Source organism: Delphinus delphis, chromosome 15, assembly GCF_949987515.2.
Source record: "Delphinus delphis chromosome 15, mDelDel1.2, whole genome shotgun sequence".
In the NCBI taxonomy this organism is placed as follows: domain Eukaryota; kingdom Metazoa; phylum Chordata; class Mammalia; order Artiodactyla; family Delphinidae; genus Delphinus; species Delphinus delphis.
In genome coordinates, this window is record NC_082697.1 from 14,908,827 (window position 1) to 14,978,568 (window position 69,742).

The 69,742-nt window shown below is 48.6% G+C and overlaps 5 protein-coding genes across 6 annotated transcripts in view; 2 read left to right on the forward strand and 3 right to left on the reverse strand.

The window, feature by feature from the left end:
• The window catches only part of PIGT (phosphatidylinositol glycan anchor biosynthesis class T), a 12,608-nt gene extending 10,522 nt beyond the window's left edge, over positions 1 to 2,086 (reverse strand). Inside the window, exons 1-2 of the mRNA XM_060030723.1 lie at positions 1,874 to 2,086; positions 1,144 to 1,321 (exon numbers count right to left, since the gene is read on the reverse strand). Coding sequence (XP_059886706.1) covers positions 1,144 to 1,321; positions 1,874 to 2,060 — 365 coding nt within the window. The 5' untranslated portion in view covers positions 2,061 to 2,086. The remainder of the gene's footprint in view (positions 1 to 1,143; positions 1,322 to 1,873) is intronic.
• Positions 2,087 to 7,250: 5,164 nt separating this feature from the next.
• DBNDD2 (dysbindin domain containing 2) lies at positions 7,251 to 10,312 on the reverse strand. The gene is made up of 3 exons (XM_060030727.1): positions 10,174 to 10,312; positions 9,844 to 9,981; positions 7,251 to 8,485 (listed from the first exon to the last, which is right to left on the reverse strand). The coding sequence occupies exons 1-3, from the start codon at positions 10,310 to 10,312 to the stop codon at positions 8,280 to 8,282; spliced, it is 483 nt and encodes a 160-aa protein (XP_059886710.1). The 3' UTR covers positions 7,251 to 8,279.
• On the reverse strand, positions 10,183 to 45,212 carry SYS1 (SYS1 golgi trafficking protein). Of its 2 annotated transcripts, none has more exons than XM_060030725.1 (4): positions 45,083 to 45,212; positions 44,623 to 44,864; positions 43,215 to 43,282; positions 10,183 to 10,320 (listed from the first exon to the last, which is right to left on the reverse strand). In XM_060030725.1, exons 2-4 carry the CDS (start codon positions 44,782 to 44,784, stop codon positions 10,314 to 10,316), a joined length of 237 nt encoding a protein of 78 aa, XP_059886708.1. In that variant the 5' UTR covers positions 44,785 to 44,864; positions 45,083 to 45,212; the 3' UTR covers positions 10,183 to 10,313. The 2 variants fall into 2 exon arrangements, with proteins under 2 accessions (XP_059886708.1, XP_059886707.1); XM_060030724.1 differs by lacking the exon at positions 10,183 to 10,320 and adding an exon at positions 40,840 to 42,061.
• Positions 32,335 to 35,113, forward strand: TP53TG5 (TP53 target 5). The gene is made up of 4 exons (XM_060032699.1): positions 32,335 to 32,382; positions 32,698 to 32,772; positions 32,973 to 33,103; positions 34,603 to 35,113. The coding sequence occupies exons 1-4, from the start codon at positions 32,335 to 32,337 to the stop codon at positions 35,111 to 35,113; spliced, it is 765 nt and encodes a 254-aa protein (XP_059888682.1).
• A 13,088-nt stretch (positions 45,213 to 58,300) lies between the features above and the next one.
• Positions 58,301 to 69,742, forward strand: part of SDC4 (syndecan 4) — a 19,672-nt gene continuing 8,230 nt past the window's right edge. Inside the window, exon 1 of the mRNA XM_060030728.1 lies at positions 58,301 to 58,397. Coding sequence (XP_059886711.1) covers positions 58,329 to 58,397 — 69 coding nt within the window. The 5' untranslated portion in view covers positions 58,301 to 58,328. The remainder of the gene's footprint in view (positions 58,398 to 69,742) is intronic.

Sequence of the window (69,742 nt, forward strand, 5' to 3'; positions counted from 1 at the left end):
GCTCACTGAGCAAGGGAAAACAAGCATTCTAGGACCCCACAGAAACATCAAATTAAATTAGACTTTTTTCTTAGAGAAATACCAAAACAGATTTGCTCTTTATACTAATAACAGAATAAAACGAGAATTCTGAACATCACCTCCATATTATAGGTAATTATGAGGGGAGACAGTGACAGCAGAGCAGTTGGGACAAAAGGCAAAGAAGCCAGGGTTCAGACAAGAGAGGAAGCCTTGGCTACTGTGGGGTTTGCTCCTCATTTGACATCACCTTAGAGCTGTCCTGGGGGTTTTCAATAGTCCTCTGTTCAGAGCTTTCCAATTGCTCCAATCCTTAGGCCTCAAATAAAGACTGCAAACTGGAGGCCTGAGAGCTCTACCCAAACCATAGCCGTGTTTCATTTGACGTGCACAATGTTAACCCATGTGCATTTCTTAGATGTTTTAATTACTTGCTGACACTTAAACTTGCCAATTTTCACATTAAAATCCAGATTGCTGGTAACTCGTTAAAAATGAGAGTATCTGACGACCCTAGGCCCCTATTCCCACGTGGCAACAATCCATAGGACTGAGTGGCAGCTGTCCTCCCAAGCTCTGCCACAGGCCTCATCACTCCCTATTCTGACTCCAATTTTTTTTTTTTTTAATCATACACGTGCTACTGATTTCCCACAGTCGGATTAAGAGGATACTGTGGTCCAACCACAGTACCTAACCACCTCCCTCCGCCCCGCAAATAAAAGCAATTTTTCTAATACAGAGATCTGGTGTCTTGTAGGCCAATTCTAGCCCACATATACTTTGTTTGGCCCTTGTGGCATTTTGTTATTATTATGTGAATGAATGTCTTTTAAAAGGCTGTCCAGTTTGCCACAGCTTCCTACTGCCTTACATCTAAGTAAGCTTCACATATTTGTTATCTACATCTGTAGATATACACATACACTACCTCAGGTCTGGAAGTATTAGGGGAAGGAAGTATATTCAGCCAAGAATGCCACTACGTCATAATATTTCTTACTTCCAACGCCATATTTACCCCCATGGAACTGCTGCCCCCAGGGGCAGTAGCAGGAGGACACCACCTGCCCTGCCATGTTCCCAGCACAGCCTGCCACAGGCCTCAAGGTGGGCACTCACTCAGTGACGGTGTCTTGGAACCAGGCCCACAGCTCTGCACCTGATGGGGCCTGCAAGAAGGGTGTCCCCCAGTATCGAGTCCTCCAGAAGCCTTGGGTTAAGGACAGGTGCAGCTCCCGTAGAGAATACTTGGAGATCAACTGCCCCAGTGCTTTGGGGAAGAGCCTATAATGAGATACTGGAGAAGGAGGTGCAGGTGAGTGATGATCCTGGAGGGAGGGTTCTCAGCCACCCCAAAGAGACAATACACCCCAGTTCTGGGGTCAGAGGAATCTAGATTCCTGACCAGACTCAGTCACTTACAAGCGATGTGATCTTGGACAGGTGCCTTACCTCTCTATATCTCCAATTTCTTCCTTGTAACCATTCACAGAACTTATCACCGTGCCCAGCACCCACGATAAACCGTAACCGTCAATAGCATCATCATCAGTGTTGTCAACAGAGGGTTTTAACTAAATGTTTAGAGTGGCAGCCTGGAGCTGCGGAGAGAGCACTGGACTAAAAGTCAGGAAGAGTCACTGCTCCTCTCCGGGGCTCAGTTTCTTCACTGGTATAACGGGATTCTTCAAAAACTATCCCATCCTTCTACAAGGACCATCTGTGTCAGGCCCCAAGCCCAGGGACCAGAACCTCACCCAAGGATCAGTCCTCGCCCCCAAGGCTAGCCTCCACCCCACTCCCAGCAGGTGCCACAGATATCTTTCTCCCGTCAGTGTCCTCTTCTCACCTTCTTCCCGCTGCAGCTCCGAATCCCAGCGCGTGCGGAACTGGAATGTGGCGGCTACGTCCCCAGAAGGCAGCGGGGTGATGACGAGCTCCTCCCGCAGGCTGTCGCGTGGGGGCTCCGTCTGGCCCCAGACGCCCGGCCCGAGAAGCAGCAGCACCAGCAGAGAAAGCGGCGCTGCCGCCGCCATAGCTGCGGCTGTTTCCGCCTCCCAATGGCCCCGCCCCCGCGAAAGGCCGGCTTCCAATAGGAAGAGCGTTTGAGAAGCGACTTCCGGTGCCGTCCCGGAAGCCGGGGTGCGGCTACGACAGCGACTGCCAGGATAGGCCTTTGAAGGGCTGCTGGGTGTAAAGGGGCGCTGATAGGGCACAAAGGGCAGTGGGCACGTGGCGTGGCTGGGACCTGGATTGAGGACCCCCGCTTCCCCACGACAAAGTTCTTAATAATACCGACCGCCATTGTGCCTCCGTGATAGTTGAAGAAACAGACTGAAAAATTATTACTTTTGCAAGGTCACACTGCCAGGCTCCTGTCTCCCTGAGCTTCGTGTCTCTATTTGCCCTGTCCTAAGCCTAGCCAAGAACTTTACTGCAAAACCCTCAAATAACTCACCCTTTTATTATGAAAAATTTCAAACATACAACAAAATTGAAAGGATGAATACCTGTTAAAATGAACATCTGTATCCGCATCACCCAGATTCCACTATTAACATGTTACTGCACTTGTTTTATCACATATCAGCTTCTATCTCCCCCAATTCATCTTATGTTTTGATGCATTTCAAAGAAATTTCAGACATAAGGACACTTCCCCTTAAATGGTTCAGCATGCATATCATTAACTAGAGTTCCATAGCTGTTTACATTTTTCTTTTGGTGTAAAATTTACAAACAATGAAATGCTCAACTCTGAGGTGCACATTCATTGAGTTCAACAAATGGATACACCTGTGTAACTCTTCAAGATATGTTTGGAAAATCCCTGAAAGTTGGCTAATGCCCCTTGCCAGGCAATGTCTGTGACCCCTGCCTTCCAGATGCAACCACTGTTCTGATTTTTCTCCAGAAAATGGATTAATCTGTTCTAGAGCTTCGTATAGATGAAATCATCATATAGTATGTGTACTTTTTTTGTAAAAGGCTTCTTTCATGGGAAGAATGTTTTGGAGAATCATTCATGTTCTTGCATGTATCAGCAGTGTGTGTCTTTTCATTTCTGTGTAGTAGTCATACATTGTCTGAATATACCATAGTTTATCTGCTCTCCTGTCCATGTACACCTGAGTTCTTTCAAGTTTTTAGTTCTTATGAGCTAGGCTGCTATACAAGTTTCTTTGTAGGCATATGCTTACATTTCTTTTAGGTAAATATTTAGGAGTGGTCAAAGAATAGGTATATGTTTAATTTTACAAGAAACTGCTAGATCTTTCTCCAAAACATGTCATTTCATACTTGTACCAACAATGTATGAGAGTCCCCATTGCTCCACATCCTGGTGAACATTTAATTTGCGGGGCTTTTTCGTTTTTGCCACGTGGGCGTGTTTGTAGTAGTATCTCATTGTGGTTTTAATTTGCATTTCCGTGGTACCTAGTGATGTTGAACAGCTTTTCATGTGCTTCTTGGCCATTCATATCTTTTTTGCGAAAGATCTGTTAAAATCTTTTTCCACCTCTCCCCTTTTGTGCTGACTTGAGTTGTAGGAGTTCCAAGCAATTCCTGCTTTGGTTTTTCCACCTGCCCAATGGGGTACACATTCATGAAGGATTTTGTAGAGTCTTTTGGTAAAACTGACAACCATCTGGCTCTGAAGAACCAGAGATTTGGTGTCTGCCGGGTCTGCCTAGATATACCCCTGACCAACTGGAGAGGAAGTGTCAAAAAGACGTCTTTGTCTCATTATGCTCTCATTCTACTTACATCCAGTGTTCCCGCCCCACTAGACATGGAATAGAAGGAAGGCCACGAGCTTAGATGTCAGACAGACGTGGGTTCAAATCCCCACACCAGCCTTTAATCCATATGAGCATGAGCAACCTGAGTGCCACTCTTCCTGCTCTGTAAAACAGATAAACCTGCTTTCAGGGTTGTTGTAAGGATCAGAAATCAGGTACATGTAGAATCTGGAATGTAGTAAGTGCTTAATAGCCTCAACTAACCTTTACTCCAAGAGCTCTGTGAGGCAGGCACTATTATCTCCATCTTACAGATGAGTAAACTGAGTACAGAAACTGAGATAATTGCCTAAGATCACAGTGAGTGATGGAGCCAGAACTCGAGTCCACACTATCAACTTCAAAAACAAATTTTTTAAGGGAGTTGCTGTTATGATTATGATTACCTTGTACTTCTATGCTTTGTTTCCTTTTGAAATTGCCTGTCCCCATCACTCAAGACCAGCCACCCCCTGAGAAGACCTGCCTTCTCCCTCTCTAGTGTGCTACAGCCCACATTATAGTTCCATTATCTGTGGCCATGTCTCTTCCTGGAAGAGCTCTTGGCCACCTTAGTGTTTCTGTTGCATAAGCAAGGAGGTTAGCACATAGTGGGGGCTCAGTAATATTTGAATGAACAAACAAGAAAATATCATAACACCGTTCCATGTTGTCCCCACACCGCCATACTGTTCACAGTATCAAGTTCTGTGCACCCCTGGGGACTACTACAGTGTGAGCCGTCCTGGGAATCTTCCCCTGAGATGTGGTCCCTCCTATTTCCTCCACAGCACAGGATTCTACAGGAGGAGTCTGTCTTCTTCCCTCCTCTCAAGAGTCTATGACAAGTCTATGCAATGGACAGAAGACACCACACTGTGGCTTGGAGACTGATAGCTGGACTGCTTGCCTCGGAGTTGGAGCCAAATCATCCCCCATCTCCAAGGGCCCTGTGTGGCCTCAAATAAAACAGTCAGCTGGAGATGCTGGCTCTGGCTCTGAAGGCCAGCCAAGCCCCTGTGGTTTGGCAGAAGAAGAGGTCATTGTCCAAACAGGAAGTGGTCCTGGGGTCTCAGCTGACCCTAGATTTTCCCAGGCGGGGCTGGGGCTCATAGCAGCTGAACTGGAGGCTCCCCGTAGGCTCACAAACAATTCCACCTCTCCAGAGGGCTGCCGATCCCTCTCCCTGGACAGGCTCCCTGCCCCAGACCCCACAGATCTTAGCATTGTGTGCCTGGGGTTGTTGACATGCTGACAGCAACCAAGCTAGGCTAGCTTCCCATCATTCACCTTGGAGGAGAATGGGGAGATCCCAGGAGCTGAGAAGCCCTCAGAGCTGACCTGTGGATATTATGGGGTGCACCCCAGGAGAAGGCTCAGCCGCAGTCAGACCGGAGGCTGAGCCTCGCTACTCCAAAGGAAGGGACAAGAGGACAAAGAACAAGAGGGCGGAGACCATGTCTTCTGTGTGCAGCAAAGTCATCGGCAACCCAGAAAAACCACAAAATTTAACATGAGGCCGGGCCCTGGCCCAGCACAGTGGATGATCTCAACTTGGACACAGACACTTTTAGACAAAAGGAACACAGAACTCCCACAAGTTTTTCAGTAGCGCTAGGAAAAGCACTTAAGAACTGTCACTTACAATGGCCTCCTACAGGGGTGGAAGCAAAATGGGGCTATTGGGAAGACTGCACCCCTGTCACTCAGCCTGGATGGTACAAAGAGCTTTGGGATTTAGGCCGAAGGTCACTGACTCCATGGATGGTTTGATGTATGAAGGGAGGTGGAATGATTTAGTTTTTCTAATATGAAAAATGACTTGATGTTCCTTAAGGCTAGGTCCTATAACCCTCCTTTTATTCCAGTCTCTCCCTGGGCAAGCTCACTTGCACCCATACCTAAACTTACTTCCTACGTACTGATAAGTCACCTACTGATTTTCCAGCCCAATCCTCTGATCTACATTCCACTCTCATGCGTCCAAGTCCCTACTCAAAATGTCCTCTTGGTCTCAAAAGCAACTCGAACTCAACATGTCCAAAACCCAATTTATGGCCTCTTCCCCAAACCTAGTGCTCTCCTAAACTCCCCATCTGGATGAAGAACCCTCCAAATTATCCTGCAGCACAGGGCAGAAGCAAGGGTGGCACCCCTGAGCCCTTCCTCTCTCACACCTACCTATGAAAATAGTTTGAAATTTGCCTCCCCAATATCTCTCCATTCCTTCCACTTTTCTACAGCCGCCCCACCTCCACCCTATTCCATTTTTACCTAGATGGCTACAGTCATCTCCTGGCTTCCAGGCATCCATTCTGGTCCCCTCCAATCAGTACATCTCTACCAGGAGTCCTTGCACCCATTCTCCCCCTAAACTACTCCTACTCCGCTTTCAGATCTCAGCTCAAAACCACTTCCTCCAGGCAAACACCTCTTGACCTCTCTTAATAGGCTATTAACTCCTTCCTAGCACTAGTCCTGGTTGCAGTTTTACATCTGGGTCCCCAATAGACCCTGAACTCCATAAGAGCAGGATGGGGTCTTTTTTTTTTCTTTTTTTGTGCCACTACCACAGTCCCAGGGCCAAGCTCAGTGTCTGACACATGTTAACACTGACATTTAATATTTATTGAATGAATGTCATTTATTTGCTCATACCCTGCCTCAACCCAGTTAAGCTAATCATCACCACTATCTTCTAGGCCACCGTTGTCTCTTGCCTGGATTACTGTGTTACGTCTGTCTGGAGCCTGTCCTCTTCCAGTATGTTCTCTACACTGCAGCCAGAATTATCTTTTTAGGAAGCAACATCAACCACTTGTAATCCTTCATTACTCCCAATAAAGTTCAAAGTCGTAACGTGTAAACTGCTAGTTATCTACCCAATGACTGCTGTCCCCTTGTTTCTCAGTAACATAACCCTGATTTTATCAAGACAGCAGGGTGTCCTACCAAAGGACTACCCCCGCCTCTGCAGTAGCCAGGGTGCTTCTGAGAGGTCTGACAGGAAGTATAGGAATCAGACGCATTGGTAATTGAAACTTGAAGGGTTATTGTCTTTCCAAACGCCAGAATTTCCTTTCTTCTAGATAATGTTGTGTCCCTAAGTCTATAAAACATCTGTAAATGAAACATCCCTCAGGTTACCAAGTTCTGGTCAATGAGATGTAAGTGGACGCTATTGGTTAGAACTTCCAGAAATGCTTGTCGAGGTGGGACTCGGCAGCAGGCCGGGCCTGTTTTGCCCATCCTTAATCTCTTCTTCTTTCCACCAGCTTCAGAGACATGGTGGCTGGGGCCTCAACAGCCATTTCAGCCACGAGGTATCAATGAGAATTCCAGCCACGGGCCTTAGATGGCTGCACAAAAAGAGCCCAGAAGGACCCTGGTGTCCAATAACTGTGGAGCGACCACATCGCCCTGCACTTTGGACTTCCTTTACATGAGGAAACCAGGTTTATACCTTAAGTCACTGGTATTTTACTAGCAAACTGAAACTTGATACAGGCTTCAAAGCGTTTTACGACCTGACCTTTGTCAATCTTGCCTCGCCCTTCGTCTGCTCAAATTCAACAATTCAGTCAAGCTGAATGTTTTTCAGTTCCTCGGGACTTTTCTCTCCATTTAAAGTCTTTCCAAGCTGCTCTTTCTGCCTGGGTTACAGCCCCACCTGGCTAACTCCTCCTCAGCCTCTGCAACCCAGCTTAAAAGTCACCTCTTCAACGACCATAAAAGCCAGGTTAAGATGCCCATTTTCTGGTAACAGAACAGTTCCTCGGCATGCTACTTATTACGCTGTGAATTGTGGTGCTGACTTGATTTTCTCCTCCATGAAGGCAGGCAGCCTGTCTTGTTCAAAACTGTATTCCAAATCTGCAGCTAATTCCAAATAACGACTTCTTGAATACATGGAGTAAATGAGTCATGGGAATATGGTATTGGTCAGAGAGCTAAAGAAATGTATTGGGTTTGATATCTGTACAATGTGAACAGATGAAGTGGAATGGTTGGCATATTATTATCTGTTTATTATTCATACCGTGCCCTGTTCCGAAAAGGATGTAAGGAAGCAGGATGGCTGGAGTACCATCTCACTGGGAGTGTTAAGGAGTTCACATCCATTTAGAGACACTGGTTTAGGAGACGCTATCAGGAGACTGCAGGATAGATTGGAGGAGGGAAGAGTGCTAAGAAAAGCAGTGGCATCTTGTCCTATCTCGTCTTCCATCTCCTCACTTGCAGGCCCTACCTCAGGAGTAAGCCAAAACCTGGCAGGGAGGTTGCAGCAGGGAAAGGTTAGCAGTAAAGCAGGAGCGGGTTAATTCCCAGAAAGGTACACCACCCACCGTCCTTTCCCCCCTCTGGTGCCTACTGCAGGTAAAGAGTCTGGTCTTCTCCGAAGCGCTCTGGCTGGGCCTGCGGTCTCAAGTGGAGAATAGGCAGCTCAATCAGTCTGTAGGTGTGGGCCCACTGCTAGCTGCAGGCTCCAGGCTCTGCCCCGCCATCTCCCCCATCCTCCTCCTCGTCAGACTGTGCCAAGGGCGTGTCTGCTCCGCCATCACTGACATCCGGGCTGTGCGGATTGGTGGAGGAGTCAGAGGACGAGGAGAAAGTGCGGGATGTGGTCCTGTCTGCCATGGGCATTGGCAGGCTCGGCTCCTCGGGACGGTCGTCCACCCCTGCCCAGAGAGAAGAGCCCGTCAGGGCCACGAACAGGGCTTCAGAGGACTCTTAGAGGCGCTCTGGCCAGGAGACACTGAGGCCCAGAGGGGAGCAGGGACTTGACCAGTCACCCGGCCAGGCTCCTGACTCCCAGTTCCTTCCACTTCACCGCACCACATCTGGGATCTAGAGTCTGGTCAATCAAGTCAAGAGTTCAAATTCTACCTACGTCACTTCCTTGCTACTGAGTAGTTTTGGGCAAGTCACTTACTTTCCCTCTCAAGGACTCTGCCCCTCCTCTGTAAAAAAGGGACCCCGACATTCCAGAGGGTTTTGAGGATGAAATCTGAGAATGCTCATAAACTGTCTGGCACATAGACCACCAATAAATAGCAGGTTTTCTTTTTTGTTTTGTTTTTGTTTTGTTTGCGGTACGCGGGCCTCTCCCTGCTGTGGCCTCTCCTGTCGCGGAGCACAGGCTCTGGACGCGCAGGCTCAGCGGCCATGGCTCATGGGCCCAGCTGCTCTGCAACATGTGGGATCTTCCCGGACTGGGGCACAAACCGGCGTCCCCTGCATCGGCAGGCGGACTCTCAACCACTGCGCCACCAGGGAAGCCCAATAGCAGTTTTAAGTAAGAGAATATCTATCTTATAGGTTAAGGATGTGGGCTTTGGAGTCAGATAGCTCTGGTTCGAATCCAGCTTCTCTACTTTCTGGCTATGTGACAACAATATCTCTGAGTCTGATGTCCCTCTTTTATATATATATATATATATATATATATATATTTTTTTTTTTTTTTTGGCCGCGTGCCATGTGGGAACTTAGTTTCCTGACCAGGGATCGAACCCACGCCCCTTGCATTGGAAGCCTGGAGTCTTGACCACTGGACCACCAGGGAAGTCCCTCTAATGTCCTTCTTTATAAGATGGGAATAATCCCACCTGCCCTCATAGGACATTGTAAGGACTGAGATAATATATGTAAAATAGCTTAGCACAGTATTAGAAACCTAATAAAGTGCAAAATAAATATTAAGATGACTAAAACTGCTTAAGTTGTCTAATATAAAAATCATATTTTTATGTTATTTTAATTATGTTAATTAACTACATTAATTTCACAAATATAAAATTGACAAAGGCTGAGGGGGTTGGGCCTTCCTAGAGTTTTGGATTAGGAATCTGTAACCCAGCTTCCCTCAAGGTCAACGTCCCTAAAATCAGAACAGACAGCTGTTTCATGGGTGGAAATGCCCACTCCCAGCCCCTACATGCACACTTCCCCAGTCCAGCCTTGCAACCTCACTTCAGAGCCCTGACATCCGGCTCTGGCTAACCGGTGCCCAAGTGCCCGAAGTAAAGGGGCATACCAGATGTCTGGGGGGTCGGTGGAGGATCTTCGCAAGGCAAGAACACGTCAGCTCCGTCCTGATCCCCCAGGTCGATAAGTTCCACTTGCTCAAGTGTGTCCACATTCACCTCCATGGATGAGATACTACCTATGGGGGCTGCAGATCACGGAGGGGGCAAGTCAGGAGGAGCCAGGCCAGAACCGACAGGATGGTCAGAGACATATGTCAGGTCTGGAGATAAGACGTTTAGGGGGCCAAGAAAACCAGGGGGGAGGTACCAAGATTCAGGACCTATAGGACTTCCTCCCTGCCCCACCCTAGTCCCTCTCCCCAGGATTCAGAACTTACGTCTGTGTGACTCGAGATGCAGGTGGGACAGGGGGAAGACAAACTCTGTCTCAGGCTGTAAAATGTCCTCAAAGAATTTCTGCCGCTCCCGAAGGCGGAGCTGCTGGCGCTCCAGGGCTGCCCGCGGATTTGGGTCCATGTCAGCTCCTGGAAGAGCAAGTACAGCTATGAAGTTGAGAGGGGATTCCGTGGGGGCCTGGGCTTGGGGAGCCCCCCTGCAGCCAGCATCCCAGCACTGGAGCCTCTCGACTTGACTACCTCCTCCCCTTTCCTAAAACAAAGTCCATTACCACAAACTTCAAGTCTCATGCAGAGGCGGGGCTGACCCTAGCTCCACAAAGGGGATGCCAGTTCCAGGCACAGCAAAAGAGGCTCCTCTGTATTCAGGGAACGCGGTCAATGGCCAAGTCTCAGCATCATGCCCTTCGGAGAGGGGTTGGAAGGGCTGGTTCAGCTCAAATGGGGGAGGCACGTTTTCCGCTCAATGGACCCAGCCTCTCCTCAGAAGGCTGGGGAAGAGGACAGAGAGGAAGGTCCCTTCCTCCAGGCTGCAGCTCTGGTTCCTGGCCATTCTTCAAAACCCAGACGAAAGCTAAAGTACCCCCTCCCCTACTCTCCCTCTCTCTCTACACACACACACACACACACAAACACACACACGTGCACACACACACACCACCACCACCACCAGCATCCCCTCCAAACCCTGCTCTTTAATCACAGACTTCTAGGCTTGGCTCTGCCCCTAAGGAAGTCAGCTTTCCAGCCTCAGTCTCCGCATCTGAAAATGGCATCATCCTCCTACCTGCCTCCAGCACAAGACACAGGCGGTGAAGGTGCTCTGCAAAACGGAAAGCTCTGGTCCCCGTGCTATTTACAGGACACCATCTCTTCTCTGCCCCCCACAGCTCTTTCTTTGAGCTCCTCTCCTCTGACACATCTCAATGTCTGCTCTCCCCACTAGGCATCGAGTAGCAATCGGAAGGGTGCAATTCAGACCAGGCCTTCCGGGCCCCCAGTGCCGAGAGCTTTCCAGAACGCCATTCACTCGGATTCGCTCCATTCCGTTCCTGAGCCCATCACCGGAGGCAAGGGAGTATCAAGCTTGAGGACCAGATCATCATCCTCCGCCTACTGCCTTCCCCACCTCATCTGGACTCGGCATATCTGAGACCCTGGCCGGCTCCACCGGCGCTGGGGTGGGCCGCGAGAGACCCAAACCCAAGTGGGCCAGGCAGGGCCAAGGAAGTGTGGGGAGACCATGTGGCCGGGGCTGGGAGCGGAGGAGGGAGGCGCTGACGCCGATTCCTGGGAAAGGCTCTTAGCGCTGCCGCCCAGGTCACAATACTAAAAATATCCAGGGCCTCTGGGGCTGTCTGGGGGCGGGGAAGGGCGACAAAGAGGGTCGGGGTCGGGGAACTGGAGGGGACCACGGGCTCCGGGACGCCCCCTCTCTTTCCCCCTCACCCCATCAACCTCAGGAAACTGGAGGGGCTGCCCCCTGGGGAGGTGCGGAGCTAAGCGCTGGGGAGAGGAAGGGGGGTGTTTACATAACTGAAGGTGCAGGGGAGAGGGGTGGAGAGAGCTGTAGAGATTTGGGTGGCCGGAGGCGGCCAGGGGCCCGGCCAGTGGAATGGAGCGCTCCCTCTTCGTTCTGCCCCACCCGCACTGGAGTCAGCGAGAGCGAAAGAATTCCCTAAAAGGGGACACGCCGCGACCGCGGGGGAAGGGGGGGAAGGCGGAGGGGTCCCCCGGCCGTTCCGCTCGCGCTCCCCCCCGGCCTCCCGCTGCACCTGCGCCCGCCCAGCGGAGCCCCTACCTGCCGCGCCCAGAGCCCCCGCTGACTCAGGCTGTCCGCTGCGGCGCGACGGCGGTGGGGGCGTGGTACCGGGCAGCGCTGGCCGGGGTGGGGCTGCGCCTCCGGGTCTCCCCCGGGACGGACTGGCCCTGGGAGCCGGGAACGAGGAAGCGGCGGGAGGCGGAAGTGGGGGAGGGGCGGCGGCGGGCACACACGCTTCTGCCGGTCGCCCGGCGGCCGCAAGGAGCCCCTGCGGGCGCGATCGTTCGCAGTTCCAGGGCGGGCAAAAAGTTCCCGGCACGCATCCCTCCTCCCCGCGACCCGTCGGGCCCCTCGGCGCTCCGCCCGGCTCCGCGCGCTCCCATACGCGGGCTCTCAGCCCCTGCTCCCGGCTGCTCCCCGACTCCCGGGCAGCCCCGACGCAAGCTCCACGCGCCGGCACCCGGACTCCCCAGCACCCTCGGCCACGTTCGGCACGCTTAGACGCACACCCCTCGAGAAGGCGTATGCAGGGTCAGAGGGGCTGGGGACTCGCTGCCGCCCATCAGGGCAGGTGCACTGTGGCGGAGGCCCCCTTACCCTGGGACTCACCCCGCAGCCCCCGGTTCCCGGCTCCGGGATGGGCAGGGCCGCCGTCCAGCCTTCCAGCGCACTGGGCGGGGTGGGCGCGGGGACGGGGCGGGGTGGGGGGTGGACGCCGGCGGGAAGCCAACTCCTCCGGGGTGCCAAGAGGGACGCTGCGCGTCCCGCCTGGCGGGGGTGGAGGAGCGAAGCGGAAACTGTGGGCCCAGAGGGGAAACGCTTGCCCCTCTCGCAGTGCCTCCTGGCTCAGACCAGGGCCACAAGTCTCCTGGATCGAGGCACTGTGCTTATTTTCCTCCTCCTCCCTTCCACCCTGTGCCCGTACGTAGCTCCAGAAACCGCGGGGTGGCGGGGTGGCAGGGTAGGGGGGCGTCTGTCGGAGATGCTTCTGCCGTGGGGTCACTCGATCATTCATTCAACAAACATCCACGAGCAAGCCAGAAACTAGGAGTCATCCTTGGCATCTCCCTGTCTTTCAATGCCCACATTAAAACACATCTCCATTAACTGTCGATTCTCTTTCCTAAATATCTTTTCAATCCGCCGCTTCTCTCCGTTTCCACCACCATCTCTCCCTTGGCTCCTACGGAAACCTTCTCTCTGGTTTTCTTGTACTCTGGTCCTGCGGCGCTCCATCCCCACAGCAGTTAGTCGTCACTGTAGAATCGAGAGTGCTAACCATGGAACCCCACAGCAGTCATTTCAAAAGCGCAGGTCCGATGTGCCACCCCCTGCTTAAATCCCTCCTTTGTTAGAATGAAATCCGGGTGCTGACATCTGAGCTGAGTCTTAAAGAAATGAGTTCAACAAGCAGAGAAGAGGGGGAAGGGCATGTACAAAGGGACAGAGGTGTGAAAAGTCCGGACATATTCAGGCTTCCCTGTCAGGAGACCAGCACTCAGTACAAATACCTAAAGCTCTGCCTCTTCTATTGTTACTGAGATCCCTAAACAATCCTGTGAGATAAGTACAGCAAGCAGCTTTCCCATTATTTTACAAGCAAGGAAACCAGTTTGTGGGAGGCAAAAAGTGCAGTGGTTAGGAGCACAGGCCTGGGAGTCTCCTAGCAGTTTTAAGTAAGAGAATATCTATCTTATAGGTTAAGGATGTGGGCTTTGGACCTGAATTCCTTGGGTGATAAACCTAGCTCTGGTGTCTAGCCAGCTGTGTAAACAATTTCTCTGATCCTTGATTTCTTTGCCTATTAGGTAGGAATAATTAATCCCCACCTCCTATGAGATAATTCATATAAAATGCTTAGTACAGGACTTGGGCACTCTGGAGATGCTCAGTAAACAATAAACACTAGTTGTTTTGACTGTAATCGATTCTGAGAAAGGGAGGAAACTGCTTTCTTCCATGAATTTCTGAAATTATAGGAAGTAGGCTCTAACCTTCTACAGAGCTTATTATGTGCCTGTCACTGTTCTAAGTGCTTTGCATGTATTAACTCTTTTAATCCTCTTAATAATCCTGTGAGGTAAATACTATTTTTACTTCCATTTTACAGATACAGAAACTGAGATACAGAGAGGTGAAGGAACTTGTCCAAGGCCTTACAGCAACTAAGTGATGGAGCGGAAATTCAAACCCAAGTAGGCTGCTTCCAGAGACTGCTTATAACCATGGCTCCCAGCCTGCTCCGCTTTTATCCCGTTGCAGCTTTCATCTTCCGAGAAATGTTTTGCTCAGTCTGATTCTTATTCCTCATTAATGGATGGAGTAGATACTTGGTCCCGTTTTCTAGCACAGAGGAATGAGGCCAAGTCAAAAGTACAGTGGATGAGAGCTCAGCTCCCAAAGTCACCTCCCCCCTTTTCAGGCCTATCCCTGGGAACAGAACTGCATGGATTATTTTGAGCCGTCCCCAAGATGGTGACAGATCAGGAACCTCTCTGTCCCTTTGCCAGATATTTGCCACATACAAGGGTGGAAGAGGAAAAAGCATCCAAGTTAGAAATAATTCACAGGGCTAAGCTGGAAGGGTATTAGCCAAGAGAGAGGCCCAGGCAGCAGACCCAAGGGTGGATGGCAAAAGGAGTTGAAAGGATCAGTGAAAAAGTAGATGGCTTAGACTTCTGGGTTCCATCTAGGATGCCAAAGCTGGGAAGAGCATCATTACCACACTAATAATTTTTTTAAACTGTTAGGTAATTATGAAAGTATCACTTCCGTCAAACCCAGCAGTGAGCTAAGGCTGCAGAGCAACCAATTAACCTGAATTCCAAAGAAGGACAGGCACCTCCAAGAAGAAATAGGATGTAGGCACGGCACACCTCTGAAGTAGGAGGAAGGCAAGGTTTCCGTGCAAACAGGTAAGGAGAGTTCAGCTACACTTTTTATTGCTAAAGGCCAGGTGTGGCTAGCATGAGAGTATAGAATCCTTGGGAGTCACAGACACTAAAAATAATCATAGAAACAACAAAACCAAACTTTGTTCAACTCCTGACAAGATTGGCTCAATTCTCAACACTAATGGCCTAAGAAAAGAAGAGATATGATAATTTCCAGGCAAAAATCATATTGACCTCAGCCTCTACTGTTCTACACATTATGTCCAGGAATCAAAAATTACAACACGCACATCAAAAGCAGTTTAAGAAAAACAAAAAAAAAAAACCCCTATTGTCAAGAGACAAAGCAATCAACAGAACCAGATAACTCTCTGGAGTTACCTGCCAGAAAATTTAAAACAACTATAACAATATGTGAAAGGCTCTGTTGGAAAATATGGACAACATGCATAAACAGAAGGGGAGTTTTAGCAGAGAGATGGGGACTATAAAAAGGAGTCATATGGAAAATGCTAGAAATTTTAAAAACCTGTAGCAGAGATGAAGAATGCCTTTGACAGCCTCATCAGTAAACTCAACACAGCTGAGGAAAGAATCAGTGAACTTGAAGATAGGTCAACAGAGACTACCCAAACTGAAACAGAAAGAGAAAAAAAAGAGTGAAACAAAACAGAACAAAAACCCCAGAAGATCCAAAGCTAACATGTGCATAATTTGAATCCCAGAAAGAGAAGAGATAGAGATAGGAACACACACACACACACACACAGACACACACACACATACACACACATTTGTAGAAATAATGGTCAACAATTTTCCAAAAATAATGAAAGAACCCAGAGCGAAGAAAATCATAGAATCAAAAAAAAAACCATTAAATACCAACAGACAAACACACACACACACACACACACACACACACAATATGATCTATCATATTCAAACTGTTGAAAACCCAAGATAAAGAGAAAATCTTGAAGGCATCAAGAGGAAAACGACACAGTACCTATAGAGGAACAAAGATAAGAATTACAGCAGATTTCTCATTAGAGAAGAAATTATATGACTAGAAGATAATAGAATGATATCTTTAAAATGCCGGAAGAAAAAAAAGACTGTCAACTTGCAATTCTATACTCAGCAAGAAACTCTCTCAAACATGAAGGTGATATAATAATTCTTTTCAGATGATCAGAAACAGAAAATTCATTACCAGCAGATCAGCATTACAAAAAATGGTAGAAGTTCTCGAGGCAGAAAGAATATGATACCAGAGAAAAACCTGGACCTACATAAAGAAATGAAGATCTCCAGAAATGGATGGAATAAAGGTAAATATGAGACTTTTGTTTTTTAATCATCTTAAAAGATAACTGGGCTTCCCTGGTGGCACAGTGGTTAGGAATCTGCCTGCCAATGCAGGGGACACAGGTTCAAGCCCTGGTCCCGGAAGATACCACATGCCGTGGAGCAACTAAGCCCGTGTGCCACAACTACTGAGCCTGCGAGCCACAACTACTGAAGCCTGCTTGCCACAACTACTGAAGCGCGCGTGCCTAGAGCCCATGCTCTGCAACAAGAGAAGCCACTGCAATGAGAAGCCTGCACACCACAACAAAGAGTGGCCTCCACTTGCCGCAACTAGAGAAAGCCCACACGCAGCAATGAAGACCCAACGCAGACAAAAATAAAATAAATTTTAAAAATAAATAAATTTATTAAAAAAAAGATAAGTGTCTAAAGCAAAAGAGTAGCAATACGTGGTGGATGTAGAGCACATATTAAAGTAAAATGTATGACAATCACAGTAGTAAAAATGATGGGAATTGGAAATACACTGTGAAAGAGTCCTTCTGCTATATAAGAAGTGGTATAATATTATTTGAAGATTGACTATGACTAATTGAAGATATATATTGTAAATGCAAGGGCAACCCACTAAAAAAATGTTTAAAGAGGTATAGATAACAAGCCAATAGTGGAGACAAAATAGAGTCATAAAAGTTTTGGGAGGCATCCTCCCTGGGCCTCTTTGTGTTCAACATGTCAAGATTGCAAGGATCTGACTTCTCTTTCACCTGGGCCCTTGCTCAGTATTAATACAGCTGGCAGCTCTGAGAAATAAGACCGGGTCTTTCTCAGACAAAGGCAGGCTTGCTGACTGCTCGCTATAAAAGTGCTGGGCCTGGGTTCCTCAGCCATGATGCAAAGCCACTGTGTGGGTACCGTGCATCTGGGACCGCTGTTTCACTTGTTGAACTTCGGGCTGAAGGAATCAACACAAAACTATGCTGATGTTCATGTTGTTTGATGTTCTATGAGTAATAAACTGTCTTGATTGGATGCAGTAAGTCTTATTGTCTCTTTTTGGTACCCATGAGGTTTTTCTCTGACAAAGCATAATCAATTAATCCAAAGTAAGGGGGGAAAAAGAGGAAAAACAAAAAGAATGCACAGATGAAAAAATAGAAAACAAATAGTGTGATGGAAGATTTTCATCCAATTGTGTGAATGAACAGCAACCAATTAAAAGACAGGTTAGTAGACTGGGGAAAAATAAAGCAAGAGGCAATAATATGCTGTCTACAAGAAACCCAGTTTAACTATAAGGATATATATGAGTCAAAGGTAAATAGATGGAATAAGATACACCATGCAAACACTAATCATAGTAAATTGGAATAGAGATATTAATATCAGAAAAAGTAGACTTCAAAAGAAGGACTATTACCAGGGATGAAGAGGGACATTACATAATGATAAAATGTTGTTCATTTCACCAAGAAGACTTAACAATCATAAATGTGTATGTGTACATCTGTTAACAGAGCTTCAAAAACACGAGATAAAAATAGACCTAAAATAAGAAAGAGAAAAATCCATAATACAGTTAGAGGATTCAGCGCTTCTCTCTCAGTAATCAATAAAACAAGTAGGAAAAAAAAGTAAGGATACAGAAAACCTGAACACTACCAACTAGCTTGTTCTGACTGACACTTGTATAGCACTTTTACCAGCAGAATAAACATTCTTTTCAACTGCACATAAAACATTCACCAAGATACATCTTCTGGGCCATGAAACAAACCTCAACAAATTTAAAAGAACTTAAATCATACAAAATATGTTTTATGACTATAAAAGAATGAAAATATAAATAAAAACAGAAAGAGATCTGGAAAACACCCCAATACTTGGAAATAAAACACAACACTTCCAAATAACCCATGAGTCAAAGATGAGGTCCAAAAGGAAATTAGAGAAATATCTTGAATGAATAAAAATGAAATGTAGCAACCAGCCACCAAAAAAGCTCCCAATGTTCCTTGCCTTCTGTTTATTCATACTTTTGTGTCGTCCTCTTCTGCACTGTATCAAGGTTACTTTATGTGGTCAATAAGACATGGCAGATGATGGTACATCACGTCCAAAATTAGGATTAAAAAAATTGGAAAACCCAGAGCTTCCATCTTGGGTGTGTGTTCTCTCTATTGCTTGGATCACTCACTCTGGGGGAAGCAGGCTATTATGTTGTCTACAGCCCTACGGAGAGGCCCATGTACCTAGGAACTGAAGGTTCCAGCCAACAGCCAGTGAAGAACAGAGGCCGGCCAGCAACCCCATGAGTGATTATGGAAACAGATTCACTGGCCCCAGTAGAGCCTTTGGAATGACTGCAGCCCAGGCCAGCAGCTTGAGTGCAACCTCTGGAGAGACTACGGCAGAACCATCCAGCTAGAGCAGTCCTGGATTCCTGATGCTCAAAACCTTTGAGATGATAATACTTCTTTTTTTTAAACTGCTAAATTTGGGGATGATGTGCTAATGCAGCAATAAGTAACACATAGGGATTTTGGTATTGAACAGGGGGCCACTATCACAGCGCTCTGAAATATGGGACCGGCAGTGGACTGGCCATAGACTTGGGAAGAGTGTACTCAAAGCCCAAAATGCCTTGAAAAAGCTCTTAAAAGAAGCCTCGTGCCTTTGATAAGATTGCAGCCAGGGTATACAGGAAAGTCAGGTAAACACTATTGGGAACTGGGGAAAGAGGAATTCCTGTTATGCTGTGGCACAGTTTAGCAACCCTGTTGCCTGTGGTAAAGCGGAAAGCAGAAAACGTGCCCAATGAGTTGGGATCTGGCTAAGGACATTTCCAAATCAAGTGTTGAAGGTGCCACCTGGTGTCTTCTTGCTCCTTATAGTAAAACGCAAGAGAGGAGAGAGAAACTAAAGCAGCATCTCTCAAATGAGTGATGGCGCCTGGGGCGGGGAGGTGGCGGGGGGCGGGGGAGCGCGCGCGCGCGCGCGTGCGTGTGCGTGTGCGTGTGCGTGTGCGTGTGTGTGTGTGTGTGTAGGGACATTGGGCAATGTCTGGAGACATTTCTGGTTGTCAAAACTGGAGAGGGGACTTCCCTGGCCGGTCCAGTGGTTAAGACTCCGTGGTTCCAATTCAGGGGGCGTGGGTTAGATCCCTGGTCAGGGAACTAAGATCCCACATGTCGCATGGCAAGGCCAAAAAAAAAAAATCTGGAGAGGTTGCTACTGGCATCTAATTAGTAGAGGCCGGGGATGCTGCTAAACATTTTATAATGCACAAGACAAAACCCTCTTACCACCCACCACCTCCTCCCTCCACAAAAAAGAATTATCCTGCCTGAAATGTCAGTAGTGCTGAGGTTGAGAAATCCTGAACTAAGAGGAAGGACTGTTAAATATGAAGGAGCCAGGACTTCATGGTAGAAAATTCTCACTCTCTCTAAATGGCAAATGATAGTAAAGTTAAAAAATGGTTTCCTAAATTGAAAAAAGAGGGGATATATGTATATGTAGAGCTGATTCATTTTGCTGTACAGTAGAAACGAACACAACATTGTAAAGCAGCTCTACTCCAATACAAATTAATTTAAAAAAAAAAAGGTTTCCTAGCAAAGCTCAAATCCAGAGCATTACCAGAAGAATGTGAAATCTTTTTGGTCCAAGAATGTGAAATCTTTTTGTTTGCAAATCTTTTGTTTGCATCTCAGGAAGATTCAAGACAATGCATCCGAGTAGTCTTCTGTCAGATAAAAGACCCCTAAAGAAATGATGGGTGTGCCTCACAGATCCTTTGAATCAAGCAAGAAGGATTCTAGAAAGCTTAAGGGTGTTGCCCCTTAGCCAATTCAGCAGAAGCCTCATAGAGAGAAGGGCTTATCTCAGAGAAATTGGGGGCATGGCTTTTGTCTAATAGTGTGGATCTGAATAAGATTCAGAGTGACCCACAAGTTCTTAAAAGGATTCTATATCCAGAAACATCTCCACTTGGACTTAGAGGGATAAAGAGAGTATAAAATGAAAAAACAGGATTTCTAGTTCTGAACAAGATGGGTTAGATGCCTTCCTCTCTTTCCCTCCCACTAAGTGCAGCTTAACATGCTGGGCATTATATATATAAAACAAACGTAAACATAGTTGGCAGACGAGCTAGGAACCCAAGAACACAAATGACATAGCAGTGAGTCCCTGGGTTTTCTTTTTGCTAGAGCTCTGGAGAAGCCAAACAGGCACAGACAAAAATCGGCCCCACGAAAAGCCTGCTCTCTCTTGTCAAAGGATTGGGAAAGAGGCACCCTAGCAAGACAGAAATCTTTTGACATGAAGTGACCCCGCCAGCAAAATCCTAGAGGAGAAGCCTCACTCCCAGTCTTTGTCTCATGGTAACAAGGCACTTCTCCCTCTCACCTCCAGATGGTGTTATGTGAGAGGAGGCGGAACGGGGAGCCTGGGCTTCATCAGTGCTCAGCAGTAGCAAGTACCCCTCCCCACAATTTCCATGATGTCAGTGGAGGGCATGTGGGGAGGTAGGCTGCCCTCCCCATCCAACAGTAAGGAGGCACCGCTCCCTCCCCTCAACATAAAGGTGGCCAAGAGTGGAGCCTAGATGTTCACCTCTGCCCAGCAGTAATGAGGGAACCAACCTTCCAACCCTCCCCTCCCCCTACAGGGTGGTGTCAGTGGGGGCCATGTGGGCAGCCTGGACTTTCTGCACTCCCACCTGGTGGTAAAAAGTTGGTGCCCCTATCTCACTGGCCCAGGACAATAGAGGCCTACCAACACAGAAGAGTTAAATGAGATCCAGAGTCTCACCACATAACTTCTGAAATCCAGGTCATAAATGAAAATAATTCACCATACCAAGAGCCAGGAAAATCTGAACTTCAACAAGTAAAGACAATCAACAGATGCTAGTGGATCACAGTGCTGTTGGAATGACCTGACAGGGATTTAAAAACAGTCATTATAAAAATGCTTCATCAAGCAATTGCAGGACTTCCCTGGTGGCACAGTGGTTAAGAGTCCGTCTGCCAATACAGGGGACACGGGTTCAAGCCCTGGTCCGGGAAGATCCCACATGCTGCAGAGCAGCTTAGCCCGTGCACCACAACTACTGAGCCTGTGCTCTAGAGCCCACGACACACAACTACTGAAGCCCGTGAGCCTAGAGCCCGTGCTCCACAACAAGAGAAGCCACCGCAATGAGAAGCCTGCGCACTGCAACGAAGAGTAGCCGCCGCTCGCCGCAACTAGAGAAAGCCCGCGCATGGCAACAAAGACCCAACGCAGCCAAAAATAAATAAATAATAAATTTATTTATTTAAAACAAAAAAAAAAACAAGCAATTGCAAACTTTTTGAAATACTGGATTGGCCAAAAAGATGTTATGGAAAAACACAAGTGAACTTTTTGGCCAACTCAATAAATGAAAAAATAAAAATCTCAGGGAAGCAAATAGCAGATACAAAGAAGAACCACATAGAAATATTAGCACTGAAGAAAAAGTAACTGTACTGGGTTGAACAGTGTCCTCCAAAAATTCACGACTACCTAATACCACAGATTGTGACCTTATTTGGAAATAGGGTCTTTGCAGATGTAATTAGTTAAGATGGTGTTGTACTGGATTAGGGTGGGCACTAAGTCCAATAACTGGTATCTTTATAAGACTATGTGAAAACATAAAAAGACACACAGGCGAAAACACCATGTGAAGATGGTGGCAGATATCAGAATGATAGATCGCAAGCCAAGGAATGCCAAGGATCGCTGGCAATCACCAGACGCTAGGAAAGGGGTATGGAACAGATTCTCCCTTGGAGATTCCAGAAGGAACCAACACCTTGATTTTTGGACTTTTGGCTTCCAGTACTGTGTGAAAATAAACTTCTGTTGTTTTAAGCCAAGTTTCTCGTAATCTGTTAGAGCAACCCTATGAAACTAACACAAATTAGTTTAAATTTAAAAATTTTTAATTTAAAATTAAAAAAAAAAAGACCCTCACTGGATAGGCTCAATAGAAGAATGAAAATAACATATGAAAGGATTGGTGAATTTCAAGATAGAACAGTAGAAATTACCCAATCTGAAAAACAAGGAAAATTAGATTTTAAAGAAGAAGGAAGGAAGGAAAGAAGGGAGGGAGGGAGGAAGGGAAAAAGGAAGGACAGAGCCTCAGCAACCTGTGAGACAATAACAAAAGATTTAACATTTGTGTCACTGGAGTCTCAAGTGGAGGGAAAAGAAGTGGAACTGAAAAAGCATTCAAAGAAATAATGGCTGAAATTTCCCAAAATTTAACAAAGAACTACACCCCCTCCCTATTTTTGAATTCTCCCTTTTGAAAAGATCAATAAAATTGACATACCTCTGACAATACTAACAAAGAAAAAAGAAGAGAGAGAGTGACCTAAACTCTCAATATCATGAGTGCAACAGAAAATATCCCTACAGACTCTGCAGATGTTGTAAAGATAATAAGGGACCAATAGGAACAGCTCTACACACATAAATTCGACAACTTAGATGAAAAGGACCAATTCCTCAAAAAGTACAAACTGCCAAAATTCATCCAACATGAAACAGATAATTTAAATAACTCTATAACTATTACAGAAATTGAATTTGTAGTTAATTAAAAACAAAACACCAAAAAACCACAAAATTCTTGAAAAAGAAATCCCCAGGCCCAGAGAGTTTCACTGGAGAAATCTACACAACATTTTTAGAAGAATTAATACCAATTTTATACAATCTTTTTCAGAAAATGGAATAGAAGGGAACATCTCTCCACTTGTTTTATAAAGCTAGTATTATCTTGATACCAAAACCAGACAAAGACAGTACTGAAATAAAATAAAACACAATAGACACATTTCATCTAAGCTGACAGATTTGAGGGCATAGAGTTATTCATGACGTTCCTTTATTATCCTTTAGATGTCCCTGAGATCAGTAGTGACGGCCCCTCTTAAATTTCGTTTTTTTAAAATATTTATTTAAAAAATAAATAAAATAAAAAATTTATTTAAAATAAAATAAAATTTAAAAGAATTTCTTTAAAAAATATATATGTATGTATTTATTTACTTATTTGACTGCATCGGGTCTTAGCTGCCACACTCGGGATCTTTGCTGCCATGTGCGCTGGCTCTAGAGCACGCTGGCTTAGTTGCCCCGTGGCACGTGGGATCTTAGTTCCCCGACCAGGAATCGAACCTGGGTCCCCTGCATTGGAAGGTGGATTCTTAACCACTGGGGTACGAGGGAACTCCCTTAAATTTCTAATATTGGTAATTTGTGTCTTCTTTTTTTTCTTTGTTAGTCCGGCCAGAGGTCTGTCAATTTTATTTATTTTTCCAAAGGATCCGTTTTTGGTTTCATTGATTTTCTCTATTGTTTTCCTATTTTCAATTTCATTGACTTCTCCTCTAATTTTTATTACTTCTTTTATTTTGCTTGCTTTAGGCTTAAATTGCTCTTCTTTCTCTAGTTTTATAAGGTGAAAGCTTAGATTGATTTCTGATCTTTCTTCTTTTCTAATATACACATTTAGTGCTATAAATTTCCCTCTACGCACTGTTTTCACTGCATCCCACAAATTTTGAGAAGCTGTATGTTCATATTGTTCAAAATATTTTTAAATTCCTCTTGAGATTTCTTCTTTGATCCATGTGTTATTTAGTAGTGTGTTGTTTAATCTCCAAATATCTTGGAATTTCCAGCTATCTGTTATTGGTCTCTAGTTTGTTTCCATTTTGGCTTGAGAACACACTTTGTATGATTCCTACTTTTAAAAATCTGATCAGGTAGGATTTATGGCCCAGAATGTGGTTTATCTTGAACGTTCCATATGAGCTTGAAAAGAATGGGTATTCTGCTGTTCTTGGATGAAGTATTCTATAAATTTTATAGAATTTTATAGTATAAAAGCCAACTAGATCAAGTTGACTGATGGTGGTGTTCAACTATATCCTCACTGATTTTCTGCCTGCTTGATTTATCAAGTATTGAAAGAATGGTGTTGAAGTCTCCAACTGTAGTAGTGGATTTGTTTATTTCTCTATGGCGTTCCACCACTTTTGGGGGATTTTTTTTAAAACTATTTATTTATTTATTTGTCTGCACCGGGTCTTAGTTGCGGCTCGCGGGATCTTCGTTGCCACGTGCAGGATCTTCGTTGCAGCATGTGGGATCTTTTAGTTGCAGCATGGGAAATCTTGGTTGTGACATGTGGGATCCAGTTCCCTGAGCAGGGATCGAACCTGGGCTCCCTGCATTGGGAGCACGGAGTCTTAGCCGCTGGACCACCAGGGAAGTCTCCGGAGTTCCACCAGTTTTTACCTCACATATTTTGACACTCTGTTGTTAGGGACACACACATTAAAGATTGTTTGTCTTCATGGAGAATGGACTCCTTTATTATTATTTAATGCCCTTCATCCCCGATAATGTTCCTTGTTCTGAAGTCTGCTTTGACTGAAGTTAAGATATAGCTGCTCCAGCTTTTTTTTTTTTTTTTGATTGGTGTTAGCATGGCACATCTTTCTCCATCCCTTTGCTTTTAAACTATCTTGTGTCTTTCTATTTAAAGTGGGATTTTTTTAAAGACAGCATATAGTTGGGTCTTATTTTTTTTATCTACTCTGACAGTCTCAGTCCTTCAATATTTAATATTTAGGCCAGTCACAAAGTGATTACTGATATACTTAGTATAAACATCTATCATGTTTATAACTTTTCTATTTGTTGCACTTGTTCTTTGTTTCTTTTTCTTTCTTTCCCTCTTTTTCTGCTTCTTTTGTTTTAATTAAGTATTTTATAAAATTCTATTTTCCTCTCCTTCCTTAGCTTATAAATGGTACTTCTTTTTAAAAATTTTTAGCTGTTTCCCTAGCTTGTAACATATGTTTACAACTAATTTAAGTCCACTCTCAAACTATAGCAGTTCAAGGGTAGTACAGGTACCATATAAAAGGACCTATATCCATCATAAAAATCGACATAAAAATCTTCAACAGGGCTTCCCTGGTGGCGCAGTGGTTGAGAGTCCGCCTGCCGATGCAGGGGACACGGGTTCGTGCCCCGGTCCGGGAAGATCCCACATGCCGCGGAGCGGCTGGGCCCGTGAGCCATGGCCGCTGAGCCTGCGCGTCCGGAGCCTGTGCTCCGCAACGGGAGAGGCCACAACAGTGAGAGGCCCGCGTACCGAAAAAAAAAAAACAAAAAAACTTGAACAAAGTATGAGCAAATTGAGTCTAGCAAATATAAAAAGAATTAAACACCAAAACCAAGTGAGGTTTATTCAGAGATGCAAGCCTAGTTCAATATTCAAGTCAGTTAATGTAATCAACCATAGTAATTAACAAAAGAAAAAAATCACATGATCATATCAACTGACGCAGAAAAATCATAAAATTCAATGGCTATTCATGATAAAAACTCAAGAAACTAAGAATAGAGGGTAACTTTGAACTGGATAAAGACCACCTACAGAAGATCTACAGCTAACGTCATACTTAATGGTGAAAGATAAGATGCTTTCCCCTTAGCATCAAGAACAAGGCAAGGATGTCTGCTTTCACCACTTTTATTCAAAATGGTACTGGAAGTCATAGCCAGAACAATAAAATAAGAAAAAGAAATTAAAGGTATACAGATGTGGGAAGAAAATATTTGCAAGTCACACATCTTACAAAGGACTCATATCTAGAATATATAAAGAACTCTCAAAACTCAACAGTAAAAAAACAATCCAATTAGAAAATAACCAAAAGATTTGAACAGATATTTCACCAAAGAGGACATAGAGATGGCAAATAAACACATTAAAATATGCTCAACATCGATAGGCAGTAGGGAAATGCAAACTAAAAGCATGATGAGGTATCACTACACATCTATTTTATACCAGTTAATTAAAAATTAGTGACCATACTAAAAGCAGGTCAGGATGCAAAGAAGCTAGATCATCCAAACATTGCTGGTGGAATGTAAAATGATACAGTCACTCTGGAAAAAGTTCGGCGGTTTCTTAGAAAACTAAACATATACTTACCACAAAATCTAGCAATCATACTCCTTGGCACTGATTACAGAGAAATTAAAACTATGTCCATGTGAAACCTGTATATGAGTGTTCATGTCAGCTTTATTTGTAATAGCCCTAAATGAGAAACAACCCAAATGTTCTTCAGTGGGTGAATGGTTAAACAAATTGTGGTACATCCATACTGTGTAATAATAGTTGGCAAAAGAGGAACAAATTAGTGATACACACAACTGGATGGATATCAAGGGCATTATTCTGAGTACAAAAAAAGCCAAGCCTGCAATGTTACATACTGTATGATTTCATACATGTAACATTCCTGAAATAATAAAAATATAGAAATAGAGATGGGGGACTTCCCTGGTGGCTCAGTGGTTAAGAATCTGCCTGCCAATGCAGGGGACACGGGTTCAAGCCCTGGCCCGGGAAGATCCCACATGCCGTGGAGCAACTAAACCCGTGTGCCACAGTTACTGAGCCTGCGCTCTAGAGCCCACGAGCCACAACTACTGAACCCCGCGTGCCTAGAGCCCGTGCCACAACAAGAGAAGCCACGGGGCAATGAGATGGCCGCGCAACCCAACGAAGAGTAGCCCCCCGCTCACCGCAACTAGAGAAAGCTCACGTGCAGCCACAAAGACCCAATGCAGCCAAAAATAAATAAATAAATTTATTTTAAAAAAAAGAAAATCAAAAGAAAAAAATTAAATATGTATCCCGCTTTGAAATATATATATATATGTATATACCCCAATAAACCTAACTTTAAAGAAAGTAAAGTACAAACTATGAGATGAAACAAAACAATGACGAAAAAAGAGTAGACCCTCACAGCCATCAGGATAGCTACTATAGAAAGAAAGAAAGAAAGAAAGAAAGAAGGGAGGGAGGAAAAATAACAAGTGTTGGTGAGGATGTGGCAAACTGAAACCCTGTGCACTGTTGGTGGGAATGTAAAATAGTGCAGCCACTATAGAAAACAGAATGGTGGTTCCTCAAAAAATTAAAAATAGAGGGACTTCCCTGGTAGTCCAGTGGGTAAGACTCCGAGCTCCCAATGCAGGAGGCCCAGGTTTGATCCCTGGTCAGGGAATTAGATCCCTCATGCCTCAACTAAGAGTCTGCATGCCACAACTAAGAAGTCCACATGCCGCAACTAAGACCCAGTGCAGGCTAAATAAATAAATATTAAAAGAAATTAAAAATAGAATTACCATATGGCCCAGAAATTCCACTTGTGAGTGTACACTCAAAAGAATTTAAAGTAGGGTCTTAAAGAGAGATATTGGGGCTCCCCTGGTGGCACAGTTAAGAATCCGCCTGCCAAGCAGGGGACACGGGTTCGAGCCCTGGCCCGGGAAGATCCCACATGCCGCAGAGCAACTAAGCCCATGTGCCACAACTACTGAGCCTGCGCTCTAGAGCCCACGTGCCACAACTACTGAAGCCTGTGCACCTAGAGCCCATGGTCCACAACAAGAGAAGCCACCGCATGTGAAGCCCACACACTGCAATGAAGAGTAGCCCCTGCTCGCTGCAACTAGAGAAAGCCCGCGTGTAGCAACGAAGACCCAACACAACCAAAAATAAATAAATTTTTTTAAAAAGAGAGATATTTGTACACCCATGTTCATAGCAGCATTATTCATAGTAGCCAAAAAGGTGGAAGCAACCCAAGTGCCTACCAATGGATTAGTAGATAAGCAAAATATGGTCTATACGTACAACAGAATATTATTCAGCCTTAAAGGAAGGGAATTCTGCTATAACGTGATGAACCTTGAGGATATTATGCTAAGTGAAATAAGCCATCACAGCAAAACAAATATTGTATGATTCCATTCACATGAGGTCCCTAGAGCAGTCAAATTCATAGAGACAGAAGGCAGCAGGGTGGTTGCCAGGGCTGAGGGGGAGTTGGGAATGGGGAGTTGTTATTTAGTATTGAGTTTCAGTTTTGCAAGATGAAAAGAGTTCTGGAGATGGATGGCGGTGATGGTTACGCAACAGTGTGAATGTACTGAACACTACTGAACTGCCCACTTAAAATGTTTAAGGTGGTAAATTTTGTTATGTGTATTTACCACAACTAAGAAAAACAGACTGGAAGTTTCTCACTCAAGTGCCTTGGATTTGGTCCAAAGGGCTGACCAGCTGTGTGTCCTTGGGTGTCACTATTCCCATAAATGGTTTTTCCTGTGTAAACGGAAGAGACAGACAAGACAGAATATGGGAATTTGCTTTAGGAGCCATTGCTGGGGTACAATGTCTGGTCAGGGAGAATGCCCTGCCCCCTTGGGGATGAACTCCCTAAGCTTCCAACGGGAGGGAAGTGAATGACGATGAAAAGAACAGGCTAGAACAGAATGGCAGAGGCGCGCGCCAGCCCCTGGAGCTCAATCAAGCCCCGTTGCCTCGGTTGCTGGAACGCTCCCAGGATGCTCTGACCCTCAGGACAAACTCCCAGCCCCTGAGCCTGTGATCAAGCCCTTAGCAGTCTGTGTCTTGCTCACTCCTCCGGGTTTGGTCACTGCCGTTCTGGGCTCCTACTTTCCACTCCAGCACATACACCAGTTCCTAATTCCCTCCCACACCTGTACTTTTAAAATCCCCTCTTTTGAGAGTGCCCTGCCCAGCCCACAGCCCTCTGCCTGGAGGCCATACTCCTCCTTTGTTCCTCATCACCATCTCTGCGAAGACTTCCCTGGCCTCCCCACACTGCTCCTCTGTGTTCCAGCGGCGCCCGCCCCCCAGCCCTTACCATAGGTAATGCCATTTATTTCACTTTTTCATGAAATACTTAGTGGGCACCTATTGTCAGCCAGGTACTATTCTAGGCTCTGAGGGGTTAGCAACGAAGAGAACAGCCAGAAGTCCCTGCCCCTGAGGAACGCATATTCTAGAAGGACCTCTCCCCTGGGCCTGTGTGCCATCTTCAGTGGGGAGCGCACAGCGGGGCCCCAGCCCTTGGGGCCCAGGTGCTGAGTGGCGGGGGTAGACGACCCTGATGCAGCCCACCAGAGTCCAGCAGGGTCCAGGAAGAGCTGAAATCGCGCAGGGAGAGGGAAGCAGAGGAGCCACGGAGAGTGCTGAGGCAGAGGGAGAGGGGCGGGGCTGTGCTCTGCGCCTTCCCTGCCAAGTCACCTCCTGGGTTTCTTCCCTGGTCCACAGAGTGTTTTACCACCCGCTTATCTTTGCCCTAATAATAAAGGGCATGTACATGTAAGAAGCTGTTCGGTAGTCTGGTCTTGGTCCATCACCCCTAAAAGGCAGAGCTAAGCACCCCAGATGCACGCACACCCCTCCGCCCGGGTATGGTGTGGATGTGGTACCAGATTGGCTGACTGAGTGAGGTGGTGCCCGAGAGGCTGGATCTCACCAGCTCTTCTGATTATTCAGATGCAGCCAGCTGGGCAGATTACTCAGAGCAGCCTAAGCTGTTAAAATCTCCCATCATCTGTCCCCAGCCCTTCACCACGACTCCGCCTCTGCCCTCATCTCCTGACGCCACTCCTTCCCCCTTCCCTCACCTCATCCAGGTCTCTCCTCAAATCTCATCTTGTCGGTGAAATGGCCCCATTCCATCCTTTTTAATACAGCAAAGCTTCTACTTTTGTTCTCCCTTTCCGGACCACACTGTTTACTTTTCTCCACACACTTACTCCCATCCAACGTTAACAGAAGCGTGCTGGAACCGACTCTGAGGGCTTACAAAAGCCTATGACATTTTTAGGAACTTGGTTGGCTGGTTGTTAAGCAATGCCATCACTAAAAATTAAATTATACCAACTTCATCAAGTTAATGATATTAAAAACAAAGGTGAGGGGCTTCCCTGGTGGCGCAGTGGTTAAGAATCCACCTGCCAACGTAGGGGACACGGGTTCGAACCCTGGTCCGGGAAGATCCCACATACCACAGAGCAACTAAGCCCATGCACCACAACTACTGAGCCCACGTGCCACAACTACCAAAGCCCGAGCACCTAGAGCCCGTGCTCCACAAGAGAAGCCACCGAAATGAGAAGCCCACGCACTGCAACGAAGAGCAGTCCCCGCTCACCGCAACTAGAGAAAGCCCGCGTGCAGCAACGCAGACCCAACACAGCCAAAAATAAATAAATAAAAAATAAATTAATTAAAAAAAAAAAAGATAAAAACAAAGGTGAAAAATGCTCAAACTCATCACTTTCTAATTTTTACTACCTTTTGCTATTATCTATGACCTTGAGAATCTTTACAGCTGTAGAAATATGGTAGAAATATATAATATATAATGGCATGCTACTGTGCATTTCTTTTCAACTCTGCATTCATTGACATCACACTGGTAGCTTGAAATCGGCCCTGGTAGGAGTATTTACACCACAGAAATAGGTAAGTATGATAAATCAGGTTTTGATTTATTGTTCTGTTGATTGTCTAGACCAGCAGTTGGCCATGGGCCAAATCCAGCCCACCAACTATTTCTGTAAATAAACTTTATTGCAACACAGCCAGGCCCACTCATTTCCATATCTGTGGCTGCTTTCACATCCCAAGAGCAGTTGAGTAGTTGCAACTACATGGCCTGCAAAGTCTAACATATTTACTATCTCATTCCTTACAGAAGAAATTTGCCTACCCCCGGTCTAGCCTTAAGAAAGTAACGGAGGAAATGTTAATAATGTAGATTAAATGTAAATATGTTCTGTCTATAGCTGCTACAGGCAGATCTCATTTTATTTCGCTTTACTGCACTTCACAGATAGTGCGGTATTTACAAATTGAAGGTTTGTGGAAACCCTAGTTGAACAAGTCCATAGGCACCATTTTTTCAACAGCATTTGCTTGCTTCATGTCACTGTGTCACATTTTGGTAATTTTCACAATATTTCAAACTTTTTCACTATTATACTTGTTACAGTGATCTGTGACCTTTGATGTTGCTGCTACGACTTGCTGAAGGCTCAGATGATGATCAGTGTTTTTTAGCAATTAAGTATTTTTAAATTAAGGTATGTACATTTTTTTAGACATAATGCTATTATTGCACACTTAACAGACTACAGTATAGTGTAAACATAACTTTCATATGCACTGGGAAACCAAAAGGTTCAGGTAGCTCGCTGTATTGCAGTGGTCTGGAACCGAACCTGCCATATCTCTGAGGTATGCCTGTACATTGAAAATGGCCACACACGCGCAAAAAAAGCTGAGCAAATATACTCCCGGTGTTTGAAAACTGTGACCTAATACAGCAGAGAAGTCGATCAGGTCATTGAGAAATGAGTTGAATTCCAACATCTTTGTTCTTTCACTTTTTCACTTTCTTACATCAACATTCATGTTGGAACTACACTTGTTCATCAGTTATAACCATAGGTTGACTATGGATGCAAGAGTTAGGCAAAATTCAAGAAAAGTATACTGTAAGAATAAACTGGCTATACCGAATTCACAATAAAGAGTATTGTAGAATTTTATTAGGTTTCTTTCAGTAAAATTTATGATAAACACACATTCACACACACATATACACACTTTGTTTCCGAGAGCCTATTGTTAAACCTTTACAAGCACACATTCTCCACTAGAATGTAAGTTCCTTGATGGTAGGAATTGTTTTTTTTTTAATCCAGCGCTTAGAACACACCTAACACATAGCAGATACACAGTCAACATATGTGACACGAATCAACATATGAGCATAGTTGGGAACCCACGTTTCATGGGTTGACGGTCAGACCTTACGTTTCCAGCTCCAACATTATCCAGCTGTGTGGATAAATTATTTAATTTCTTTGAACCCTGGGTTCTTTATTAAAACAAACAAACAAACGAAAAGACGGGGGAATCTTCCTACCTCACAGGGAGATGGTGACAATATATGCCTCTGCCCGGCACCTACCAGGTTTCTCCACAGACAGGAGTTTCCTCCTCACCCTCCACCCCTGCCATCCACATACTCCTCGGAGACAGCCCTGCCACTGTCACACATTTCAGTGATGTCACAGCCCCCTCCCTGGGAGCCCCAGCACAATCATCCCCATGCCCAGCCTGAGCGCTGGCTGAGCTGAGAGAGGCGGGGGGCAGGCGGTGCCTTGCTCCATCTGTCTCTGAGGCCTCACAGCTCCAGCATGAGTCCATCAGCAAAGAAGAGGCTCAAGAATACAGTGGTTTCCAAGGTTGGATTTGGGACTAGACCCAGTGGGGGTCTCAACAAAGAGTCCAACCATGCCCAGGATGGGGACCTTCCAGCCTGGGGGGAAGAGGGAGAGGTGAAGGGTGAAGGGAGGTCAGGAGAGTTAGAATGGGCTCCCTGTTTCCACCCCCAAACCAAGGTGACAAAACTCCCAGTCTAGGGTTGGTCACACCAAGCCCAGCCCAATGGAGAGGCATTATGGAGGCGTTCGGGGGGTTCCTACTGTGTTAGCATTCCCTCTCTCTCTCTCTCTCTCTCTCTCTCTCTCTCCCTCTCTCTCTCTCTCTCTCTCTGTCAGATGCAAGATGAGGAACCACGGGACAAGATACAGCAGCCTGTCAGCAAAGTAATTGCGCGGAACCGACTTAAAGCGGTGAGGCGCCCCGTTTTGGTGTCTGCTTAGGAGAGCCTGAGCCCCCATGCAGTGTTGCTCCTGGCTGCCAGGCCGAGTGACCCGGGAGGAGTCACCTGGCCCTGCCCTGAGCTGAGCTGAGCCAAAGTCCGGGTAGCGGGGTGGGACGCTAGCCCAGGAAAGCTGAAGCTTCAGTTTTTCTGGCTCCTCGCCCCTGGCAGGTGCTAAAAAACTTGGCGCTCTTGAAGCTGCTTGAGAGCTCGAACCCTCGGACCCAAGAACTGCATAACCTGGCCAAAAGGTGTTGGAATTCCCTGCTCAGAGTTCCGAAGATCTGCAGGGTCTCCTCTGGGTGAGCATGGCCCACCCGCGGCCCCTATCATGGGCCCAATAGCCACCTTTACTAGGAACGGGCACTATGCTAAGGAATTTCGCAACCTGCATTTTGATTAGGCTCTGGCAGAAAGGTAGTTATTTATTAGCCCTATTTTACTGAGGAGCTGAGGCCCAAGAGATGTTGTAACTTATCCCGTTAACTGGACTGGTAAGTGGCAGAGCTAGGATTTGAAGCCGTTCCCAGCTGATATCAGAGCTGTTGTCATAACCCTGGTCATAATCATCCAACCACGGGACTAACCACCACCTGGTGCTCTGAGCACGCGGGGCCACCCCTTCTGCCTCTCCCAAGTCAACACCACGCAGAGATTCACCTGCAAACTAGTCATTCTGCTGAGGCTCAGTTTCCTCACAAGTCACATCAGGATGCTAAGAAAGCTGACATGAGGCACCCGCTAAGTGCCAGGTACCATGCAAAGCATTTTCCCACTTAGTTTATTCTTCACAAAAATCCTGTTAGGTAGAAGGAATTACCCCAGTTTTACAGATGAGGAAACTAAGGCTCTGACAGGTTACCTTTCTTGCCCCAAATCACACAGATGGTAAGAGGCAGAAGCAAATGTGAATCCCAGTTTGTCTCCAAAGCCTGTGCTCTCCAAGCCGCTCTGCCTCTTCCCTGCCTCCTGCTTTGCAGGACTGTTGTGAGGGTCCTGGGCCTGACACCCAGTGGGCACCCAATCGGCAGTGGCCATTATTATCCTCTGTATTGTCATTATCCTGAGCCTGAGGCCTCTCTCTCTCCACACACACTCAGCTAGGACGGGGGCTGCCACATTGCAGGGGACTCAGTCTACGACAGACACCCCTGGGGAAAGTCTCCTAACCCCTCTAGGTAACTCCACCCCTCTGGCTCCTCCCTCTGAGTTGGCGTCCTCCTCGATGCAGGTGCTCAGGAAACACTGAGCCAGAAGGGTCAGGATCATCTAGTCCCAGAGATTTCCAAGCCTTTTTAAAGCAGCAGAGCCACTCTTCAAATTTCTGTCCCCAAGCCCCAACTGTGTCGTTGGAGGGAAGCTATCCTGCCCCTCACCCTGCCCCTCCAGGGGTGGGGGGTGGTCATTTGAGATATTTTCTAAGATTTCTTGGAACACAATATGAAAAAAAAAAAACCCAAAAACAAAACACTGGACCAGTCCACTCCATCAGTTGAAATCCAAAGAGGCAGAACCCTAACCTAGTGGCCGATGCAGGCAATATATATTTCTAGGTATCCTAACTACTAGCCATTGCCTCAGGCCTTTCCAACCTCTCACATCCCTTCTGCCTGCCCGTCCTTATCACCACACCCCCTGCCCCCAGGAACAAGACCTCTGAGTGGTAGAGAAGCTTCTTTTCAGGCCCTCTCTAGCTTTCCTGACAGGCTCCCTGAGCTGACTGCAGAACCGTTGTCTCGGTCTAGCTGGAGGCCCATGACCTTGGTCTTGCTCTGCTGACTGCCGCTCCTCTCCCTGCCAGCCACGAAGACGTCTGGGATACAGTAGAACAAAATAACAAAGATCTTCAGGAGGCTGGGTGTCCCAACAAGAAACTGGACTCCAAGAAATCAGAGCCCCTGAGGGAGCCTGAGGACCCGGAGCAGCCAAGGCCCAAGGCGGCACTGCGGAAGGGGCACACGGCACAGCAAGCAGTGCCGCACGAGGAGGAGCGGCCGGAGCCTGAGGTCCCCGTGACGTCAAAGGGTCGTGGCCTGCCCACTGGCCCTGGAGCCCAGGAGAGGCAATCACCCACTGTGGACCCCCGGGTCGTCTTCCTGAAGACCCACCAGTACAGAACTCCCATGGAGGACATGAAACAGCTGGACACAGCAGACCAGTGGATCTGGTGTGAGGGGCTGCCCACACGAGTCCACCTCCCAGGGCCCCGGGTGATGTGCAGACCATCCGCCCTGCGCTCGGTCAAGCGCTGCTGCACCCGCCTCTGCTCGGCATCACTTGAGCTGCCAATGGTCCGTCCATACAAGATGTGACAATGCCACTGCCAGGCTAGGGTGAGACACAAGCCCCAAGCCAGGCCCTGAGCTGGGCCCAGAGTCAGAGGGCTTAGGATCCAGAGTCTTGGGGGCTGTGGCTGGCGGTGCTGGGAGGCCCTACCTTCATGCCCAGAGAGGGAAGCCCAGAGAGGCGGAAGCCATTGACCAAGTCCACACAGCAGGGCAGTGGCCAGGCTGGGTCCTCTCAGGACCCAAGTAGGGGCTCCGGGGAAGGAGGGCACTGGGAGTGTGGTTCTGAGGTGGGTCATCCACTGCCTGGAGGCCTCAGGAGGGGCCATCTGCTATGGCTCAGAATCTCACAGAAGTCTGAGTAAGTGAGTTTAGGGATTTCCAAATGTGGGGCTAAGGGGAGGGGGCGTGGTCAAGTAAGGCTCTTCTGCATCTCACCCCCTCTTAGATAAACTCTGCATTTGTTTTATTTATTCGTGCCTCAAATAAGACCTACTCTGAACAAAAGTTCCTTAGCAAAAGAAAAAGTAGAAATACTCCAGCCCCTCCACTGAGGTCCCAAGAAAGGAAGGGGGTGATGGGCCTGGGGATCCAGTTGAATGGGAAGCTGCCCCTTCAGCAAACCGGGCATCGCCAATCTGCCAGACACCGCAGCGCCCTGGTCCCTGAGCCCTCTCCCTGGACGCCAGCGCCCTCTGGGGGCGGTCTTAGCTCCTAACTGACGCTGAGGTCTCTGCTCGCAGGTGTGACCTTGGATGGGAGCCAGAGGTGTGCGGAGAGGGCGGAGATCGCGCAACCATCTCAACGGGAGGGACGGGCGGGAAAATTCGCGAGTCTACAAATAAAATCTCCCATATGGCGCTGAAGAATACTGCCGCTGGCTCTGCCTCTTTATCTGGGGCTGGAAGGCTGGAGGAAAGAGGCCCTCCGCGGAGGTAAGGTGGGGGAGTGGTGAAGAGTGTGAATCACGACTTCAGGTTAATTCCACTCCATCCCCAGGTCCCTACGGTCAGTGTAGAAGCCGTAACAAAGAAGCAAGCGGGCTGCTCCCCTCCCCCGCCTCTGCAAGCTGGCCTCCTGAGCGGTGCTCTCCATGAAGTCATAGAAGGGGGGCGTTGGTTGTGCGCTTCCCGGGTGCCAGGTGCCTCACAATGGCCCTGCAGGCCAAGGAGAGGAGGAAACCCCCGCGGCGCCGAGAAGCTGAGGTCTTGCGCAGGCTCACGCCGCTGGGAAGTGGCACAGCAAGAACTCTAATCTAGGTCTCCTGGCTGCTCCCCGTTCCATTTCCCGAAGAAGGGGAAAAGGTGCAACGCAGCATCCAGCCCGTCACGCACGTGCATTGCGCCCTGATTATCACGGCTCCGGGTGTCAATAAATGCCAGCCGGAAATGTGAAATGTGCCCCGCCTGGGTCACGGAAAGCACCGAGTCAGGCGGGGAACTGGTACTTCGTCCTACTGCTCCCGTGGGACACAGCGCGTCCATCCTCCAACCCCGAGTCCGGTAGGAGCCACAGGGCCCTGAATATGCAGTTGGGGAGAGGAAAACAGAGGGGGCCCAGGCTTTCTCTGCACAAAGGCTATGATCCTGGTCCTCCGTATTCCCCTGGAGACAGACAGGCTGTGTGCAGCGGGCGCCCTCGGGAGAGCAGCAGAGCCATCGAGGGGCGCAGAGCCCTCCACCCTCACTCCCAGGGAGCCAGGACACTGATGGAGATCCTCAGATTGGGAGGGAGAGAGAAGGATGGGAAAGGCTCCCGCTAAACCGGCCGGCTCGCACCCCTCCTCTCCACTGGGGCTTAGCACCCTGACTGAGCATCCGCCAGGAGACCGCCAGCGGAAACCGGGCCGCGAGAACAGCCTGAGCGGGGCCTGGCGCTGGACCGCTCTGCACCGCACTGCTCAGCCTCGGGAATGGCGACCTAACGCCCCCCACAGCGCGCTCCCTACCTGCGGCCACCCAGGCGCGGCGCTCCCTTCCCGAGCACCCCGCCCCGCCCCCTCCGCGCAACCTCCACTCCCGTAACCACTTCAAGCTGTCTTCCCGCTAAGCTTGCAATCCAGCCCATTTCCTGGGTAGTCTCCATTTCGGTTCCCTTGCTGGGCATCATCAATCACACCAACCCTCTATTCGATCTCTCCTCCCAAGCACCTTCCGTTCCATCAACCTTCAAGTAAACTTCTGTCCAGCGTGCTCTATCAGCGGGCGATTAGGGCAGCGCACTCCCAAACAAAAAGCCAAACCCTGTGTGTGTGGCGGGGTGAGGGTGGGGGCATGCACTAGGCTTCATGGGAACCTTCCCCGGGGAGCCCCAAGTGGGGGCCCGAATGGCCTGAGCCTAGGCGAGGTTGGCAACTTCTGCTTTGCCCAATTGGGAGCCAGAGCTGGGCCCCAGCTTCCCACGGGCAATGCCATCAAGTGAGCACACAGAAGCCTGTGTGCCTAGGCTGGGACCCAGCGTGGCCAGGGTGCCGCTGGAGAAGCAAGGATGCAGGCCTCATGCATGTGAATGACTTCCAGCAGTGCACTCCTTCCAGCCTTATCCCTTCCACCTGCTGGCATTAGGCTCAGGCAGCCTGCCTCCCATAACCCCAGGACTAGGGTCTCCCCACTACCATTCTCCCATTGTTTAACCACTTCAACCTGAGGCCCCTCTTCAGGGCTCAGTCAGATCCTGATTTGGGCAGGATGCTGCAACCCATAATCTCAGGGATAAGAGACCGCAGGAGAAATGGCTCCCTAACAGTTAACTGGGGGAAATTTTTTAATGTTTGAATTTTAACAAGTCACACGACCTCTCAGAGCGTATTGCATCTGTTTATTAAAAGAGGGATACTAGTAGCCATTCCAGAGGGCTTTGCGCAAATCAGGCTTGATGTAGTTGAAACCAGTTTGTGGGACGTTGAACATTCGGCCTGTTTTCCAGGCCTCCTTGCTGTAATAAAGCCAGTACTGGCCCTGTTTCTCACTTATGAGCGGCTGCCTAACTGCCCACCTTTAGGGAACTAGCTGCTTGTTTAAAAAGCCAGTCTTATGTTCACATTCACAAAATAGCATCTGGATCCCGGAGACTGTCCCTCTCCCAATCTGGGCCATGTACCACTTAAACATGATTGGTGGATGAATGGGGCTGAGGTTGCTGAGGCAGACAGGCCTAGCTTCTTATCAGCTGTTTGATGCTGGGGAAAGCTGTTTACTCCTAAGCCTCAGTTTCATTGTCTGCAAAATGGGGAAAACGGTGGTGCCTATCTCATTGGGTTAAGTTAGAAACATAAATCACTTTACAGTGCATGGCACATAGGAGCTCAATACTTGGTGGCTGTACCTAGGTCATGGGCAAGCCTGTCCCCCACCTAACAGCTGAGGCTTTGAAGAAAGATATCTCCTCCGTAAAATGGGAAGGGGGCAGCGGTCCCATAATTCTAACTGCTTAGATTCATGGATCACTTTCTTATAGGTCAGGCACAGCACTAAATGCTTTACATTATGACATCTCACTGAATCCTCACAAAAACTCAGGGAAGTTCAACCCAGGGAAGGTTAAGTAGCTTATCCAAGGTCTCAGAGCTGGTAATGGGACTCCAGGACTTAACCTTGCACTCCGTTGCAGCTCTCTATAGCCTTCTGACATTGGGCCCCTAGAAGTCTCCCTGGCTTGGCCAGGTAGGCAGGTCAGGGATTAAAACTCTCAGCTCCCTCTACTCCCCTTGCTTCAATGTTGTTCTACCATCCTTTGCTACTTTCCTACAGAAAACCTCAAGCACGCAGTAGCTCTTAATTCCCTCTCCACAAAGAACCTCTCTTGTGCCCAGAACTGGCCTCTCCTTCCCCTGCCCCTGAGGCTGTAGTCCCTGGGTTACAGGCTGACTGCCCCCGGGGACTGCGAGAAGGAAGCTACCCTGATCTGGGAGTTGTTGAAGAGAGGCTAAGACTCTGCTTCCAGGGGAACCTAACCTGTTTGAGCTGTGCCTCACATAAGACTCACGGGGACCTGGAGCTTCCCGCCTCACTGGTGCCTGCTGGCTGCCCTTCTGACCCCCATGTGGCTCTGATCTGGGCAGGCCTGCCTAGAACTAGGGGTTAGAGGCACCCTCTGAGCTAGACATCCCTTTCTCCTTTCCCATCCTTCTTGCGGGTTATAAACTATTCTGAGCACCAGCTATGCACTAGTCTCCACTTGTCTCTCCAAATGGTAGTGGATGGGATGGGGCGGGGGGGCGTCTAGACGTCAGACCCCTACGAAGTCAAGAGCTACACCAACTCAGTGGTAGGGTGGCGGTAACTTTCGGATCTAGGTACTTTCCTTTATCCTTTGGAAATAAAAATATTTCCAACATTCCTATGTTCACTTGGAAATCTGTGGCCATATTTAATGTACTGCCTATCCGTTTTCTTGGAAAGCAAGTAATATTCACACAGTTTACATCCTTAGTATTTAAAACAATACAGTAGGATGAGAAAGTATGATTATAAGGTGCAGATTGTTTAAGCACTAAGAACTTAAACATCTTTAACTATTAATCTCCTCAGAATGAGCTTATTAATGTCACTACCGGAACCCACATCCTGGCTCTGCCAGCTCCTAACATGTAACCTTGGGCAAGTTCCTTACAGTTTCCTCATCTGTAAGATACAGATGATGCTGTTTCCTACTTCAGAGGGTTGTTGTGAAGATTAAGTGAGCAAGGAGGTGCAGAGCACTTAGTCTACTGCTGGACATCTCTTTAGGAAGCACTCAATGCATGTTATTTATTACTTCCATTGCCCAGTCCTCTCTGGAACTTGCCTCTAGACACTGCTTTGTCACTTTAGAATTCATAAAAATCTCAGGAAACTCACATATGTTTGACCCCCAACTGTCATTCAGCTTAGTCATGATATTATTAAAAAACAAAAAAAACCCACCTTGGCTCCCCTGACCTTTGGCAGTTTTCATAAATCCAACTGACACTCAAGGGGCAGAGATCTGTCATCGACGATGTGCAGGACAGCACCAGCCTTTGTGGGAAACTCCCAAAGAGGTGTGCCAACAGCTGGAGCTACCACCACCAGAGCTGGCCACGGGAGCCTGTGGCCACACGATGTGAGTGCTCTGAGGCTTGCCTCAAAATAGTTAGTCACCTGCCTTTAGAGTCTGGGGGGAAATCCATCCACCCAGGGGAAGCCATTTCAGCTGGTCATACCTCCTGGACCCCGCAGTCAGGATTAGAATCTCATTAACAACCTGCTTCCTCCCAGCTTGGCTAGAGTTCCCTGAGTTACTGAGGTGCCTCACCCGAGCATTTTCCCAGCCTCTGCCCAGGCATGTTCACTCTTAAACCTTCATCCTGTCGGCCTCAACTTCCTATTCTGCAGGGCTGGGAGCCAGGAGGCTAGAAAGGCTTCCTGGGGAGATGGCAAAAGTCCCCAGCCATGTAGCCCTAACACTGAAAGCTGAGCACTGACAGCTCTCTCAGGCAGGCTCTGGAGGACCCAAAGGGGAGCAGCAATGGTTTCCAGGCAGAAATGGGTCTAGACCAGTGCATTCCACTGGGCACGTTCAGAAGTCACTGGCAAATGGCAAAGGTACCCTGAGCGTCATGGCAGTTCACCCAAGGCGTGGCGGAGAAGGCTGCAGGCGGGGGTGGGACACAGGTGTCCCCGGCACTTAGTGTTTTAACCAGGTGGAGGAATACTTGGGTTCAGGAAAAAAAGAAGGTGGCCTAATCATTCTGTATAGCTCCCGAGCACAGTATTACAAAATAAGCACAGGCAGAACCGTGGAAAATACTGTATTTATGTACACGGGAAGGGCAGCTGTAAGCCCCTCACAGAGGACACTCCACCCCGAAGAAAAATCTTAGTAGCAAATTCCTATCTCCCTCGGCACTATCAAGTGCACCTCAAGCTGGAAGGCTGGGCTTCCTGTGTCTGGGCGCCCACTGTACCCTTCCCACTGTGTAATTCCAAACAAGGCGGGAAAAGGGAACTATTGCCAGAACGGAGGTCCGTGGGAGCTGGGATGCCCGGTCATTCCTAGAGAACAGGCAGTGACTCTAGTTCGAGGGTTAGATGGGGAGCGACGCTAAGATTCTTCTCTGGGTCCTACGGCCTGCAATGTTGAAAGCTGGCAGCAGGGTGGAGGCCCAGTAGAGAGAACCGGAAGAAAGTCAGTCATGGGTTCACTGGTGTACACACACATGTGTGTAGCAGGACACAGGTTGTGCGTTTTCTTTCTGCTTGATGCCTCCACCTGCCATCCTCTCACCGACAGCAGCCTGCTACTTTGCGCCTACATCTGTCTGTGGCTCTGGATCCAGAAACCCAGTGTTGCTCCAAACAGAACAGCTGCAGTCCAGCAGCACGGCAAAGCTAACAGCTGTCCCAGGGAGGTAAGACAGGTGGCTAGAAGAGTGGTTCGCTGTGATCAGATACCCTTGATTATTTTTTTTTTCCTTTTTAAAATAACAGGCTGGTGACAGGTATGGTGGCTCAAGAGTTCTGATTCTGTTATTACCCTGAAAGAGGTCCCCCTTGCCGACCTCCCAGATACCAAGGCTTCAGTGAACGGAGGCCGTTCTTGCAGCTGTGATCCTGCCTGCTACCTGCCTTCTTGACGGGGCCTCACTCTCTCTCCCACACCAACAGAGACTTCACATTTCCCGGGTTCCTCTCAGGCCTGGGCTGGACCTCATCTGGACAGTCGGAGCAGCCCAAGGTGTCAAGTGCCCAGCTGGGTGTCCAAAGGACCTGACTCTAGACACTGGACTTCGGGGCTGAGTTGAGGGGGATCTCCTTGAGCTCCGACCGCATACACAGGTACTCCCCGATGACAGCCATGAGTGCAATGCACACGGCCTGGACCAGCCACCAGGTCAGCGCCGAGGGGAAACGGGAGCTGTAGAACCAGCAGCCCAGGAGGTGAAAGAAATGGACAGTGACAGTGAAATCCAGACACTGCTTCCCTCGCCGGATGAAGTACAGCAAGCCCAGGGCACTGTGGGGAGAGGACAGCAGTGAGTTGTCACTGGGTTGTCCTGGCCTTAGATTAGGTTATTTGGGGGAGCAGGGACAATTAGGATGACAGCACAGTGGTCAGAAGCAAGCGAGAGAAGTGGGAGGCAGGGGTTACATTATCAGATGCCCAGAGGAACCTGGCAGGTGACGCTGAGAGTGGATCAGGCTGGGGAGAAGGAAAAAGTACGAGCTTGATGATCAATGCAGCTGCCACTCAAAGGGATCCCAGCGATTGGTGGGGACTGTGGCAGCATGAAGCATACCTGTTTCATCTAAAGTGCGGCCTGCAGCTAGGCAAGTCACCATGCTAGAATGCTGGCCTGGAATCAATCGATCATCCCATTTTTTAAGAGAAGCCAGAAATCTGTATTTTTAACATAAAATATCCTGATTTTCAACTAAGTGAAAAAAGTCTTAAACACCCTGCATGGGTTGACAACTGTGTAAGCCAAACAGAACATATCTGGGAGCCAAATTCAGGTCAAAGTCACCACACCAGTTTTCAACCTCCAGTGTAAGGTCAAGAACAGTAATGTGAAAGGCATCGTTCTAAGTACCTCCTGTGAATTAACTCATGGAACCCTTACCACTATGAGGTGGGTAATATTATTAGCCTGATTTTACTGATGAGGAAACTGGGGCTTAGACAGATTAACTTGTCCACAGTCACTAGACTAGTGGTAAAGCTGAGAGTCAAAGCCAAGTGAGTCGGCTTCCCGAGCCTAAGCTCTTAATCACTTCCCTAAACCACCTCTCAGTCAAAGCCCTCAGGGTACAGATGAGGACCCAAGGCCTAGAGAGAAGGGAAGGAACTTGGCCAATGGCACATGGGCCAAGAATAGACTGACTCCCGGTGCAATCCTTTCCTCATCTGATTCCACATCAGGGAAGTGGTCTGAGATGAAAGCTGTCCCAAGGCAGCATGCACAGAGTGACATAAGAGCTTTCCAGCTAAGTCAAAACAGCGATCAAAGAAACCCTACAGCGGAGCCAGTCCCAGAACTGGCCTCTGCCACCCATTTTAGTCCACCACTGCCCAGGAACAAGTGCCAGCCTGTTTCATGTCCGAATTTAGGAAGTTAGTTCCAGTGCTAAGACCCCAAAAGCTGGATAGCAAAACTGGTGATACTCACCAGGTGAGGGCGTTGAGGACGAAGGACATCGTGGAGAGCCGGCCTGGAGGGGTGGAAAAGCCCAGGATCTGAGGGGGAATCACAAATGGAAATATGCTGGAGAAGTGGCCTGGCAGAGCCCCAGGCTCCAGGACCCCAGCAGCCCCGCTCAGGAACAAACATCATTCCAGGACCACAGAAGCCAACAGGCCTCTTCATCTGTATGGCAGCCTACTTCCACCAAGCTGCTTTTATAGACATCCACCACTGTATCTCATCTGACCCCTCACAGCAGCCGGGAAGGGATCATTATCCTCATTTTACAAAGGAGGAATGAAAATTCAAAGAAGTTAAGTCACTTACCCAAAGTGACAGGGTAAATAAACAGCAAAAGAGTTAGAATGGGGTTCAGCAAGACTCCTAAGAAGGTACTACTAGGCACCTGGTGGGTGAGTGACCTCCACCACTGTCCATACGGTACCATCCAATACCAAACATCTGCACACTTTCAGCTTTCAAAGGCCTTGACATTCATTATCTCATATCATCCTCACAACAACCTCATAAAGTTGTTATTGTTGTTACTGTTACCTCTTTTTGGATAATAACTTGCTTATTATTACCTTTTTTTGGATAATAACTTGCCCAAGGGCTACACAGAGAATAAGCAACAGGAGGAAAGATTCCATCCCAGATCTCCTGGCTCCAAGAACTGTGCTTATTACCATATACCACAGCTGCCTCTCTGAAGCAAAACACCTCTCCACCCTCCCATTACACTTTATAAGGCACTTTCTTACTCCTAGGCCCCTCTGGCCCTCATAACATTTTGCTGAGGATTATTCTATTCCAGAAGAGGAAACAGGCTCAGAAAGATAAAGCAACTTGCCCCAAATCCCACAGCTGGTATGTTTCAGCCTACATTGGACACTAAGCATTTCTGAATCCAAAGCCAGGCTCTTTGTACTGCAGTCCACGACCTCTATGCCAGCGGTCTCATGACTTTGCAGACAGGAAAACAGGTTCAGAGAGATGACAACACTCGCCCCAGGTCACACAGCTAGTACATGGAACTTAGAGACCTGACTCCAAAGTCCAGGAAGTTCCCATTATACTCCGTGAATGCTCTTTTATCCATCCCCCCGTCCCCAATTTGGCACCCGAGAATCTGGGACTCAGAGAAGTGAAGTCACTTTTTCAGTGTCAGAAAGGAGATGTATCAGGTTGCCTGGAACGCAGGCCCCTTCCTTTGTACTAATCTGCCTCTCTGTCATTCCATTTTATGGATAGGGCAGCCGAGGCTCAGAAAGGTGATATCCCTTTCCCAGGGCCACAAAACGAGAAGGTGGCCCAGCCAGGTCTAGAGCCCAGTAGTGTCAGACCACCCGGTGAGGCCGAGACGCCGCCCGCGCCGGCCCGGGGACCATACCTCGGCGTCGAACATCTGGTCCAGCGAGGGGCTGCTGCGCACCAGCCCGTCCACCAGCGCCAGCCACAGGCCGAGCGAGCCGTAATACACGGTCTGCATGAGGACGATCTGCGACAGGATCAGCAACGGGTCCCACACGTAGCTGCGGAACTGGCCCGCCATGCCGTCCCGCGGGGCCCGGCCGCCGCCCGGGCCTGGGTCAGCGCCACCGCCGCGCCATGGGCCCCGGGCCGCCCCGGCACCTGAGAGGACACACGCCGGGCCTCAGCCCGCCGGCCGTCACCATGGCAACGTCGCCCAGTCGGGAGGAGGGACTGGGACCGAGGGGGCGAGCCCATTCCGGGAGTTGGGGGGGGAGGCCGGGGCGGACAGACCCATTCCCGGAGTGAGGGGAAATCCTGCCCGTTCCAGCAGCTGCTCGGGCCCCGCTCGTACTCGAGCTCCTGTGGGGTTCACTCACCGGGTGACGGACTCGAGGATCGAAGCTTCCGAGCGCAGCCCAGCCTCAACGACTGGCCCCCGGAACGGTGCTGACAGGCAAGACCATGGAGGAGAGGCCCTACCGGCCTAGAGAGGCAAAGCTCCAGCTCCTGCTGCGACTGTAGCCGCTGCGTAGGAAGGAAGCGTTTCCGGGGACAGCGGTGGAGGGGCGGGGCTGACATTGCGCAGGCGTAGCGGGTGCAGTCTTCGGTTGAGCCACCTAAACGAGAGTAGGGAAGCCCGGAAGCGAAGTGTGCACATGCGCAGAAGAAAAAATGAAGGCGAACGGAAGTGGGGCACCAGAACGGTAGAGCTAGCGTGCCCTCTAGAGGGAAATCTTGAAGAAAAGGAGGACGGCTAGGGTAGAAGGTAAGAGGAGGGGTCAAGGGCGAGGGAAAGATGTTTGGGAATTAACGAGGTGATAACGTCGACTCTGTTTTCAGCCTAGATTCCCAATGTTTTCTTCCTCCTAGTTATATCCTGGGATAACTTGAACTTGCCAGCAATTCCACACATGATTTTGCCACTGTTTCTGGGTTACAGATGGCAAAACTAAGGGCCAGAGAAGGAAAGGAATATACTGTCTCAAAGACATAGAATTAGTGGCAGTCAGAATTAGAGTTCAAGTATTTCCAATACCACAGCACTGATTTCGTGCCCTACTGAGTGCCAGGAAAATTTGCACACGTTCGAATGAGACAGCCCCTGCCCTCAGACACAACCTAACTGTATTAGAAGGCAGAGTAGTGGGTGTTTTATAATGTGGATATCCATATATATATATATATATATATATATTTAAAATGGGGGAAAAAAGCCCAGGTTCTGAAGTCATACCTGGAAGCAGATCCCGATGCTGCCTGCCGCCATAGCTATTTCTCTCTGCCTTCTCTTCTGAGTCCAAATAGTGTGGACAGTCAGTAAATACGTGCTGAATGAGTCAAGAATAGAGAAAGGGCAACAGCAAATTGATGAGTCATTTCACTCCTGCCTCAGCCGACCGAAACCCATCGATTTCCTTGATCCTAGGTTCTCCTTCTCCGGAAAGGAAAGAAGGGAAGTAACTGGTTCCAGGAAGAGTTCAGGTTTTCTAGCCTGCTCTACTAGCTGTGTGATTAGCAAGCCACTTTCTTCTTTAAACCTCAGCTTCCCTGTTTATGAAATGAGGAGTTAGACAAGATTAATGTTTTCCATCATTTAATCTGCCCTCCACTAATTATTTTCCCATTAAAAAAAGCTTATCAAAGATCTATGTAACTTGCCAGTCAGAACTTCTGAACAGCATGCGTTAACCATGTTATCACCTTGAGTTGTTACAATTCCAGACAAAGGTAAAGAAACCTGAGACGCTATCAAGAGTAAGTGTGTGATTTCCCTTATCGTTTGGAAATATTGTAAACAGTTCACTTGGACTCCAGCTTGGAAGTCATTAAGGCTCAAAGATTTCTGAGGTGATTTCCAGTTCGACTATTCTTTTAGGCATCTCATTTCAGCTCACCAAATCTCTCTGGTGTATTGATGACTTACATGATCTAGTGCTTCTGAGAAAACATCTTCTGTTTATTAAGTGTCTATGTGATCTTGTTTCATCCTCATAATCAGAGAAGGTATGGGAACTCCCTGGCGGTCCAATGGTTAGGACTCTGCACTTTCACTGCCGAGGGCCTGGGTTCGATCCCTGGTCGGGGAACTAAGATCCCACAGTGGCCGAAATCATCATCATCATCAGAGAAGATAGATATTATCCCCCACTTTAAAGGTGAGGAAACTGAGGCTCTGAGAGTGGGGCGTGACTCTACCTAGGTCAGAGAGCTCATAGGAAGCTGAGCTGGGATTCAAACCCAGGACACCTGACTCCAAACACCAAGATACCATTCCAGAATTTTAAAAAAGAAAAAAGAAAGAAAGGAAGAAGACAGTGAAATATGTGTGGGATAGTGGGAAGTGGGGAAGGAGCAGTGAATCCCTAGGCTTAAGTGGTTCAGGGTGAGGGATTACGGAGAGGTTGGAAGAGAGGCTCAGGAAAAGTGCTCTAGAGGTTCAACTTAGTTTCGGCAGGCAGCTTCCTTTCTTCCAGGTGCTAGATGGTGTGTCTCTTCCTGAGTTGGGCCCCCTCAAGTCACATCTGGGCCTTCTCCACCCCATCTCTCCCACAGAAGAAAGGGGAGGGAACACCTTCCTTCCTGGAAAATGCAGGTAGCCCTGAGGCGTTGGGACTGGTGGATAGCTGGTGTCTGAGTCACCCCTGGATCCTGGAGCTTGCCTTTGGGAAACCCCCATGGGCCTGCCAGACAACAGTTTCCTTTTCCCTGTAGAATTTCAGCTCTTGAATTCCTACCTTTCCAAGCCCCGGAAATGGGCAGTGTCCCAAGTCTTAATTTGGCTACGAGAAGGAAACTAAGCTGAGGAAAACCACGGTAATACTCTTGGCCAGTCTTCGTGACCCATTTTGAGAATTTGACTACAGGTGGCCTGGAAAAGGAAAATGAACTTTGGGTTCAGACCACAAAGCCTGTGCTAGGGCCCCGCCAACTTGCCATGTGACCTTGGGCAAGTCCCACGCTGGATCTTAGTATCCCAAACTATAAAATCAAAGAGGTTCGTTGGACTCCAACTTCCAAACGCAGTCCATGGCCCTGAGCCATCTGAGTCACCTGAGGAACATATACAGTCAGATTCTCAAGCCTTGCTGCAAACCGAAGTCTGAATCTCCAGGAGCAGAGTACAGAAATCTGTAAAGAGCTTCCCAAGTGATTCAGAGGAACATCCGCCTTTGATAATTACAGAACAAGATGATCTGTAATTGACCTCAAACTAACTCTGCTGCTAACAGAAAATTGTGCTGTGACCTTGCCACGTCCAGGGCTCTCTTTGGGCCTCAAGGTTTTCTTCCCCTGTCTGTAATATGAGTGGGTTGGACTAAAATAGCTGATCTCCAAGGGCCTTTCCCACGCTGCCAAGTTTGTGGTTTTCAAACTTATGAATGAAACTTTAAACTTTGGGTCAGAGGCAGAATGACAAAAAGCCACAAGCTGGGACAAACTGTCCTCTGGGCGCAGAAGAAGAGACTGCCTCTGGTCACTTGGTCATTGACGTCACTCTCACATTGGGCTCCCACTGTGAGCACATAAAGACAACTCCTGCTAGGGGCACTTTCTAGATCCACCGCCGTAAATCCCTTGGGAAATGCCCTCTTAGAGGTCTATGGACTTTGGAACCCTTCTTGTCTTTGAACACTGGCTCTACTACTGTCTTACTGGGTGACCTTAGGGAAGTTACTTTATCTGAGTCTCAGTTTCCTCCTCTATGAAATGGGGGTCAGAATATTACCCATGTCCGGGGCTTTCCTGAGAATCAAATGTGTGTCGGGCATTGTCTCACTGCCAGATATGTGGTCAGCATTATGTAAACATTAGCAAATTAATTACTGTTATTATTTCTTCCCTTGGAATGTGGGAGTGGTAATAGCTGTTCTCTCAGATTTATGGCAAGGATCTAAGTAGATAACAGAGTGAGCTCCTATTACCTGGCACATAATAGGAGCTCAGTAAATGTGGTACCTTCTCTTCCTAATCCCATCCCACCCCTGAGTTCTCCAACCCCCACCCCCCCACTTCTCCCTTCTTCCCTCCCAAGGCTGCCCTACAGCCTCCGCTCCGTGATCTTTTTCAGGGAAGGTTTGCAGGAAAACACTTAAGGGAGACACATGTCTCAGGTTATGCAACTCTGTGCTTACATTTTTTGGAAACTCCACGTGGGAGGCTAGCGTTTGGCTGCCTGTCCTCTGCATTGGTGATCATCCTGGGCTCTGGCCAGTGAGTCACTCTCTTAGAAGGAAAACCAGAGAGAGTTCATTCATTGCCTGCTTGTTTTTTCCTCTGGACTGAGAACCCTTTGTTACCTCCACTGTTTTAAGGGCTGCGTGTGCCTCTGTTTCTGGGGAAGGATATTTGCTGAGCACCTACTGTGTGCCAGACACATATTATCACATTGAATCTTTTCTTTTTTTTTTTTGGCCACGCTGCGCAGCCCGACCAGGGGTGGAACCCACGCCCCCTGCATTGGGAGCCCGCGTCTTAAACACTGGACCGCCAGGGAAGTCCCCATTTAATCTTTATTTAATTTCCAAAACGAGCCTGTGAATTGTAGGTACAACGAATGGTGCTACTTAACAGATGAAGAACCTCGGCTGAGGAAAAGGACAGTTTACCCAAGACCACACTGGTAGAGCTTGAACTCCAACCCAGGTCAGCCTGACTCCACACATACCTCTTCCCAGCGCACAATAGAAAGTGCACTGGACTTTACAGTTTACATAGAGCTTTCAACTACATGATCTTATCATCCCAACAGCTCTGGGGAGGTGGGTATATACATTTTCCCCATTTTACAGATGAAGAAACTGAGGCTCAGAGAAAGAAGTGACTCAGCTCAGTATACAGCTGAGGTGTGGTTGGTCTTGTCGGTTGGAATGATCAGGGTTAAGAAGCCTCTGGAGCTTTAATCTTTCCACTCCAGCCTCCCACTTCCTTACACCAGAGGGGGTCGAGGAACTGGTTTTCTGTGTTCTGTGCTCAGTGGTCAGTGGTTTCTACAAGTCACCTCTCTGTGGAGGATGGACGATGCCAAGCATTCCAGTGGGTGGCTGGGCCTCCGAGCAGAGGGTGTTTCTCTTGAATCAAGAACTCTTTTCCAGGGATTGGTTACCCAGGCCAAAGACACCCTGGAGATAAGTGAGATTTTCTGAAACAGTTACCCCAGCCCCTCAGGTTTTCTGACCCCACCGTGTACTGTACTCTGCCCCTCCCTAGAAATTACTCCTTACTCTGACGTTGAAGGATTCAGGGCTTTATTTTAAGAAGAAAAGATGTTTTCTTCACTTTCCTTTTCGTCTTCATTCACTCAGTCAGTCATTCAATCATTCATTTGATAAGTATTCATTCAGCATTTACTATGTGCCAAGAACCGGTCTGAGTATACAGATAGAGATGAATAAAATGGGGACCTCCCTGGCGGTCCAGCAGTTAGGACTCTGCCATTTCACTGCTGAGGGCGTGTGTTCAATCCCTGGTTGGGGAACTAAGATCTCGCAAGCCGTGCGGCGCAGCCAAAAAAGAATAAAGAGAAAAATCTCTGCCCTCGTAGAATTTATTTTCTCATGGAGGAGAGAGACAATAAACAAGTCAACCAACAATGTAAAATTGAACATCAAGCAGAGAGAAGCACTATGAGTAAAAATGAGGGTCAGGGGACAGAGGCAGTAGAGGATGGAGGGTGAGAGCTGTCACTTCAGAAATGGCAGTCAGCAAAGCCTTCCCGGAAGAGGTGGCATTGAAGCAGAGATCTGACTGAAGCAAAGGATGAAGCCAACTGGATATCTGGGGAGAATATTCCAGATAGAGGGAACTCAAGGGCAAAGCCCTCAGGCAGGAATGAGATTGGCATATTCACGGGAGAGCAAGGAGGCCAGTGTGGCAGGATCTGAGTGAACAGAGGGAGGAACGGAGGTTACCCCATCACCCTTGACCAAGAATGGACAGCTTACAGTTTATTTTCAACTTACAACACCCCTGGGAGGTGAGTGGGGTAGCTGGGTGGGCGTAGGTGGGAGGGATGGGAAGAGGGGGCAGATTCACTCGTTCACAAATATTTATTTATTTATTATTTTTTTAATAACAAAAAAATTGGGGGGTGGGCTGTGCCACACAGCTTGCGGGAACTTAGTTTGCTGACCAGGGATCAAACCCAGGCCCCCTGCAGTAGAAGCGTGGAGTCCTAACCACTGGACTGCCAGGGAAGTCCCCGCAAATATTTATTGAGTGCTTACTAGGTAGCAAGCGCTGTGTTAGCCTATAGGTATCCAAAACAGACATAGCTCCTCCCTTCAGGGATCTTCTGATCTAGCGGGGGAGATACACAATAAAGCAGGAAAATCAAGAAATAATTGAATAAAGATAAATCGCAGTGAATGTGATAAAAGAAACCATGTAAAAGAATTTGGGCAGGAACATAATTTGGCCTCAGGGGTAGGTCTGTTTGAGGAAGTAGTATGAAAGGAGTAGCCCTGAAAGATGAGTGGAGTTAGCCAGGACAAGGATGTGTCAGCGCATTTATACCAGTCCCTATGTCATCACACAATGATTCTCGTTTATTAAAGGAGAAAACAGACTTGAGACATGGGATGTCAGTCGCCCATGTGATAAATCAAATGGCCAAGCCAGGCTTCCACCGAGGTTCTTTACCTCCCTGCCCTGTTACCTTCTGTTGCACCAATAGCTTTTGCTGTTTGCGAAGAGCAGATTCTGATGGCTGTGGCATCTAGAAAATAATTGTGGTATCTCTTCCTTGACTAGATGTGGCTAGAGGCAGGGGAAAAAGACCTCATGGAAACAAGGAAGATGGGAGAAAATTGTACGTTGAGCTGAATGATTGGTGAAGGGAGGTGATGGGCTGAGGATGGAAGTGCCCTGCTCTGTGCGCTGCACTCCAGCCCTTGGTGCTGCCGGGTGTGAATCACATGGCACTAAGCCAACCACATCTAAGTGCTCAGAGGATGCTCTCTATCAGGGACTCAGAAGCAATAGGGTGTTGTGGAAAGAGCCCAGGGCTAGAAACCAAGGGATCTGGGTTTAGATGAAAGCTTCGTAACCTGGGAAACTCACTTCATCTCTCCGAGCTTTCGTTTTTAAATGGTTATAGTAACACCAGCCCTGGCTACCCTCTAGGACTGTTTGGGGTGTATAGATGCAATAACCTAGATGAAATCTCTTTGTAGAACTACATAGTACTCTGTGAATGGTTGGAATTACTAATATCTATGCCTTTCTCTAACTGTCAGAGTAGGGGACTGCAGGGGAAGCAGTATGCAGGAGGTTCTCAGGGACCAATCTCTCAACCTCTTTTCTAGCATCTTCCTCTCTGCTCCCTTGGGGACAGTATACTTCAAAGATGGTTTTGAGGGGAGAACAGGAATGAGAGCTGTGAACTCAGTGGGACAACACAGTGAGACAGAATCAATGAAACCTGATTTCAATCCTGTATTAGTCAGCTGTTGCTGCATAACAAACAACCCCCAAATCTCAGGGGCAATCAGCACGTATTTCTCAATGGTGGGTTTGTAGGTCAGCCAGAGCAGCTTTGTTACAGCTTTGCTGTCATTTCTCCTCTCTGAGCCTGTTTTCTCATCTGTAAAATAGAAGTAATACTACTTTACAGGGTCAGAATGAGGATGATGTTCAACCTTCCCTTTTAACTAAACAAACCCTCTGTTCAGGATATGTTAGAAGCTAGATGACGTTCACCCTCTAGACCCACTAGTAATCCAAGAAGTGGTCTGACCTGAAAGCTCTCACTCTAGGAGACAATGAAGGCTACTGGCCAAGCCAATCAGACTGGCTGTCCCCCAAATTCAGACTAGAATAGAGAGCCAGTAAGTCAGTAAAAGAGACAGAGGCACACATCCAGGAAGAGGAGATACCCTCAAATAAAGATCAGGCAGCCTTCAAGAGCTGAAGATAAGTCTGCCAGCCCCTGGAATCACCTCAGCTATTGATATCTTCCTTTCAGTTTCAGTCTTTGGCCCCCCTATATTCCTCTAATAACCCCCAAGCCCTTTTTTCTTAAAGAGTCCTGAGTGAGACATTGCTCCCTGCACTTGGAAGCATTGCACTAACACGGAGAAGATGCATATAAAGTTGCCAGCCCTGAGCTTGGCATATAGTATGTTCTTGGCCCCTGGTAGCTACTGTTCACTAATCAAGGAGCTGCTTAAGAGCAGGGATGGGGTCTCATCCACCATGGTTTTTCAAAAGGCCTCTCACATAGAAGATGTTCATCAAATGTTTATTACAGGACTTCTCTGGTGGCGCAGTGGTTAAGAATCTGCCTGCCAATGCAGGGGACAGGGGTTCGAGCTGTGGTCCGGGAAGATCCCACACGCCACGGAGCAGCTAAGCCTGCGTGCCACAACTACTGAAGCCCATGCCCCTAGAGCCTGTGCTCCACAACAAGAGAAGCCACCTCAATGAGAAGGCCACGCACCACAGCGAAGAATAGCCCCCGCTCGCCACAACTAGAGAACGCCTGCGCGCAGCAATGAAGACCCAACGCAGCCAAAAAAAGAAAAGAAAAGAAAAAAAAGTTTATTACATAAATGACCAAATGAGTGAATTTCTATGTCTGAGCCCCTATGGAAAAACATTCAAATGGCATTTATCCATTTATCCACAGAGCAAAGAGCAAAGAGTCACCGAATATCCACTTGTGTCAGATCTTGGACAAGGTGCCAGGAATCTCTCCGTGGACAAGACAATATCCCTGCTCTCGTGAAGCTTATGTCTGAAGTTGAAGTGGATGATAAACAAGAAAAAGGATCAATATATGATGTCAGGTAAGAGAAGTGTTATGACAAAAAAAGTAAAGCAAAGCAAGGAAAAAGAGTGACTGAAAGAGGGGAGGGCTGTTTGGAGAATTCTTTAACATACCTTGTGGGTGCTGACTCACTGTGTGGGCCTTGGTTTGCCTGTCTCAATGGGAGTGCTGTTGGATTGAATGGGCTGGGAGAATCCTTCTGAGCCCAGTGTTCCCAGTTTCTGTGGCTATGCAAGGCAGCGGCTGGACATTCCACAGCCTCTGGAAACCCCAGGTTGTCATTATCTGGAGCTGAAGAGAGATTTGCATGGAGCAAAGAAGACCAGAGAGGGCTGGTGCCATTCTGGGAGAGAGAAGGCCCCAGGACTCACTCTCTCAGATGTTCTGAAAATAGTGACATGATTCCCTGTTTTTTACTGTGTGTGGAGACCTGTTGCGGAGGGAGCTTCCCAACTCGAGACTGTCACAGGTAGACCTCTGTTATCATAACAACGGGTAACATCTATGTGCAAGGTATGTGCTAAGAACCATACTCTCAACACTCATGATATGGGAACTATGACAACTCCCAAGTTACAAATGAGGAAACTGTGACACAGAGAGGTAAAGTATCCTGCCCCAGGTCACACAGCCATGATTACAGCCCAGATCTTTCTGACTCTGAAGACTGGCATCTTAATTTCTAACTCTAACACGAGTGAGAAAGGGATGTATGCCAAAGGAGAGGGACAAATGAAATACAAGTTATCTCAGGGGAAGGAGAGATGAGAGGTAGAAGGAAAGAATGAGGGATTTTCAAAGGCTTCCTGGAGGAGGAGGCCTTGGAGGTGGGTCATTAAGCACAGGATTGGTTGTAGCTTCTTGAGCTTGGTGTCTCAGTCTGGTGCAGGGAATTGAGGACTTCAGTTCAGTTCTACAAACCTTGGACTACTGCATTTTGTTTTGTGAGAGCCAAGAAAAAACCGATTAGAACTTTTTAAAGGGGCCCAGGGTCCGGTCAAATTGTTTTTAACTCTTCCGGGGTCAGGACTTTGTGGCTCTGAAGAGAGACTCAAATTTTATGCCCCAGAAAACTTTACATAGAGACACATACCCAACAGAAGTAGGGACCATCCACATACTTTTATCCCCAATCCAAGGAGCACAGTTTAAAATCCCACAAATTCACAAATAACTACGTTCAAACATGTTGGATGCCTTCAGAGAGATTCTCAGAACTTGGACAAGCAGAGATTAATTTCTTTCGTTTTTTTTTTTTTTTTTGATGGTTAGCTGAGATTAATTTCTTAATTTCAGGTTAGGATAGATTTATAGAAGAGCTTTCACTAACTGTCTCAACTTAGCACTCCTCAATCCTTTCTGCTAGTTACTCGCTAATGATTATTGAAAAACTATGTAGAATGGGCATCATCAGAAAATCTACAAACAACAAATGCTGGAAAGGATGTGGAGAAAAGGGAACCCTCTTGCACTGTTGGTGGGAATGTAAATTGATACAGCCACTATGGAGAATAATATGGAGGTTCCTTAAAAAACTAAAAACAGAATTACCATATGACCCAGCAATCCCACTACTGGGCATACTACCCTGAGAAAACCATAATTCAAAAAGACACAGGCACCACAATGTTCATTGCAGCACTATTTACAATAGCCAGGTCATGGAAGCAACCTAAATGCCCATTGACAGACGAATGGATAAAGAAGATGTGGTACATATATACAATGGAATATTACTCAGCCATAAAAAGGAACGAAATTGGGTCATTTGTAGAGACATGGATGGATCTAGAGACTGTCATACAGAGTGAAGTAAGTCAGAAAGAGAAAAACAAATATTGTATATTAATGCATATATGTGGAACCTAGAAAAATGGTACAGATGAACCAGTGTGCAGGGCAGAAATTGAGACACAGATGTAGGGAACAAACGTATGGACACCAAGGGGGAAAAGTGGCGGGGGAGGGGGGTGGTGGTGGTGGTGTGATGAATTGGGAGATTGGGATTGACATGTATACACTAATATGTATAAAATGGATAACTAATAAGAACCTGCTGTATAAAAAATAAATAAAATACAATTCAAAAAAAGGTTTTACAAAAATTTTAACTGTTTATAGAGATATAATTGACATAAAATAAATGACATGTATTTAAAGCATACCGTTTGACATCTGTATACACTTGGGAAGCCTGTTTTACAAACTTAGATAATTATTAAGCAGAAAAAGTGAGGTTCCCCGCTCCATGAGTCACATATCCCTGAATGAATATTGCTTGTGCTAGAATGAGATAGGTTTTTAGCAATAATTTTATGCCCATTTTTCTTTTTTTCTTGCGGTCAAACAGTGGTGTGCCAAAGCCAGCTTGTACTGGTTCAATTTGGGGAAATTTTGTGGGTAGTTGTAACACATAATGATTACAAAAAATTAAATTATATAAACTTACAGTTAAATGAACTGTATTTAAAACAAAGGAAATAAGTACTCAAAACTCATCACTTACTAATTATTTCCCTACATTTTACTGTTATCTATGCTCTTGATATTATCTGCAACTATTGTGTCTGTGCGGTAGAAATACTGCTCATCTCTAACCAACTCTGTGTTCAGTGACATCACATTGGTAGCTTGAAATCAGCCCTGGGGGAGTATTTACACCACAGAAATTGGCCAATGGTACAAATTAGCACTACCCGCCTCTCCCAACCTATTGTTACACATTTACCAGCACAGGGCTGGTAAGTGCTGAGAAACCTTCTTCAGTTAATGAAGTTGATGGGAACAAAAGGAGTGTTGTTACAGTGATGTGATGACAGATAACTGAAATTGCACAGTGACCTATCATCAAAAATTATTTTTAATGATCTATCTACTGACAACTGGATTAGACCTTACTTCCATTCTGTGGAAATCAAGGATTGCAAAAACCATCTGACTTGCAAAAGGATTTCTTATTCTGACCTGAAATTCATTTATTTTCTCAGTTTATTTCCAAATCCTAAGGAAGAGTATTGAGAAGAGCTGAAATTGATTGCTCACCTTTAAACCTGTAGGGAAAAACATGATCAGGGTTGGAAGCTTGCTTTACTGTCAAGGCTCTCTGCCTCAAAAGAGTTTCATCCTTTGGGGCTTCCCTGGTGGCGCAGTGGTTGAGAGTCTGCCTGCCGATGCAGGGAACACGGGTTCGTGCCCCGGTCCAGGAAGATCCCACACGCCGCGGAGCGGCTGGGCCTGCGCGTCCGGAGCCTGTGCTCCGCAACGGGAGAGGCCACAGCAGTGAGAGGCCCGCGTACTGCAAAAAAAAAAAAAAAAAAAAAGATTTTCATCCTTTGATGATAATTAAGGTATGGAAGAGGGAAAGTTACTCCCAAGTCTCCACTTCGTGTATGAATTCATAATGTGCCAACAGAGGCCAAATACCCCAGTTCTGAAGCCATGCTTCAGCCTTAGAAAGATATATATATGTATTATATGTACACATATCTTTATGGTATATATACAGGTGTGTGTGTGTATATATATACATATACATATATATATATACAATCAATCAGTGCCCAAGTCTAGGCACTTCGGGCACTGATTGATTGTCATAGAATACTACCCCCCCAATCATTCCAACAGTACTTGTACTTGGGGCCTCAGAGAACTTTACCAAACCCCTTCCCCCCCCACACACACTCACACACACAAATACACACTGTAAGGAGGATATTCAGGGGATAAGGAGAACATGAAACTATCTTTTACAAAGGGTGGGAGCAGATCTCAGAATTAAGATAAACTTGTCCACCGGTTCTCAAAGAGATCAAACTTTTTTTTTTGCGGTACGCGGGCCTCTCACTGTTGTGGCTTCTCCCGTTGCGGAGCACAGGCTCCGGACGCGCAGGCTCAGCGGCCACGGCTCACGGGGCCCAGCCGCTGCGCGGCATGTGGGATCCTCCCAGATCAGTGCACGAACCCGCGTCCCCTGCATCGGCAGGCGGACTCTCAACCACTGCGCCACCAGGGAAGCCCGAGATCAAACTTTTTAAGAAGTTCAAAATCTGGAAAACAAATCCCTTAAAACAGAGGTCAGCCACCCTAAGACTAAAAAGTCTGCCCTGCGGCTTGTTTGTGTTCAGCCCACTAAGAATAGTTTTACATCTTTAAATGGTTGGGGGAAAAAAAATCAAAAGAAGTATGCTATCTCGTGACACGTGAAAATTATATGAAATTCAAATTTCAGAGTCCATAATAGTGTTTTATCAGGACACAGCCACTGTCCTTCTTTTAAGTATTAACATTTAAGGCTGCCTTTGAGCTGCTGTGCTAGAGTTTGAGTAATTGTGACAGAGACCATCTGGCTCGCAAAGCCTAAAATATTTAGCTCTTTACAGAAAATGATGGCTGACCCCTGCCTTAAAACAACCCGCATTCACTGCCCATTTGGAAAGTCTTCTGTCCCTCAGAGGGCAGCGTACCCGGTTGGAAGGGCTAATCTAAATTCACGACCCTGGACAAGTCCTTCCTTTCCGTGGGCCTCAGTTTCCCCAGTTGCCCATCTGTAAAACGGGGTTAGGCACAGTGATCTCCCGTCACCTGCCTAGCAGGGAATCGGGGATCCGGGTTGCTGGAGGTCAGGGATTCGGGTGGACTGAGCGGCCCGGTCCACGGGGCGGGTCCCTCGGGTTTCCAGCTGGGCGGGCAGGCGTAGCGCCCCGGAGGCCCAGCTTTGGCTGGGGAATTCCTGGCGGGTGCGGGCGACGGGGGCGGGCCGGGGCGGGGCCGGGGCGGACCGATCACCGCCTATAAGAGGGCACGCGCGCCAGCCCTGGCCACCAGCCTTCGCGCTCTCTCCGGACAGTGGTACGATGGCCCCCGCCCGCCTGCTCGCGCTGCTGTGGCTCCTCGTGGGCGCCCTTGCCGTCGCCGCCGAGTCGGTGGGTACTGGGAGATCCCCGGGGGGGCGGACTGGTGCCTCCTTTGTTCCTGGGATCCTGCGATGCGGGGGCAATGGGGAGGGGGATGCGCCGCCCCCAGTTAGACGCAGAGGCCAGAGACACTTTGTTGGAAACTTGGCTCCAGGGTCCCAGGGAGGCTCCGGGGAGAGGGGGGGTGGGGGGCTCCCTCGCTCGCCGTGCGCCCCCAGCCTGTTGCGCTTCCCGTCTCCCTCTGGCCTCAGACCCGCCGCGGGCTCAAGGCTCGGACGTGACTAAGCTGGTGTCACCTCGTTTCCCCTCACCCTCTCGCCCCTTCCCTGGTGATCCTGGGGCAGGCTCGGAGCCCTGACGCCCCTTCTCGCCCTCTAGAATTCGAGATGGCCTGGGAGTGAAGAGGGCTGCCTGTACTAGGAATGGGGAGGGGTTTAGGGTTCTGCAGGGCCTTGTTTCACACACCGGGGCAAGGAGTGAGCCCTGACCTCCGTTCTGGCCACAGCCCTGCCACTGGCCTGTGGCTCCGGGCAAGGCCCTGCCCCTTCTGAGTCTCGATTTTCCCATCGGCCCAAAGCGTATGGGGGACTGGGACAGGAGGTGACCAGTGCTTCTTTAGGGTCCCTACAAAGTTGGGACGCTGATTTTTCAAGGGCGGACTGGAGGGGACGGTTTAGGCTCACCACTTGGCCAGGAGTCAAGTCTCTGCTCTCCGCCAGAAGAGCGTTTAGCGCTGGGGAAACCTAAAGCTCCCACTTTGGGGTGGGGTGAAGGGGGGCTGGGGGAAGAGAAGGTCTCAGTGAGCGCCGAGGAGCGTCCTTCTCAGCGCTTACTGGTCCCTGCTGTAGTTTACAAAGCCTGGGGCCCACCAGAAGCTCCGTTCGTCCCAGCAGCCAGCTGGGAAGGAGTGAGCCAATCACATCTGGGAAGTTGGGGTGCAGGAATTGCTGAGAGGCAATCTGACCCCCGCCCCCCAAAAAAGCCTGGGCTTTGTGCTTCCTTGGTGCCCTTAAACCTCGGTTTTGGGGAGAGCAAGTCCAGTGGCGTTTAATCATTAATGTTAATTCTTTATGGGCTCCTATTCCTCTGGGATTACTTAGGGGTGCTCGTTTCTGCCTGGCAGGCTTCATCTGAGGTATGGGTGAGACCCTGAGCTATACCCACCCCTGACCCCAGCCCCCCTTCCACCCCGTCCCCACGTACAACTGCAGCCCTGAGTGATGACAGCAAACATTTAGTGCTTGTGGTACTGTTCTAATAGCTTTCTAATAGCTGTTGTAATGGCTCTATCAGCTAGTTTAACTCAGCCCTTCTGTTTACTGTTTTAAACTGGTCCTGAGGCTACACAGGTCAACTAACCTGCCCAAGGTCACACAGCTGATAAGAGGCTGAGTCAGATGCAAATGAAGCAGACAGGCTTCCAGGTCCCTTTTTTTCTCTTTTGCACGTATCTTGACGTGTAGTCTGATGCTACTCTGAGTGGCTGCTGTTATGTCTCATCCCTGGGTCACTCTTTAGAATCCATAAAAGATTTGGGGTGGGCCGGCCACAAGGAATTCTGGGGTAGAAGGAAACCGAGGGCCAGAGTGAGGTGATGACTTCCCCAAACTAAGAAGGGCAACCTCGCCAAAAGGTGAGTGGCTGAGTTAGGACTCGAACCCAAGCCTGCTGCTCCCCGTGCAGTGCTCTAAACTAGGCCGCTGAAGGATGTGTTGGCGTCACAGCTGTGGAGGCATCCGAAGGAATGGCATGGCATGTCGCATCGGCCTGGGTGGTGTGGGGAAAAGGGGAAAGACCCTGGTGGTTGAGAGGTAACATGCCGGTCTCGGTTCAGGGGCTGCCAAGCCTGCAGGTGCTTGGGGGGTCGGGGGAGGAGCAGGCAGCTGTGCCTGGGGGCAGTGAGGAGGATGTGGTTTGGGGGAGGGTATGTGGTGACCCATCAGCTGGAGAAGTGAGCCCTAGACAGCTGCTTCCTGAGAGAGATGTCCGTCTCTCTCATCCTGACCTCAGCGCTCCCTTCCTGGCTAATGTTACGAGATCTTCCACCTTGAACTGGGTCCCAGGGCTTCCCCCCTTTCCCCCGCACCCTGCTCCCAGCACTTTTCTTCCCAAGGTTGTGGCTGGAAAAATCAGACCTAGTCACAGTTGGATTAGACCACAGAGATGATCCGGTCGACACTCTTCTTTTTGCAGGCGGAGAAAATTGAGGCCCAGAGAGAACGGTTTTGGTGATAACAGTTGTTGTTTATGGAGTGCTTTCCATATACCAGGTCTGGTGTATTTTATTCTCGTAAAAACCCTAGCATGTGGGGATTATATTATGCCCATTTTACAGGTGAGGTGAAATGGTACCATCTTGGGGTAGCAGAGAGCTCACAGGCCATCAGAATCTCTTGTCCTGTAGTCCCCCTCCAATAATGCTATTGGGGCCACTGCCCAAAGTTTAGGTTTAAGCCAAAGGCCTGTCCTCCCCATGGGTAGTGCCCTCCTTTCCGCCCCCTCAGTGCCACAGGTTTTGGGAAGGGAACACAGGCTGAGCCAGACCCTTCTCTGTTAGGTGGGGCTTGCCGTCCTAAACCAGTTCTTCCTGTCCAGCTGGAAGCATTCCCCTGATCTGCCTTCCTGCCACTCCCTCCCTGGCCAATTAAAGGCAGCCTTGTTTTGGGAGCTGGACCCCCGCCCCGTGGTGTTGCTGCCCAGGGGCACAGACGTGGCACCAGGCCCAGTCAGTCCTGGGGAAGTGTCCCCCACGCACCCCGTGTACTTTAGCTAAGAGATGTTTCTGGTCTTCCTGAGAATTCTCTCCTTGGAAGTAGCGGTGGGGACGGAAGCCCAGGGGATCTAGGACCCTTGAGTGGCCAGAGAGAGTTCTTTGGAATTCTTAGAAGCCCAGAGAGCTACCAAAGGAAAATATTTGGGCCATGCTTTGGAGGGCTGTGTGAGATTGGGTCCCTTTCTCTCTCTGGATTGACATCCCCCATCTGTAAAATGGAGTTTGAACTGAATAGAGAGCCCCTTCCAGCTCGGGTATTCTATTAATAATTAAGTAGCTACTCTTTGAAAGGGTTGTGGAAACCATAAAGACATCTAAGGCATTCCCTCCCTTGAAGAAACTTATGGCTCATGAGGGTATTAACATACCCCATCAAATTCTGAGCCCTTCCTCCTCCTCCCCTCTTCCAGCCCCCGACACACCCAGGCCAGGAACTCTGCTCTATTCACTTTCAGTGAAATACCTGGCCCATAGTTAGTACTCAGGAAATGTGTGTATGAATGAACAAATAAATGTATGCATGTAACTTCATTCTAAAAGGTGCACTGAGGTTATTTCTTACTGACATGATTGCCTCCCAGTGATACTGTGAGGTGGGTATTATTATCTCCATTTTTACAGGAAAGTGATGCTCAGAGGAACGTAGGGGCTTGCCAAGGTCAGGACCAGGTCTGTCAGGTAACACAAGGTGTCTGATTTGCAGGTCCTCGGAGAACATTCCAGATGAGGAAATTGGCTGGGTTTGATAGTAGATGCCTTGGGTCCTCCTTCTGAATCGCTGGGTGACCTTGAGCAAACATGCCCTCTCGGTCTCAGTGTCCCCCACTCTGGAATGAGGTTGTTGGACCAAAGCCCTCTAAAGGGTCCTTTCTGGCGGGGGGAGAGGAGCTTTCTTGGCATCCTTGGTTAAGAGTCTACGCAAGAAGCAATGGTGGGGAGGCGGGTGGTGGAGACATTCAGCTCCTTCCATCCCCAGCTCCTGGAAACAGGGCTTTTCCAAGTACTTGGAGCGCTGAGCTGGCCTGAATGAGGGGGTGGGAAGCCTGGCCTGGCTCCCCCGCCCCAGGTCCCTCTTGGGAGGAATTGGCTCCTAGCTGTCCTCGGCCTCCTGGACTGGTGGGTGTGATTTCCAAGTGACGACTTAAAATTGGGGGAAGGGGCTGGACAGGGCTCTGTGAGTCACTGGAGGAGAGTGGTAGCTGGCCTGCCTGAGTCACCCATTTCCTTTCAGCCTCTTCGCTAATAGGATGGCCCTGCAGTGGGCATGTTGGCATGAGCTCCAGAGTTTCACCTTGTCCTTTGGGGGCCTATTAGGGATAGTCAACTAGTGTCCAGGGCCTTGAAGGGACATACAGGAAATACTAGTACTAGGCCCCAGACCTTCACAGCGCCTTGCCTGTGTGTGGCCTCTGACGGAATAGAGTTGACCTCTGCAACTGAATTGTGGTTGCCAAGGGGGAAAGGGGGTGGGGAAGGGATGGAGCGGGAGTTTGGGGTTAGCAGATGCAAACTATTACACATAGAATGGATAAACAACAAGGTCCAACTCTATAGCACAGGGAACTATAGTCAATATGCTCTGATAAACCATAATGGAAAAGAGTATAAAAAAGATTGTATATATACGTATAACTGAATCACTTTGCTGTACAGCAGAAATTAACACAACATTGTAAATCAACTGTACTTCAATTAAAAACAAAAAAAGATTACGTAGAGCAAAAGAGAAGAAAATAAGTGACCCCTGGCAGGTAGTGCTCCCCGCCCCCCCCCCCCACCGCCTCCCTTAAAGCAAAACTGAAGCTACCATTGGTCTGAGTTTACAGAGCAAAGCTGGTACAGTCCAGATTGATCCCAGGATTCTGATTTTTCTGACGCTCTCTCTTGCTTCTTGGGATTGGAACATTGATTTGGATTTAGGCAGACCTGACTCCAGAGATGTGAAACCCCCCCTCTTACCAGCCCCATGGCTTGGGACAGGCCACTGGGCCGCTCCAAGCCTCTGCTTTCTGGTCTATAAGAAGATGGGGTTTGTGGGGAGGCTTGTAGGAGATGACAAGGCCGCAAGTGGAGCTCTTAGGAGCCCGCCTGGTAGGCAGGAGGCCTCAGTGAAAGTTCCCAGCTTTGCCCAGGCTGCCTTGTTGCCAGATGGTCCTTTCCTTTAGAGGATCCCACCCTCAGGGGCCCCAGGAGAGCTCTCTCCCCTCCCCCCAACAGCTGCAAGGTGGGAAGGGAGGAGTCTAGGGTGGGGCTGACAGAGCCCAAATCTCCTATTTGTTTGTCTTAGAAGTTTGTTAATTATCGGATGGGTTGATATTTAAACAAGAACCAGTTCCCGGCAGCCCTACCCCTCCTGCGGGGATCGGTAGGAATCCCCCCGCTGAGCAATTTTTCAGCCTGGAGAGAGACGGGGCAGGGGGACCGGACAGCCAGGACACTGCCCGGGCCGCAGGGGTTGGCCTCCCATGCTGGAGGAGCCTTGTGCAGTAGGGGGAGGGCCGGTGTTTCCAGTCCAGAGGCCGAGGGAATTGCAAAAAAAAAAAACGCCCTGGGCTCTGGGGGAGGGAGTGTGATGGTGGACAGAAAAGGTGCAGTGTTCTGGAATGCCAGTTTTCAGATGTTTTCATCGTGTGATGCCTAGGGAGAGAGAAGGCTTGTGTCAACAGCTGGGGCCTGATTTAACCCTAAGAGTTCAAGCAACCTGACTTGGGCGGGTTTGTTATTAACTCACTGGTGATCTTTGGGCGTGGTCCCCTCTGGCCCTGTCCCCGGGAGGCTGGGAGACTGGAAAATGGGTACGTTTCACGTCAGAAAAACTTGAGTTCCCGTCTCAGCCCTACTGCTCAGCCAGGGACACGCAGTTAGTTAATAAGTCATTTGGCTGGTGTGAGCCCCAGCGTCCTCTATAAAACACCTGTGTCACTCCGGGTCGTCATCAGTGTTTGGCAAACTTGTGAAGCTCTGGTTTAAGTTTAGTTTATTATTAGTGGCTAGACAAGGGTTCTTGACCTGGCCAGAGGTTGGCGTGGGGAGGCAGTTGTCTGTGTGCGCGCTGAGAAATGTAAACCAGTAGTTATGGTTCTTGGGGTTCAGAACTTTTTATCCCTCTCACAGGGCTCCAGGAGTCCCCAAAAAGATCACTCTGTGATCCTAACAGTTCTTAACAGCTTCAGCCTTCTGTGGTCCCCCCTACTCACCCCTGTGACTCCCTACCTCCCACCCCAGCCCCAGGCCCTCCTACTCAGCCCCCTCCCTCCTGCTTTACTCTGCATCCCCCCTCCCCCTCCTTCAGGCTTGGAGCTCGGCTGCCCCAGTTTTCTCTGGCACAGTAGCAGAGGCTGCTAGTCAGGTGACACCTGGGGTAATGGAAAGGGGAGGCAGGGAGAGGCTGGTATGTGTGGAAACAGTGACTTGGTGGGGCCCGCCGGTCGTGGCCAGGCCTGCGGGGGACTGGCTGTACTGTTCAACCTCGGGGCATGGGGGCAGTGGTGACCAACGGCTGGGACACTCCTTGCCCTGGGGAAGCCCAGCCAAAAGACGTCTGCGGGACAGACTGACCCGATCTGGAGCTGTGGCTTCCCCGGGCGGCGGGGGAGGCTGGGAAGGGGCAGGAAGCCAGCACCCAGGGCTGATCTAATCGGCTGAGACAAGGCTATATCGACTCTGCCCTAGAGAACACGGGAGGCTTGTTTATACCCTGCCCTCGGATCCAGCAGGGACCTCGGATCCGCTGCCTAGATTACCAGCCCAGCTTCAATGCACCTCTGTCTCTGCGGCCCTGAGGGAACCAGCCCCCTCCCGGCTGTCTCCACCGGTAATCGGTAATCGGAGCAGTCCCCAGCTTGGTTACCAGGCCTCCAGACAGAGGAAGGCTTGTCTCTTTGAGAATCGCCTTTCATAGGTGGGGAAACCGAGGCCCAGAGAGAGAATCTCCCACGATTATCCGGGGTGTTAGTGACAAGGATGCCGCATCAGCTTCGGCCAGGGGGATGTCCAGAAGCTCCCCCCACCCTTCCCCTTCCAGTCTCTATTACTAGCTGGTACCCCTGGGTCCTGGAGCTGCCCTGGATGGGCAGGGGGGATTGGTGAAAAGCTGCTGGCAATGCCAGGCCTGGCTTCTCTCCTGAGCGATTGTGTTCCTAGTAACCCGACCTTGGAGTGGGCAGGGCCGACATTCGAACCCCCATCCCCAGACCTGGCTTAACCCTTCCCATACCAGCACACCAGGTCCTGGATTTGTGTGTGGTTTCTTCTGGCCTTCTAGATATTTTTTTCATCCTCAAGGCAGGTCAGGAAATACTCTGGGGATACAGGTCCCCAAGTAGAGTTTCAAGTGTCTCTCTGGTCACTGCCGTTTGCTCTTTTTGGAAAAACGCAGTTGGTCTCTCCTCTGCCTCTATCTGCTTAGGACAGGTGCTCCAAGCTGTGTGACCTTGCGCAGATCTCTGCCCATCTCTGGGCCTTTCTCTCTTCTATCAGGGGGCCTGACTGGTTGTTAAAGAGTCTCTGGTCTCGGAAGCAAAATAAATAACAAGCTATAGGGTATGTCCCTGCGCAGTTTGCAAAGCACATCCCCACCCACCAACCACTTTTCTAGCAATGCAACTGCTTCTACAACTTTTCCCAGGTCTCTCTGACCCTTTGAGCACTAATCCCCTTAGCCAGAAGGAAGGCAGATGGGGATTAATAATAGCTGCTACTCACTGAGCACCTGCTGTGTACCAGGCCACGTGCTGGGTCCCTTGCACACCCCAATGCGTTTCACTTAATCCTCATCCTTCAGCAAGGTGCTACTAGCCCTGGTTACAAAAAGAGGAAACTGAGGCTTTAAGATGTGAAATAAATGCCCAGGCTTGTATAGTTAGGGAGTGATAGGACTGTGGTTTGCTGGTGGAACTGCCTTCACAGGTCACCACTCTGGTGGTGGATCCTTCCATTTCTGCCAACATGTAGAGTCCTGATTGTGGCACCCAGCTTTTGCTCATTCTAGGGGATATCTGACCCTTCAGAAGGAGGATGGGGGAGGACCATGCATGGATCAGTGGCCCCTTCTGGGGATCTCCTGCCAGGACCACCGTGCTGGGCTCAGCAGTTAGGGCCCAGGGTACTCGGCATCCCAGCTTCCCCCCAAATTTGGCTTGCCCAATTGACCTTCTGGTCTCACCCCCGAAAGAAGGGTCGAGTGTGTCCCTGACCCCTGGGGGTGGCTTCCTCCCCTGGGGAAGGGCCAGGTGGGGGAAGGCTCGCCTCTCTTTTCCTCCCACCCGTTCTCTGACCCTGAACTTCTCCCCGGTGTCCCAGCCAAGTTTCTGTTCTTTTGTTTAAGCAATATCACTTTTACCTTTGTTTACTCCCTGACCAGGGGAAGGGGTGCCCTGGAGCCCTGGCCTGGAATTTGTACGCTCTGGGCTGTGGCACTGGGGTGGAGAGGTAAATTGTGGGTGGCAGTGAGAAGTCTGGCTGTGGCTAAGACATGGTCTTGAGAAAGATCTAGGTTTGAATCCCACCTCTGTCGCTTTCTAGCTCTGTGACTTTACATGAATGACTCAACTGAAGCTCTCTTTCCGGCAACATGGATAGAGCACCTTACAAGGCTGTTGTGTCAATAAAAACAGCTCATACGGAGAAAATACGCTCATACGTGGGTACTGGCCCCATGATTTTCCTGGGTGACTGAAGCTGTAGGACTTTGCAGTAGGGTTGCTGACGTTTCCTAGCTTCATGCCAATCGCCTAAGGATTGGATGTGGGTTATATCTGGAGTGACAGCTGCTGCCCGTGGATTTGCTGAGCCCTTTAGGGGCAGCCCAGACCCTAGAAGTGGGAAAGGAAGACAAGTCCAACCCAGGAACCCAGAGACCTAGGTTCTTTTTTTTTTTTTAATTTTTAAATTTTTATTTATTTTTTTTATACAGCAGGTTCTTATTAGTTATCCATTTTATACATATTAGTGTATACATGTCAATCCCAATCTCCCAATTCATCCCAACACCACCACCCCCCGCCACTTTCCCCCCTTGGTGTCCATACGTTTGTTCTCTCCATCTGTGTCTCTATTTCTGTCCTAGGTTCTTTTTTTTTTTTTTTTTTTTAGGGACCTAAGTTCTAAGTCCAGTTCTGCTTGGGTGACCTTGGCAAAGGCCCTTATCTTTTAATCTGGGTAATAAAGTGAGATGGTTGGGCCTCAGACACCTTCTGTAGGTAGGCATTAGTCTTCACAGCACAAAATAGCGCCTACCCCTCTTCTTTGCTATGGAGGCTCTGGGGAAGCATCCAGCATCTCTAAACCTCCAGGCAGCAGCCCCAGGTGCCCACCAGGGTCTGCTGATTCTGCTGCTGATTTCTGTTGTGTGTCTATGAGTAGGACAAAGATACAGAGAGACCTGAGGACCCAGAGAGGGTGCCTGTGCGTGCACACACGTGTGACCACACGCTCCCCGGGCAGGGATGGGGTGAGCCAGGTGCAGGGTGGAGCCCCTCTCTGGTCAGGGCTCGGCCTGGCTGCTGGGGGGCCTGGTTCTTCAAAGCCACCTCAGACTGAATGGGCCTTGTCTGAAAAGAGGGTGGGGGAAGGGAGGGCTCTTGGCATCCCCCCATCCACACACAGACACAAAAGGGATACTTGCCCACAATCCCAGGGAGCCTGGTTGCGTCTTACTGGTCTAGTCTTAGGGATTCTGCCCACTTGGGAATTTCCCTCTTGTTAGGGGTCTTGGGCAGAGAAGGGGCCACTTCTGTAGTTGGAGAGGATTTAATTTCCTGTGTCCTCCATCAGTACACCTCACAGAGCTCCTCCTAAGCCCTTTGACTTGCTGGAAGAGGCACCTGGGCTCATCTAAGGCAGCCTTCAGGGATCCCTGCCCATTTATTTATCTGTTTGTTTGTTTGTTTGTGGCGCACCACACGCCATGCAGGTTCCTTTAGGGATCCCTGTCCCGCTTGCTTATTTATTTATTTATTTGTGGCACACCACATGGCATGCAGGTTCTTACTTCCCCAACCAGGGATCGAACCCGTACCCCCTACAGTGGAAGCTCAGAGTCCTAACCACTGGACTGCCAGGGAATTCCCAATCCCTGTCCTTTTAGAGCTGAGATAGGTGTCTGATGGGATCTAATCCTGGCTAATTCTGGCCATTCCTGACCTTAAGAAAAGTCATTTATGCTCTCAAGGAACCTGGTATAAAAATGAAGGGTTAGGGACTTCCCTGGTGGCGCAGTGGTTGAGAGTCCACCTGCCGATGCAGGGGACGCGGGTTCGTGCCCCGGTCCGGGAAGATCCCACATGCCGCAGAGCGGCTGGGCCTGTGAGCCATGGCCGCTGAGCCTGCGCATCCGGAGCCTGTGCTCCGCAACAGGAGAGGCCGCAACAGTGAGAGGCCCGCGTACCGCAGCAAAAAAAACCCCAAAAAAACCCAACAACAACAAAAAATGAAGGGTTAGGGATGACCCGGTGACCCCCAAGATGGCTGAACTAGGAATCAATCTAGTTTTCAGCCTGGGTTTTGCTGCAGACTTGGTCTTCATTTCCTGACGTAAAACAGAGCTGTTACCAACCAGTCAGTGTGCTGATCCCGTGGGTTGTTTTGAAACACTCCTCAGCACTTTCACCCACTAAAAGAAAGGCAGGATTCATAAATAACCAGTTGTGGCTCCTGGGAATGAGAAGGTAGGGGAACGTCTCAGCCTGAAACAACACAGTGTTGGGACCCTAGCCCCCATCTTGAGGACTTTGAGCTCTGACTTGTCTCCAGGCCAGATAAGCAAGTGGCCAAAGTACCTTCTTTCCCTCCTGGGCTGGGTTTGACCTCCGCTTGACAGGACTCCCTCCTAACCGAGGTAGGTGGGCACTCTGTGTACACGTGTGTTCATGCATGTGTTTATCCGTATGTGGCTAAAGGCTCAGGTGACCCATGCCTGGGTTCCGGTCTAGTGTGGGGACTTTCTTGCCTGGGTGATCTTGGGGAAGTGACTTATTTTCTGAGCATCCACCCCCGCCCCCTGCCTCCCCCCCTCCCCCGCCTCTTAATACTACTGCAAATAAGGGCTATGAGGTGGAGCTCATTCACGCTAAGTGCTTAGTGTAGTAAGCCGCTGGGGTCCTGCTGTTTCTGATTCTGGGCCCCAGGGGAATTTGCAGCAGGAGATGGGGGTAGAGCACAGGGACCCCACCCTAGGTACAGGCAGCTTGCGCAACCACGGAGGAGCCTTCCTCCAGTGCTGCCAAACTGAAGCCACAGGCATGGGGCTGTGCGGGGGCTGGAATTCCAGCGCCGGCAACCCCACAGCTCCTGATTCCCGAGTCATGAAGTCATCCCCCACCAGGGCTTAACCCCTTCTGGCTCCCCACCCCCACGTGTATCAAGCGTTCAGCAGAGATTCTCGCCTTGGCGGTGGGGGGGGGTTGCCTGCCCACTGCCTTCCTCCCGGCCTGACCCTGCTCCCTTCCGGGAATCCAGCTGCCCTTGACAGGGTGGAAGGGGACCTGATATGATAGTCCGGTTCCGCCCACCTCTCCCCGGAAGCCTGGGCCTCTCCCACAGATGGTAACCTTGTCTTAGGAACGGATGTTCCTTCTCAGGC

Excerpts from the sequence above, each read along its gene's own strand:
- DBNDD2 (XM_060030727.1), bottom strand. The coding sequence starts at position 10,312 with ATGGACCCAAATCCGCGGGCAGCCCTGGAGCGCCAGCAGCTCCGCCTT. Across the intron at positions 9,982-10,173 it reads GCATCTCGAGTCACACAGAC|CCCCCATAGGTAGTATCTCA; the intron begins GTAAGTTCTGAA and ends CGTGATCTGCAG. Across the intron at positions 8,486-9,843 it reads ACCGACCCCCCAGACATCTG|GGGTGGACGACCGTCCCGAG; the intron begins GTATGCCCCTTT and ends CTCTCTGGGCAG.
- TP53TG5 (XM_060032699.1), top strand. The coding sequence starts at position 32,335 with ATGAGTCCATCAGCAAAGAAGAGGCTCAAGAATACAGTGGTTTCCAAG. Across the intron at positions 32,383-32,697 it reads AGAATACAGTGGTTTCCAAG|ATGCAAGATGAGGAACCACG; the intron begins GTTGGATTTGGG and ends TCTCTCTGTCAG. Across the intron at positions 32,773-32,972 it reads CGCGGAACCGACTTAAAGCG|GTGCTAAAAAACTTGGCGCT; the intron begins GTGAGGCGCCCC and ends CGCCCCTGGCAG.
- SYS1 (XM_060030724.1), bottom strand. The coding sequence starts at position 44,784 with ATGGCGGGCCAGTTCCGCAGCTACGTGTGGGACCCGTTGCTGATCCTG. Across the intron at positions 43,283-44,622 it reads ACCAGATGTTCGACGCCGAG|ATCCTGGGCTTTTCCACCCC; the intron begins GTATGGTCCCCG and ends ATTCCCCCTCAG. Across the intron at positions 42,062-43,214 it reads GTCCTCAACGCCCTCACCTG|TGCCCTGGGCTTGCTGTACT; the intron begins GTGAGTATCACC and ends CTCTCCCCACAG.